Source organism: Scyliorhinus torazame, chromosome 10, assembly GCF_047496885.1.
Source record: "Scyliorhinus torazame isolate Kashiwa2021f chromosome 10, sScyTor2.1, whole genome shotgun sequence".
In the NCBI taxonomy this organism is placed as follows: Eukaryota; Metazoa; Chordata; class Chondrichthyes; order Carcharhiniformes; family Scyliorhinidae; genus Scyliorhinus; species Scyliorhinus torazame.
In genome coordinates, this window is record NC_092716.1 from 166,584,456 (window position 1) to 166,656,544 (window position 72,089).

The following is a 72,089-nucleotide window of genomic DNA, read 5'->3' on the forward strand; positions in this document are numbered from 1 at the left end:
GGTGATAATTTGTCAGTTTAACATTTTTTGGGTCCATAAATAATTTTGTTCTAAGTACCCAGAGACGCACTGTATATCCAACATCCAACACTTTGATACATGGTGAAACTTTTGGACAAGGAAGATATTCCAGTCACTTGGTGGGGGTGGTTGAATATTACTCAGCATGTGTCATCTTAATTTGATTCATTCTCCAACTGAACTTCTCAGCTAAAGAGAGAGCCGGTCAGTGAGTTCCCTGTGTCGTGTTCGGTGCTCCATTTGATTGCAACCCTTGCCTATGCTTTCCTGCACTGTAACTGGCTGCCAGAAGGCATGCAGAAATTATTTAGCTGTAAATGAGTTTTCTCTGTTTTCTCTCACAAGAAAATCTGGCACACACTGTACCTTACTGTTGTACCTCCCAACAGTGCTGTTGCAATTGGGAACTTGGCATGTTAGGAATTACAGGTGTGGCTGTAACTTCCAAAACTGCAGCATTGCAGCCACCTGCTTGGGAGCCCCTTTTAAAAATTATTTGGGGGTGTCTAATTTGCTGTGCATCTTTCAAAGTGTCAGCTATGTGTTGGATGATTGCCTGCACACAGCCATTTAACATTTTTAATGCATGAAAATGTTCTTTTGTGTTTCATTTAGGCCCAAGGTCAGACTTTCACATTTCCAGACATTTTTCCTCAAAAAGATCAAACTCCTGAACCAGGCTCTGTGGAAGAAATCCAAAATAAGTTTCTGGAAGATGAGAAGCAGAAGCAGAAAGCAGACCCGCGGCGAGGAGGCGTCACTGACTGGTTTGGACTCTAAGAGAAACAACTTTTGAAAAGTTGTATGTGCATTTAAAAAAAAAAGAAAATATTATTTTCTAGATAGCTTGCTGACCAAGCATGAACCAAGTACTTTGTTTTGAAGGAGTGTCAGCTCGGTAGGTTTCAAATGCTTCATATTATTCATTGTGAGGGGTATCTCCTGTGGACATTTGCTCATCTTGTGTTAACATTTGCTGAACAACAGCTGTTCTTTAACAAGGGATTCAAGTCGATTCTTGCAATCCATCATGCAGTGCTCTTTTGTAAAGGTGGGCTTGGGGAGCGAGCTTTGGCATCTGATCATTGGAAACCCGGCTTCCAGTAACTGGCGTAAACTGCTGGGCATTCTTCATCTGGACTTTGCGAAGAATCCTCTGAGAGCTGCGATTTTTATGAATGCATGTGTTAACACGTGATGGCACCCGACAGCTTAAATTAATTTGTTAAGAGGTTGGATTAAATGTTGGCAGAACAAAGTGAAGACATTCCGAGGCTAGATGTCATATGAAAAGATCACACCTTCCAAGGAATTTATTGGGTTACTCCATACACTACTTTTGACAAAGAATCCGATTTTGTATCTGTTCATTCTTGTTCAAGCAACAGTCTAATATATTATGTGATAATGTTTGAATAAAAAATGGAAAGAATTATTGCATTAGCAGGTTTGTATCACATCCAGGAATCATGAAATATTTCTTGACTTCCCAGCACAGGTTATGAGAATAGACAACTTTGATATGTTTCAATCCCTCAGCGTTGTGTTTTTAGACTTGTCCATTACCTAAGGTGGAGAAGAAACTAAGTGTGCAGGTTACCCAAAATCATAGTGTGACATTCGTACCAATTAACCAAGCGTGGCTCTGGGAGGAGAAAAATCAAATAAATTAGCACGTAAATATTGCTATTTAAGAACAATCTGCTGTGCTGAGACTATGTTCTGATATTTTCAGTGTGTGCATGAATTTATGGGTGAATATTGCAAAGCATTCCACTTGTTTGTTAAATTCACAAGTAAGTGAACAGTTATAGAAACATAACTCACCAGTTCCTTGAAGGAGAGGCGTTGGTGAGTAGAAAGCTAGCATGAACAGTACTTGTCACCTGTTCAGTCATTGGAGAGGCTATTAATGAGCTTCATTGGAATAAAATTGGTCTAAGCTTGTAATCAAGGTGTGTGACAGGCAGTAACAGTTGGGGAGTGGATGGGTGGCGGGGAAGTGCAGCACATTGTAAACTGAGAATTTAATGCATCACTTTTACAAACTTGTAATTTAAATTTCCATCAGAACTTTGGGTGCTGTTACTTTCCTGTCCTCTAATGTAGTTGCGTTTATTTATGATGGCTTCATTATTTTCATATGCAGTCTTTTACAAACATTAAGATAAATTTGCAGCACTTTTCTTGCTAGCTGCAATAAGCAGTTATCTACAGGTAGCATTTTCTTTTTGATCACAGCATTTTTCTTTTTGATCACAGCATTTTTCTTTGTGGAAACTCTTTGATGTTATTATCAATGAGATCAAAACTGTGCAGTAATTTGTATCAGTGATGGGGTCAGAACTTGTGGGTTGGGTAGATATCAAAATTCATTATGGGTCTAGTTAGTTTCTGTAGGTATGTATGAATGGGTAGCACGGTAGCACAGTAGTTAGCACTGTTGTTTCACAGCGCCAGGGTCCCAGGTTCGATTTCCGGCTTGGGTCACTATCTGTGCAGAGTCTGCACGTTCTCCCTATGTCTGCGTGGGTTTTCTCCGGGTGCTACGGATTCTCCCCACACGTCCTGGAAGACGTGCTGTTGGGTAATTTCGGACATTCTGAATTATCCCTCTGTGTACCCGAACCGGTGCCGGGATGTGGCAACTAGAGGCTTTTCACAGTAACTTCATTGTAATGTAAGCCTACTTGTGACAATAAAGATTATTATTATGTTGATGGGCAATTCTTCCATGTCTGGGTGCTTGGTTGTGAGCGACTGGCTACTCTAATGTAGGGAAGACTGCTGTCCTGTTTATATAATGCAGTAAAATGGCAAGAGACAATATTGGATCTAGGCTGTAAGTCTGTTGTGCCAGTCACAAGCTAGGATGGTTTAAGAGACTTTAAACAAATTCCAGGCAAGATTACAGTTTTGACATGACTTTGTTCTAGAGAACAGGACTTAATCACACTTTCACTTACAATGGTCGTTTCTCAGGAAATACTTTCGCCTGTAGATGCTTAGGACCTCAGTCAGTGAAAGGCAGGCTCAATAGGCTAAATTTGTGGGGCACGACCAAAGATGGGAATGAAGGCAGGAAGCACTGGTGCCAGGCAGCATGCTGATTTTAAGATGTTGATCCTGCTGCCAACAATAATCAGCAATGCAGGGAGATGTGCTGTCTTTCATTTGTGGAACAAAAAGGTGTGTATTTACTAAGTGCCTTTCCTGACCTCAAGCTTTTTACAGCTAATGCAGCACTTTCGAAGTGTAGCCCTTGTGATAGTGTAAGAAATGTGGCAGCCAAATTGAGCACAGCTAGCTCCCACAAGTGGCAATGGGATAATGATTAGACATTCTGTTTCGTAGTGATGATGGTTGAGGGATAAGTATTGACCTGAACTTTGGCAGAACTCCCCTAGCCGGCTTCAAAGTAGTGTCATAGGATTTTTAATGTCATAGGATGGTGAGAGTGCTACCATCTACCTCTCCAAGTGAAAGATCCCACAATACCATTTTCAAGATGTGGAGATGCCAGCGTTGGACTGGGGTGGGCACAGTAAGAAGTCTTCCAACACCAGGTTAAAGTCCAACAGGTTTGTTTCGAATCACTAGCTTTCGGAGCACAGCTCCTTCCTCAGGTGAATTCACCTGAGCTTCCCGAGGAAGGAGTAGTGCTCCGAAAGCTAGTGATTCAAAACAAACCTGATGGACTTTAACCTGATGTTGTAAGACTTGTGACCATTTTCAAGGACAGCTGGGAGGTTTTCCCAGTGCTCTGGCCATATAGTCATCAATAAAACAGATTATTTGGTCATCACAGTATCACAGAATTATTATGGCACAAAAGGAGGCTATTTAGCCCATGTCTGCACCAGCCTTCCAAAAGAGCAACATGACTTTGTGCTATTTCGCTGCCTTTTCCCCATACTCCTGCACATTGTTTACATTCAAGTGACCACCTTATGCCCTCTTGAATGTGTCGATTGAACCTGCCTCCACCATACTTCCAGACAGTGCATTCCAGACCTGAACTACTTGTGGGAAAAAGTTTTTTTCTCACATCACATTTGCTGCTTTTGTTAATCACTTTACAAGTCATAATTGCATTGCTGGTTCTGGGAGTTTTCTGAGATTGCCTGCTGCATTTCCTGCATCACAATAGTGCCTACACTTCAAAAGTACTTCATGGGTTCAAAGTACTTAATGGGTTCAAAGTACTCAGTGACTTCTTGAGGTAGTCAGAAGCCCTAGATAAATGCAAGTTCTTTCCCATGGCTTGTTTGTTGCTTGGAGTTCTGCTCACTGCCTACTTGTGAAGTGAAATCTCTGGTTAGAAAAGTGGTGACAAGATGGCTGGCTCTTTCCTATCAATGAAAATTTAAAGGTGTTATGTTATGTAATTTGGAATAACACAAGCTGCCACTTGATGCAGACTTTGAAGTGAGTTCAATGTGTTTTATTGAACTATTAGCACAGTTCTCAATGAGTTCGACTCTGCTAATCTAAATGTAGTAACTCAGTCTAACTGAACAAGCCTTGCTCTAAGCCACGTGCTGGGGTGTGATGCTGAGGATACACCCTGTCTCACTCTGTAGATGTTGGTCTGTGGAAAGTGGCGGGGTGTGAGTGCCTCATCCCTTTTATAGTGAGATACCACCCCTGAATGTCCTGACTGCACATTGGTCGTGTCCTATTCTATGTGTTCATTAGCTGCATATTTGCATATCATGACAAAAGGTAGTCCAGCATTTAAAAAAACTATTTTGTAATTATTCTGCAGCTGATGCTAAGGGCATGCCATACTCCATTAAATTGAGTTTTCAAAGTTCTAGACGATGTCTTGCAATCATCGCACAACTGCAGCTCTGCCTCAGCTGCTACCATGCCTTTCCCGCCTCTAGTTCGGACTGTTTCTGCACCTCTGGCCCATGTTATACTCTCCTTAAACTTGAGTCCATCCAAAACCTTGCCCATGTTTCAATGCCGTATCAAGTCCTGTCCATTACCTTTGGTCTCATTGCCGTGCCTTGGCTCTCGGTTAAGCAGTGCCTCAAATTAAAAATTCTTATTCTGGATTTCAAATCCCTCCTGGTGCTATATCAGTACAAGTTGTTATATTGTTAACGATGCAGCACAACTACTTGTCTATCCAAGTCCTGTGAAAATTACTATTAAATCATGGCAGCACTTTAGTCTGTGCAATTAGATTTACCCAAGATCACATTGCGAGAGTTTTTACAGTAAAGGTTAGTTTTCTGTGCCATGTTCAACTGACTTTGGAAAGTACACTTTTTTATGACATGCAAAGATTGAATAATTTGAAAAGAGTTTAAACATGACATTCAATAACCAGTCTCATAAACTCTATTTGTTTTAGAAAAATAAATATTTTGACTCCGTAGTGCTCTGAATATAGTTAATGACTCATGCAATCTTCCAATGGCTTATCAAAGATTCCAAAATGTTTTTTACATGGTTGACATGATTGCTGGCTGCATCATCCATGGCTGTTAGAATTCCCATACGCCCATAATTAGGGATGAAAGACTAAGGAGTAATTGTGAAGTGATTGATATGGTGCGTTGCCATGGGAATACACAAACACAAACTCGAATAGATCATGGTGACCATCTTCTATCATTACAAAGGATTCCCTCTTATCAGTCCTCAGTGTTCCGACCACCACAGCAGCTACCAAAGTGGACCATATGGATTATGTTATAGGGCTGAGCGGTCTGGGGATTTTGACGTGCAGTCTGACACCAGACAGTCTCAGATGATAACCCCCAGAGCTTTGGGAACAGCTTGACTTTACAAGTAATGATCACAGAACCTGGCAATGTGCTTGTGATCACTGTGGAAAGCAAATTGACTAATGATCTGTAAATGATGTCATTAGATAATTAAATGAATGCTGGCTTTTTTTTTTGATTGGCTAACAAAGTCACAGTCATAACTGTTTAACAAAGTGAAACTTGACATCAGGGAAATTATTCCTTTTTGTGCAGTTCTCTGCTGCAGTTTGTTGCAAAACTGCCGTTTGAGGTGAAAGGTCTATTTCTCATCTGTGGGTGTCCATATCGCACACCATTCCAGACAGATTGAGGGGTTCCTCTATCTAAACTGCTCCCGATCAACGGGCCTTGAGGTTGGCTTTGTATGTATTCCTGATGATTCACAACCCCCTCACAGTTCCCCTCTCCATTGAGGAGTCACGTGGTGCCAGTTTGCTCAGCTTGAAAAGTGCAAGCGTGTTATAGCTGGCCTATCCATTTAAAGCTCAAATATATATATTTAAAGTAAATAAAAGTTTATTGTTGCTGAGGTTTGAGTGGAAAATTCTATGGATTGTAATTCTCTTGATAGTTTGGGCTGCAGCTGAGAAGGACAGTAAGTACTGTATCATAATAAAGTGTAATTAATGCCTGCTCATGCTGGTGTCATGCTCCAGGTGTGTCAGGATCCATTGTTTTATAGCAACAGGACCTGTGCCATGGCAATGCACATTGCATTGGTGCACTGATTTATTGTATGTCAGTCTTTTTTATTCGTTTAAAAAAAAATTTAGAGTTCTTTTTTTTCCCAATTAAGGGGCAATTTAGCTTGGCCAAATCACCTACCCTGCACATCTTTTTGGGTTGTGGGGGTGAGACCCACACAGACACTGGGAGAATGTGTAAACTCCACACGGACAATGACCCAGGGCCGGGATTGAACCTAGGTCCTCAGTGCCGTGAGGCACCAGTGCCAACCACTGTGCCACCATGCTGCCCGTCCTTTTTTAAATTCGTGTTCTGGGATATTTATCCAATGATTGGGGAGCAAATTTCAAAATGCTGATTTTTTTTTTTTCCTCAAAGAAATTGCAAATGAGCGGCAATGATTATTACATGTACTTGATTCTTTTTTAGTCTTAACCTTTTTAAGGGCATGTTTCACAATGAGATGTTCGGCAAGGTAGGTGGGTTGCGTTTAACTCTAGGTGAAAGGGGGAACTTTTGATTTGGTAAAATTGAGGTGGGAGTGCTAGATACAGTACTATTGCAGTGGGAGGCCAGAGGCTTTGATCATGGGGTGCGGTTCCTGAACTTTGGAGACACTCTTGAGTAGAAGGATCCTGTGTCCTGAACTGGCACAGTTACACTAGAGCCTGGTTTTGATAGAACTAGGATAAAGATCTTGAAGTTTGGCAAGGTTTTGGATAGGGTGACCTTTGGGAATTAGTAAGGCTGTAGGGGGGAAAGAAACCTTCAGTTTAACGGCTACCTCTCCTCCTTTAAGGTGCTCTTTAAAACCTAACTCTTTGACAAAACGTTTGGTCGTCTGGTCTGGGCAAGGGATAACCTTTGTATTTGGGACCCTTTGTACCAATATGGGAAGACGAACCAAATGAATACATAACGACGAAACAAACTTGCATTTATTATCTCTCAAAAAAACATGGCATTGCTGCAATGAAAACCACCTCAATTAATATTTGAACCAAAATACATGTAATTTCTGACTGACTTTATCAACAATACAAAAAGACGAGCCATCTGGAATCCTGACATGCATCTGGACTCCTATTTCACCCAGTTGAAAACCATATTCTGGATTAGCAACAGGTTTATGTTTAAGTGCATTCTGAACATTCACCGTGATACTGAAAACACAAAGCAAGTGAAAAATACTTAAAAGCCTATGACTGTGTGTTAGGAGGAAAGGATCTGATCAAAGGCCAGCAGCGCAGGTTCAATTCCCGGTCCAGCTGAGAATTCTGAATTCTCCCTCTTGTGTACCCAAACAGGCGCCGGAATGTGGTGACTAGGGGCTTTTCACAGTAACTTCATTGCAGTGTTAATGTAAGCCTACTTGTGACACTGAAGGTTATTTATATTTTTATGGGGGACCAGGAAAGACTATCTTGTAAATCCAAAAATGGGGGTGGGGTCAGCAAGAACAGCTCGAGTCAGTAGGGGGAGCCATTTGGCAACAAGAAATTTAATAAGCCTGAGGCAGGTGCCACTGAGGATAGATGTCATCATGAAAGACAGGCTTGACTTGAAATTAATTTGCTACTGAGAGGAAGTATACGTTCAAATGTGTGCACGACAATAGATTAACTGAAATGATTCCGTGAAATTGTGTTGTGATATTTACCAAAACAATCTGCTTGAAACCATTGCTTAACAGCATTCTGCCCCCCCCCCATTTCATCAATTAGGCAATCTTTATATAATTCATATCATGGACTATGGACCGACTTGTGAGCTCGATTAGACAACTCATTCATCCCTCAGAGCTTGTATTTTGACATCAGTTGGATTATTTTCCATGCTCCACTCTTATTTATTTTACTGCTAAACATAACTAGCAACTATTGGGACAGAGACTGCAGCCAGCTGTAAGCTTGAATGGGCATCTGTCAAGGGCTACCATAGACTCATTACTAGACTAGGTTTGTATTCCCTTGAGTATATTAGACTAAAGCGTGATCCAATTGAAGTGTTTTAGATGATTAAAGTTGATAACAATTTCTCTTGTCGGTGACTCCAAGCAAGAAGACATGCTCTTCAAATTAGAGCTGGACTGTTCAGGGGTGATGTCAGGGTACATTTACACAAAGGCGAGTAGAAACATGGAACTCTCTCCCGAAAAGAGTTACTGAGGAAAGTTCAGTTGACCATTTCAAAGCAGGGATTTATAGATTTCTGTAAAGCAGGGATTTTAAATTTTCCTATTAAGCAAGGGTATTAAGGGTTTGGGACCCAAACTAGATGGATGAAGTTGAGATAAAAATCACCTGTGATCTGATTGAATGACCAAACAGTCTCGAAGGACTGAATAGCCTTCTGCGTATGTATTATAAATTATATACATTTACATGCATTTTTTTCCCCTGTCACATCCAATTTTGAAATTGATGACTGCATCAGCTGCTAATATTTTTTAATAATCTTTACTCTCACAAGTAGGTTTACATTAACACTGCAATGAAGTTACTGTGAAAATCCCCTAGTCGCCACACTCCGGCACCTGTTCGGGTACACTGAGGGAGAATTCAGAATGTCCAATTCACCTAACAAGCACGTCTTTTGGGATTTGTGGGAGGAAACTGGAGCACCCGGAGGAAACTCACGCAGACACAGGGAGAACGTGCACACTCCGCACAAACAGTGACCCAAGCCAGGAATTGAACGTGGGACCCTGGCACTGTGAAGCAACAGTGTTAACCACAGTGCTACCGTGCCGCCCCCCACCCCCCCATAGATGATATTGATGGAGAATTTCTCTGATCGTCACGGACGAAGGCACTGCCTATCAAAATGCAGAGCCATGCATACCTGAATAGTACCAGGTTCAATTTTCTGTCTCTGATTGTATTTGTAACACTCTATTTTCAGCTGGTATAACACACGATAGCTATAACATTCATTAATGGCAACTGCTGTCCAGCCATTAGTCAAGTTTTCTGCCATCTATTTGAATTCTGCCCAGTATCCATGATATAAACAAAAAGTATGCTCACAATCTGCTGGTGTGATATTAGGCATTGGGCAGACTACGTTCTCAAACACGTTAGAGTTATTATATTAGAGTTCCTGACCTGGAGGCCCCTTCCAACCTGCCCAAGCAGAAAAATAATGCATAAAGCTTCTCTTGGTTAATCTTGTACTTTCATTTGTAGAGCTTGTCTGTTGTTGTTTGGGTTTATCTCTGGGAACGCAAGTTAAACACTGTCATCCAGATGCCATTCACTGACCTGATGTTCTTTTCCACAAATAGGTCAGGGAGGACTGAATTTTGAAGGGGAAGCAGGCATCAATAACTTCGAACATATTCGTTAATTTATTTTGCTCATGGGATGTGGGCACCACTGGCCAGGCAATTCGAGATGGATACTGTCCATCCCTAATTGCCCTTGAGACGGTGATGATGAGTTGCCTTCTTGTTCCGCTCCAGTCCTACAGGGAGGGAGTTCCAGGATTTTGACCCAGCGACAGTGACTGAATGGTTATATATTTCCATGTCAGGATGGTGTGTGACTTGGAGGGGAACTTCCAGGTGGTGGTGTTCACCGTATCTGCTGCCCTTGTCCTTCTAGATGTTAGAGGTTGTGGTACTGCTGAAGAAGCCTTGTTGAGTTAATGAGTGCATCTTGTAGTTGGTACACTACTGCCACTGTGCGTCGGTGGTGGACGGAATGAATATTTGTGGATGGGGTACCAATCAAGTGGGCTGCTTTGGCCTGGATGATGTTGATGCACTCATCACACTGCTGACGTATGCTTTGTAGATGTTGGACAGGCTTTGTGGTTAGAGGTGATGAGTTACTTCCTGCAGGATTCCTAGCCTCTGAGCCGCTCTTGTAGCCACAGTATTAAAATGGCTAGTCCAGTTCAGCCTCTGGTCAATTGGAACCTCCAGGATGTTGAGAGTGGGGGATTCAGTGATGGTAATGACGTTGAAAGCCAAGGGGAGATGGTTAGATTCTCTCTTATTGGATGTGGTCAATGCCTGGCACTTGTGTGGCATGAATGTTACTTGCCACTTGTCAGCCCTTGCCTGGATATTGTCCAGATCTTGCTGCATTTGTACATGGACTGCTTCAATTGAATTGCTGATTGGAACCCCACCCACAAATGTTCACTCCCTCCACGACCGATGCATAGTGGCAGCAGAGTGTGCCAACTACAGGTAGCACTCAGGAACTCACCAAGGCTCCTTCGGCAGCACCTTCCAAACACATGACCTCGACCACCTGGAAGGACAAGGGCAGGAGCTACACGCAAACACCACCATCCGCAAGTTCCCCTCCAAGTCACACACCATCTTGACTTGGAAATATATTGCTGTTCATTCACTGAAAATTGTGCAATCATTAGCAAACATCCCCACTTATTTTTTTAAATAAATTTAGTGTACCCAATTCATTTTTTCCAATTAAGGTCAATTTAGCGTGGCCAATCCACCTAGCCTGCACATCTTTGGGTTGTGGGAGCAAAACCCACACAAACACGGGGAGAATGTGCAAACTCCACATGGACAGTGACCCAGAGCCGGGATCGAACCTGGGACCTCGGCGCCGTGAGACTACAGGGCTAACCCACTGTGCCACCAGGCTTCCCAAAACATCCCCACTTCTGACCTTATGATGGAAGGAAGGTCATTGATGAAGTAGCTGAAGATGGTCAGGCCTAGGACACTACCCTGATGGACTTCTGCAGTGATGTCCTGGGACCAAGATGTTTGACCTCCAACAACCACTTTGTATTAGACATGACTCCAACCAGTGGAGAGTTCCCCCCCCGATTCGCATTGACTCCCGCTTTGGTTGGGCTCCTTAATGCCACACTTGGTCAAAAGTCTTGATGCCGTGGTCAGTCACACCTCACCTCTGGAGTTTGGCTCTTTTGTCCATATTTGAACCAAAGCTGTGATGAGATCAGGAGCCGAGTGGCTCTGGCAGAAACCAAATGTGGCGCCAGTGAGCAGGGTATTGCGAAGTAAGTGCCGTTTGAGAGCACTGTTGGTGATCACTTAATCATTTTTTTGATGATTGAGGGTGGCGGACGAGGCAGTAATTGGCAAGGTTGGATTTGTCCTGCTTTTTGTGGACAGGACATAATTGTACAATTTTGTGCATTGCATTGCCAGGTAAATGCCAGTGTTGTAACTGTACTGATACAGCTTGGCTAGGTGTGTGGCTAGTTCTGGAGGACACATCTTCAGTATTGTTGCTGTAATGTTGTCAGGGCCCATAACTTGCCGTATCCAGTGCCTTCAGACATTTTTTGATATCCAGTAGAATGAATCGAGTTGGCGGAACACTGGTATCTGTGAACATGGGGAGCTTCAGAGGGGGTCAAAATCGAATGTTGCAAATGCTTCAGCCTTATCTTTTGCACTAATGTGCTGGGCTCCCACATCATTGAGATGGGGATATTTGTGGAGCCTCCAACTCTAGTGAGTTGTTTAATTCTCCGCCAGCATTCATGGCTGGATATAGCAGGACTGCAGAGCTTAGTCTGATTTGTTGGTTGTGGAATTGCTTTGCTCGGTCTATCACTTGCTGTTTGGCATGCAAGTGGTCTTGTGTTGTAGCTTCAGCAGGTTAACACCTCATTTTCAGTATGCCTGGTATTGCACCTGGCATGTGGTCCTGCACTCTTCATTGAACTAGCGTTGATCCCCTGGCTTGGTGGTAATGGTAGAGTGGGGGATATTATGGGCCATGAGGTTAATAATAATCTTTATAATAATCTTTATTATTTGAAAAAGATATATTTTTATTAGGATATTTGCAATTTTTATAATAATAATAACAGCGACATAAACATGGCACAATAAACATTTCCACTCCCATCACACTCTTCACATCCCCCAAGAATAAAACAACAGCCTGCCCCCCCCCCCCCCCCTCCCCCCGCCCCCCTCCCTCCCATTGGAATTCTGCTTCTGCTGACATTTTAAGTCGACGAGCGGCTATCACCTCTGGGTGAACCCTAGCATTGAACCTCTTCAGGCGAACTTTATTTTCTCGAGACTGAGAAACCCAGCCATGTCACTAACCCAGGTCTCTACACTTGAGGGCTTCGAGTCCCTCCACATTAATAAGATTTGTCTCTGGGCTACCAGGGAGGCAAAGGCCAGGACGTCGGCCTCTTTCACCCCCTGAACCCCCGGCACTTCTGACACTCCAAAGATCGCTACCTCTGGACTCGGCACCACCCGTGTTTTGAGTACCGTGGACATCACCTTAGCGAAACCCTGCCAAAACTCTCTAAGCTCTGGGCATGCCCAAAACATGTGGACATGGTTTGCTGGACTTCCCGCGCACCTCGCACACCTGTCCTCTACCCCAAGAAACTTGCTCATCCAGGCCACCGTCATGTGTGCCTGGTGGACTACCTTGAATTGTATCAGGCTAAGCCTGACACATGATGAGGATGTGTTAACCCTACTTAAATCATCCGCCCACAGACCCACTTCTATCTCTCCCCCCAGCTCGTCCTCCCACTTGCCCTCCCTTTAACTCCTCCACCGAAGTTTCCTCCGATTCCATAAGTTCTCGGTAGATGTCTGATACCTTCCCCTCTCCCACCCAGGTACTGGAGATTACTCTGTCCTGTATCCCCCGTGGCGGCAGCAGCAGAAAGGCTGGAACCTGCTTTCTCAGGAAGTCGCGCACCTACAAATACCTAAACCCATTCCCTGCTGGCAATTCAAATTTATCCTCCAAGGCTTTCAAGCTGGGGAAGCTCCTGCCTATAAATAGATCCCCCATCCTTCTAATTCCTGCCCTTTGCCATCTCCGGAACCCACCATCTAACCTACCCGGTACAAACCGATGGTTATTATAAATCGGGGTCCAAACCGATGCTCCCTCCACTCTCTCATATCTCCTCCACTGCCCCCAGATTCTCAGAGCCGCCACCACCACTGGACTTGTGGAGTATCGGGCCGGCGAGAACGGAAGAGGTGCCGATATCAGTGCTCCCAAACTTGTGTCTTTATATGACGCCGCCTCCATTTGCTCCCACGCCGACCCCTCCCCCACTACCCACTTTCTAATCATGGCTATATTTGCCACCCAGTAGTAATTACAAAAGTTCGGCAGCGCCAACCCACCCTCCCCCCCCCGACTGCACTCCAGCAACACTTTTTTCACTCGCGGGGTTTTACCCGCCCACACACAGCCCAAAATAACCTTATTCACTCGTTTAAAAAGGGCCCTCAGGATGAAGATGGGGAGGCACCGAAAGACAAACAGAAATCTGGGGAGGACCATTATTTTCACGGTCAGTACCCTTCCCGCCAGTGATAGCGGGAGCATGTCCCATCTCTTAAAGTCGTCTTTCATTTGTTCTACAAGCCGGGATAGGTTTAACTTGTGCTGTGCCTCCCATTCCCGGGCCACCTGGATTCCCAAATACCGGAAGGTCCTTCCCACCATTCTAAACGGCAGCTCTCCCAGTCTCTTCGCCTGCCCTCTTGCCTGGATCACGAACATCTCACTTTTCCTTATGTTCAATTTATCCCCCGAAAAATTACCAAGTTCCCCTAAGATCCGCATAACTTCCCCCACCACCTTCAATGGATCTGAGATATACAAGAACAGGACATCTGCTAAAGCGAAACCCGGTGCTTCACCCCCCCCCCCCCCCCAAAACCCCGAACCAGCCCTTTCCAGTGCCTAGAGGCTCTTAATGCCATGGCCAGTGGCTCTATGGCCAGAGCAAACAGTAGCGTGGAGAGGGGACACCCTTGCCTCGTCCCTCGGTGCAGTTTAAAATAACCCGACCTCAACCGGTTCGTACGCACACTCGCTACTGGTGCCTGATAGAGCAATTGCACCCAGTCAATGAAGCCCTCACCAAACCCAAACCTTCCCAGCACCTCCCACAGGTAATTCCACTCCACCCGACCAAAAGCCTTCTATTCCATTGTGGCCACCACCTCCATCTCCCCTCTTTCTGAGGGCATCATAATAACATTTAGGAGCCTTTGAACATTGGCCGTGAGTTGCCTGCCCTTTACAAATCCCGTCTGGTCTTCCCCTATCACCCCCGGGACACAATCCTCTATCCTTGTGGCCAATATCTTAGCCAGCAGCTTGATGTCCACATTCAGTAGAGAAATTGGCCTGTATGACCCGCATTGCTCCGGATCCTTCTCCCATTTCAGGATGAATGAAATTGTGGCCTGCGACATTATTGGGGGGAGGACTCCCTTCTCTCTTGCTTCATTACCTGCCCTCACCAGCAGTGGGCTCAATATCTCTGAAAACTTATTCGAAAATTCCACCGGGTAGCCGTCCGGCCCCGGGCCTTGCCAGATTGCATGCCCTCCAGCCCCTCCATTATTTCTTCAATATCAATTGGGGCTGTCAGCCCTTCCACCAGATCCTCATCCACTCTCAGGAACCTCAACTGACCCAAGAACTGCCTCATCCCCTCCACCCCAGCCGGGGGTTCCGACTCGTATAATTTACTGTAAAAGTCCTTAAAACACCTCATTCACCCCCCCCCCCCGGGTCCAGCACTATGATCCCACCTCTACTCTCCCTATCTCCCTGGCCACCTCCCTTTTTCTGAGCTGGTGCGCTAACGTTCTGCATGCCTTTTCCCCATACTTATAGATCGCCCCCTTGCCTTCCTCAGCTGCTCCACTGCTTTCCCTGTAGTCAACAGCCCAAAATCCACCTGTAACCTCCGCCGCTCCTTCAGTAACCCCGTGTCCGGGGCTTCCGAGTATCTCCTGTCCACCTCGAGTATCTCCTGTCCACCTCGAGTATCTCCCCAACTAGCCTATCCCTCTTAGCTCGTTCCACCTTTTCTCTGTGGGCCCGTATCAAGATTAATTCCCCTCTGACCACTGCCTTCAAAGCTTCCCAGACCGTTGCTGCAGAGACCTCCCCGTATCATTTATTTCCAGGTAGTTCTGGATGGACTTGTTCTCCTGCCCACAGATCGCTTTGTCCGCTAACCACCCCACATCCAGTCTCCACAGCAGACGTTGTCCTCTCTCCAAACTAACCCGTAGATCCACCCAATGTGGGGCATGATCCGATACTGCGATTGCCGAGTACTCCGTATCCGCCACCCCCGGCAGTAGAGCCCTGCTCAGAACAAAAAAGTCGGTGCGAGAGTATACCTTGTGGACATGTGAGAAAAAGAAAACTTCTTCACTCTTGGCCATCCAAACCTCCATGGGTCTACTCCCTCCATCTGTTCCAGAAATCCCTTCAATTCCATTGCCACGGCTAGCAGCCTCCCTGTCCTGGATTTTGACCGGTCCAATTCTGGATCAATGACTGTGTTAAAATCTCCCCCCATGATCAGGTTATGTGACTCTGCGTCTGGGATCTTACCTAACATCCACCTCATAAATTCCACATCGGCCCAGTTCGGAGCATATACGTACACCAGTACCACCCGCACCCTCTCCAGCTTCCCACTCACCTGCCCCCTGTGTCTGACATGATTCTCCCTGCCTCAAATGCCATCTGTTTATTAATCAGAATCGCTACCCCCCTACTCTTTGAGTCCAGCCCTGAGTGGAATACTTGGCCAACCCACCCCTTCCTCAATCTAGTCTGGTCTGTAACCTTTAGGTGTGTCTCTTGTAACATTGCCACGTCCGCTTTCAGCCCCCTCAGATACGCGAACACGTGAGCCCTCTTGACCGGCCCATACAGCCCTCTAACGTTCCATGTAATCAGCCTGGTTGGGGGACTCTGCCCACTCCTCCCCTGCCGATTAGCCATCAGCCTTTTTAGGCCAGCCTCCAGCTCGCGTCCCCGGCCTCCTCGAGCTCGCCCTCGGGCATCCGCCGTCCTCGACCTCCCATTTGTCCCCTCGTAACAGTTCCTCCCCTGTCAGCAATGCAGCTCCCCCCTCCCCACTCCCTCCCCCCTGGTAACAGCACCAGAAACCCAACCCCCCATATCAAGCTCAAGCTCATCACCTGCTCGCCCCCCCCACTGTGCTTCCGTGAGTCAGCTGACCTGATATCTCCTGTCCATGGCACCAAACTGACTGTCTCCCCATTGTTCTCCTCTCCCGCTTCGCTGCAGACCATCCTTGGCCAGCTCGGCAGTACAGGTGTTACCAAGCCACTCTTGGTGATGGACATTGAAGTCCTCCACCTGGAGTACTTTCTGCACCCTTATCACCCTCAATGCTTCCTCCAAATGGTGTTCATCATGGAGAAGCTAATTCATCAGTTGAAGGGTCCACGGGTTGTGGGGTAACATGGAAATCAGCAGGAGGTTTCCGTGCCCATAAGACTTCATGGCCTGATGTATCAGATTCAAATTTGGTCATATAAAATCTGCATAAGCCTTCCTATAAAGATTGATGAGGAGGTTTCTGAGTAAGGGAGGAGGGGGGGGGGGCGATGGATGATGCTTGTAGGCAAGTTTATTAGCTTTGCCTAAATAAATTTGAAATGGTGATAATGTCCCTTCTAAGTACTTATGAAAGATGAGTTTTTATTTAATATTATGCGCAACACCCAGGGGTTGAGACTGGAGGCCATTTTGTGGCAACGAAACAATTTGGCAAAACCTAATTAAGACTGAGTTCTGATTTAGTCAAAAAAAGCATTAATTACCAGTGATTTTATGAATACTAATATTGGTTGGAAGTTTGTTTCTAGTGTTTGTCTGTTTTCAGGACTTTTACTCAACCTCTGCCTCTCTCGAAATCAAAAGGTGCTTTACAACTGATGGGAGTAGCTGCATTATTAGCAGGCAATGGATCAGTGTGACACCCACTCATGGGACCATTTTTTAATTACGATAATGTTTTGGAACCAGCTATAAGAAGACCAGACACCACTGAGGCCCAAAAGAGTACAGCAGCACATGAAACCAACCATACAACAACTCCACGCGCTATAAACCCTGCACCACAGGATTTGTTAAACATATGTATCTTTCAGACAGTGCATTCTTTGATTTTTTTTTTTGTGCGTGTGTGTTCCTAGCTGAGCTACGCAGCTCTGAAGATAGTTGGCTTCACCTGCTGTGAGATTCTTCAGACATCTTGGCAATCTCGTGAAAGTCTGTAATTTATTTTCCTTGTTCACATCAGAGGTAGAAAGATCTGTACTGAAGCAATATATCTAAGCAACACCAATGACAGCCTGCATCTATATGGCAGCGAAAGTAGGGGAATGTCCCAAGGTACTTCTTGGGAGCTTAACCCGGCCAAAAATTACACTTAAGCAACAGAAAAAGATACAAAAGCTTGGTCAAAGAGGTGGATTTAAAGGAGGATTTTAAAGGAGTGAAGAGAGGTTTGGGGAGGAAATTCAAGGGTTTAGGGCCCTTGTTTAAGTGGCCAGAGAATGAGGTACAGTGTTCTTGGGAGGATTCTATGGCTAGAGGGAGTTACAGGGAGAGATAGAAGACGACTATGAACCTGAAGATGTGAATTTAAATGTTGAGATGTTAATGATCAGTGTTTGGTGAGCAGGGTTTGGCATTAAGCTACAGGATACAGAGCATTTAACAAGCTCAGTTTTATGGAGGGTGGGGGTTGGGAGGCTGGCCAACAGAGCCTTACAATAGTTGAGTTTGGGGTCATAAAATCTGAGAGTTACAGCAGCAGATAGACTGAGGGAGGGATGGAAACAGTGGCATGTTATACAGGTGGAGCGTAGGTTGTATTTGTTGATGAAAAGTGATGGGGTCGGAGCTCAGTTTGGGATCAAATGGAACGCAGTGCAGTTCAACCTGAGGGCGCTTGGGATTCGGATAGAATTGAAGCCTCGGGTATGGAGCTTGTTGAGGGGGAGGAACTGAAAACAATGACTTTGGCCTTTTCACTGTTTATTGGAAGAAAATATGGTTCATCAAGTGTGGATGTTGGACAAGTAGTTTTAACATCGCTGAGACAATGATCTTCATGTCCATTGCTAATATGAAATGTATTAGTTATGGTTGGAATTTCATCATCACTGGTACTTCTGGAGGTGTCTCAGTGGAACTTGTGAACAGAAAAGGATGGAAAGCAAAGCATTGTGCATTTCATATGGAAGGCTTAAGAAATGCAGTACTCTTTTTTTCATTAAAAATTTTTTTTTAGTGTATCCAATTATTTTATTTTTTTCAATTAAGGGGCAATTTAGAGTGGCCAATCCACAAACACTGCACATCTTTTGTGTTGTGGGGGTGAAACCCACGCAAACACGGGGAGAATGTGCAAACTTCACACGGACAGTGACCCAGAGCCGGGATCGAACCTGAGACCTCGGCGCCGTGAGGCAACAGGGCTAACCCACTGCGCCACCGTGCTGCCCTAGAAACACAGTACTCGTGAGTGTTAGTCACACGAGCCGTATGTCCGCAGGAATCGAAAAAGACTATACAATTCAAATGAAAGGTGCTCTGCCGTAAAGGTAGTTTTTCAACAGAAATAGCTCTGTGGTAAACGAAAGAACTTGCACCTTTATTTCACCATTCATATCCTTAAGATGTCTCAAAACACTTAATTGTCAATGAATCACTTCTGATTTGTGCACTTGTTTAAGTAGGCAAATGTGCAGCTGATTTGTGCACAACAAGGAGCCACAAATCGCAATAAGATAAATGTTTGGCTGTGCTGGCGTTTAATGAGGGCTAGATTTTGATTAGAGATTTTCCCAACTCATCTTCGAGCAGTGCTATGGGATGCATTCCATTTCCCTGAATAGGTGGACATGGTTACCGTTTAATGCTCCATTCGATTGACAGTGCTCATCTAATGAGGCTTCTGGGCTTAAAATTGCTGGAAGTATCATTGCTATTATTTATGGTCTTTATTGATTGCAGTATTTTTAACTTGGTGAAATAAAATCCTCAATTTATTTTGATGGGGAGATTTAGAAAAACTGAATTTATATCCTCTGTTCCCTTCGTCCTATTGCTCCATGTCACACACTCATTGGTAAGAGTGTGAGTAGGTGAACCTCTCCCAGATTTATACTGGCGCTCCTTTGAAAGCAGCTGCTGGGAAGAATACAAAAGAAGCCTGTAGTGTCACCGCCTTTGATCCCCCCACCCCTTGCTTTCTATGGGTAAGCAGTTGGCCTCTGCTCAGCTCATGGTGTAGTCTCTTGAGAGCAGGGACTTCAGTGTGGGCGGGGTGAAGGGTGTGATTTGTGGAACAGCACATCACTACTGCCACATGCTGCCCTGCCTTTTGAATCATTTATAAAAAGATACCATGATAGTCAAACCACCATGATCAGTTTATTCTTTAAGATCAAATTTATTGCTAATAAAACATACTGGCCAAGTGTTTCCACTTTGCTTACAATGAGCAATCTGGGCATAAATTACTCTTGTTTCAAAAAGTATTTTATTTTTTCTCAAGTTTCTACTTGGCATGCTACTGACATGAAATGTTCCATGAACCAGCGCAATAGGACAGCATTTTAGGATGCAATATTTTTCAAAGTACATTTTTCTGTAAGAGGTATTCCATGAGATATTATGTGTTATATTTAAATATAATAAATAGTGATTAGCGGAGTTTATTCACACAACTGAAAGTGGGTTTATCATTGTGTGAAAATAATAAGCATTTTTAATCTGAGAGTTGACCAACAATCTTCATAAGGCGCATGGGTCTGCAGTTGTGCAATAGGCAAAAATTTACCACACAGGGAACAAGCAGACCATGGATGAGAAATGGTCCCTTTAAAATGTACATGTGTGGGGCAGCATGGCAACCTTAAAGGGACTGCAGTTCGTCAAGCCAATCTTGAACAGCGAAGGGAAATTAGAGCGAACATTGCCCATCACCTGTGAGTAATTTGATTCTAAATAACAGAGCATTACTTTAAAAAAGCTACACAGAACCATTTGCTCGTGACATTAGTTTCAGCAGTCAGTTACTCAAATTTCAAAAAAATTAAAAGCTTTCAAAACATGCTGTCATGCCCAGTAAAGGCATAAAAATATTACAAATTTTAAAGCTGTGAACATGAACACAAGAGTTATGAAAATGGCTGACAACACATCATGCGACATTGGCAATACCGTCCAGATAAGACCTGAAACTCAAGCAAATACCTCATTAAAATATGAATACTTGTGAAACTCACAAATCCTTCCGTTAAGAATGAACTGTAACAAACAGGGCTGAGTTTCAACATCTCTATTGTACATATCAATGGGTGTTAAACAAATATGAAATTAGTTTCATTGGTCTTTCATTGTATTGTGATAGTCCATCGTATCAAAACACACAGTGTGAAAGACTGTAACCCACTATTTTATTTGGGAAAAGTCTTTGGGCACATGGTTAAGGCCGCCATGTTTGTATCTGCTTTTAAAAGTTACAGCAGAAGCTGTTTCGATCAGAAAACCACCTTAAATACCATCTGAAAAACCATCTAATCAACTGTGCAGCCAAGGTAAAAGAACTATACCTTGAAAGTGGGAGAAGCATTCTTCCCCCAACCTGTTCCAACTTCAAGTTCATCTGAAAGCCAACCTCCTGATAATTCAACTGCAAAAAACATCACAGCTTGCTGAGAACCTTCTGCTTTTACCAGACTTCAATTCTAGCTATAGCTTTAATTTAGGTAAACTGCAGGCCAGTTAAGAGAGATCTAAATCATTACAACTTGTAATTGTTTTTTTTCCTCCTCATCTATATCATCTTTGTGTGTGTGATAGTATGTGAGATGTTGCATTAAAATGTGATAATGAGTTTTTTTTGAATTCACAAAGGCTTGCTGCTGAAAATTATTTAAATTAAGACAATCTCCCTGAGGGTAAGAGCACACACACACACTGACCTCACACATAAACAATTGTTTACCACAGACAATACGAAATAGGTAACCGTTCTCTGTGAGAATGGTAATTTTTGTCCTTGCTCCAGGAAAACACTAACCTCTTCAAGGGCATAGCCAGAATTGTGGGAAATTCTGGGTTTCTAGTATCATAAAAATTAATTTGAGATGAATATGATTAATCCTTGATATTCCTACATTTTTGTTTGACTGATTTTGGGCAATTGTACTGGTGCAAACCAATAGAAACCTCTGGTCCTCCCTAAATTCATTTGGGCAATACTGCTTCTTGTGGCACCATGCAGTTTAACCCTGTGTGTTCCTGACCATGTGGAAACAGTGCTACCTTGCTGTCTCCTAGCCCAATCAGCTGATGTATCACCAGGATACCAAAACTGAACAACATGGGTAGTGACAACACCTGCGCTGTCCATTCAGAAAAAAAGAATGACACAGAAGGTGAGCCCTTCAGCAGTATTATTTAAAGGGGAATGCTCTTTACAGGTAAGTAACATTTTTGGAACATTTTACATTGGAAAATCTCTGAAATAGCTCGAGAGTTTTTGGCGCTGTTGTGCTGCACTTGTCGGAGGGTTGCCACATCCTATTAGGAAGTGCAGAGGAGTAAGCTGTCTGCGCAAAGTCTGCAGCTGGTATGGGGTTGCAATATCAGCACCTCTGGGACTACAGCATGATAGAGAGTTGGAGCAAATGCTGAGAAAAGGACAATCTCTACATGATACCTTCTGCCAATTTGGAGCTGCTTCCTCCATGCCCTTTTACAGTGATAGTGCAAGCCATCCTTTGGGCATAACCTCTTTTGCATCCTGTATGCCACCCCATCAAGGTCCTCATCTGAGTCCCCTTATAATGGCACTTGTCTGAGACCTCACCCCTCTGCTAAGATGGCACATGAACCATCCTTTATGCCTGGCTTGCTTGTTGCCTACTTGTGCTGATCCCAACTCGATGCCAATCTCCAAGGTAAGTGCATGGACACTTGAAGGAAATAAACCTGCAGGGCTACAGGGTTCAGGCTGCGGAGTGGAACTGACTGGATTGCTCCACGGAGTACTGGCATGGACTCAATGGGAAGAATGGCCTTGTTCTGTGCTGTAAAGGACTGTGTGTGGGTGGAAACTTGTGTGTGTCTGAAAGCAGAATATCAGAACGAGAAAGGTTGGGACATGAGAAGGTGGATGGGATGGAAAGCAAGAGGTCCATGGTTGCACCATTGGCAACTTGTTCATCATGCTAAGTAGCAGGATGTGGGTGAGCTGGTGGTTTAGAAGAGGGGTATAGCAGGAACATATCATCCTCAATGTTCTCAGCACCACAGAGTTCTATTGCAGCCGGCCCCATGACGCAGGTACCCATCTCCATATGGCTCCAGAGATACAGGTGCTCCTTTCCCTTAGCATTCTGTCCACTGTTTTCTGTTCATCTGCAAGAGAGAAGCTGGAATGTCGGTAGTTGTATAGCATTATATCTGGTGAGGAGGATAGTGTGGTACATTGAACAGTGTTAGAAGTTGGTGTTGTGGTGGATAAGAGATTCATGGGCAGGTGCAGTCACTGAATCTAACCATCTGCTTGAGGTTGTACAATCTCTTATGGCACTGCTGCCAGGTCCTCTTGTCCCAGACTCAAGGGTTGACCTTACTGGCCACCTGCTCCCATCCAGCTCAGGAGATCCTTGAGAGCCTCTCCCCATCAGACACCCCCACCCCGTGGAAACCCAGAGATCAGGGTGAATAAATTTCACGCTCCTGTTCTCCAATACAGACTGTATGGACTGAATTTAATGACCACAGTGGGACTCTAGCAGCCGTGAAATTAAGTCTTGAAGTGGCCATTAATTGTCTACTTCAGGGCCTCAATTAACCCCAAGGCAGGAAGGCTGGTCTTGATATTGCCCACCTCGGACTTAATTGGGCAGAGTTGGGAAGGTGAGGGGATCTCTGGGATTTCCACCATACTCTTCCCATCCAACTGAATGGCTCCACCCCACCTCCCAAGCCTCACCCACGGAGCATTAAATGCCACCCTACAATTCAAATTTAGCTCTGAATCGATGAAATTCATACCAGATAGAAACACTAAGAGGTGAAATGTTTGACTCTTGCTGGAACGCAATGTTGGCAGTGCAGGCTGGGCCGCACAATAGGAATGATCTGATTTTCCTTTGAATTGATTTGAAATCGGGTGGTTTCTATAATGGGTTCTCAACCGATGGCACCAGTTTTACATCCCAGCGCTAAGTCGGAAATTACTCCTGGGCAGATCCAAATTATTTTTCAGCATTTGAAAGAGAGAATGGGTTAACATGTTAGGTGAGCACTGTCATCAATGCCCTGATATATTAACCTGTTTTCCCCTTTCATCCGTTGACGAACTTGCAGTGCAGTTCCAGTATTTTCTGTGTTTACTTTAGATTTTCAGTGTTTGCTGAGTTTTCTTTTCAACCCTACAGGAGGCAACCTTTCACCAGTTTTGGAAGACAAGGTGGCTTTATCCTTTGCCAGGAAAGTAATGTAAAGAAGGAACAGAAAGTGATGGCAAATTGCTCCAACCAGAGAGCCTGTGAGATATTCCTCAGGAGACACATCAAGACGGATTGAGCAAGGTTGAACCATCCTGTGTTTAAAATGTCCAGTGGGATTTTGGAGTGTGCCTTTACCAAGATTCCAGAGGGGCTGAATCACCTTAAATCTCAAGCCTTGTGCTTTATGGCTTCAGAGTAAGCATGAACTGTTAACTCTCCCATGAGTAAATTCTACCTCATGAACAGTGCACTCTGATGAGATATAACAAAAATAACCCGGGTGTGCACGAGTCACTGGACAAATAACACTCAATAACTTTGTGGTTGGCATGTCTCAGTCAGTCCATTTGTGTAAATATGGTATCACCCATTGGTAAAGCCACGATGTAGCCTTAATTAATCATATTTCTACAGTTCTTCCCCCACTCCCATTCAGAAGTAATCAGCTACGCAAACGACCTCTTACAACAACATCTCGTTTTTTTTACAGGCTGGGAAATGAAGCCAGGAGTCTTTCGAGCTGTTTCTGCCTCTCACTGGACACTCGTCCGAGCCAGTGCACCCTGTGCTGAGAAATAATGGTTAACATCCTATCCATATTTTCGATATGCTGATGTGATAATATTTAAGACTGTTTCTAGACTGCAACATAAACATGTCTCATAAACTTGACCCAACTGATTACAGCAGATGAGACTAACGTCCTCAAATGACTCGACTGGAGTTTTTTCAGTCATTGATTTTCAAATGTGGAGAACAATGTGATGCTTTCATAGTGATTGTATCTTGCTCAGCTTGTGATACAGCGCTGAAGTGCTGTGTAAGGGTTGTGTAATCAGTGCACAAAAACGCTGAATCACACCCCATTAATATTCCTTCCAGTTTTTGTTTGTGGGAAGGGAAAATTTAAATCCTGCCGCAGTTTGCATTTGCTCTGATTCTTTTAAAATCAAGTAAAAGGGACAGAAAGGGACATTAATTACCACAAATTAAATGATATCAGTTGGAAAGAACCTGTCCCTCTCCAGATCAACATTTAATCCTTTGTGTGCTCTCTGCGTCTCTCTTTCTTTAAATGTATTTTATTCCAAACTTATATAAATGGTTATGAAACATATACAATCTGGGGATCAAACTCTCCAATACATAATTGTTCAGCTTGTACAAATTTTTTCCCTTTTTTTCATCCCCCTCCTTCTCCTCCCCAGCAATGAACAACTCCTCAAACACGGGCATGAACATCCCCTTCCTCGCCTCGAAGCCCTCCGCTGAATCCTCGATTTGTATTTGATCTTTTCCAGCTGAAGAAAGTCATGTAAGTCACTCAGCCAGACCGCCACCCCCGGCGACGTTGCAAACAGCCATTCCAATAGAATTCTTTGCCGGCGAATCAAAGAGGCGAAGGCCACAACATCTGCCTTCGTCCCCTCCATCAGCTACAGATTCTCCGATATCCCAAATATCACCACCAAAGGGTCCGGCCCATCCTCCTCCCCCACTATCCTCGTTAGTGCCGCTAACACTCCCGCCCAGAATCTCTCCAACGTCTTGCAACCACAGAACATATGTGCATAGTTCGCTGGCCCCCGGCCACACTTTTTGTACTGGTCTACCACTCCCTAGAAGAACCCACTCATTCTTGCCCGAGTCATATGCACCCTATGTACCACCTTGCACTGTATCAGGCTCAACTTTGCGCAGGAGGAAATTGTGTTTAATCTTCGTAGCGCCTTGCTCCACACACCGCAGTTTATCTCCCCTCCCAGCTCCCCCCTCCCACTTCTCCTTAATATTCACCACCTCCCTGCTCTCCCAGCCACCTGTATATGTCTCCGATCCTGCCCTCCACTTCCACGTCTGGAACCAGCAATCGCTCCAACAGGGCATACCTCTGTAACCTGGGGAACCCTTTCCAAACCTTCCGTGCGAAGTCCCTTACCGGCAGGTACCTAAACTCACTTCTTCTCGGGTGCTCTACCCTCTCCTTCAGTTCCTCTATACTGGCAAACCGTTCTTCCAGGTACAGATCCCTCACCTTAACCAGCCACACTGTTCTTCACTTCCTATACAGACCACCTGTCCCCCTGGCTCGAATCCGTGGTTTCCGCACAGCATCAACACCGACATCCCGACGTGACGAGGTGAGGTTGGAGAAAAAACATGGTCGGGGCGAAGAAAGGGGGTCATCTTGGATGGGCCAGGTCCTGGGCGAGATTAACGGGGGTAGAGCCAAAGGGGAGGATGGCGGATGGTAGAGGGGAATGGGGGCTTGAAAGTTGAGGTGGTCCTTCTGCCGGAGACGCACCACAGCGTGAAGGACCAGTTTAGACTAAGGAAGGGGTGGGTGGGTCAAGTTTTCCACTCTGGGTTTGATTCAAAGTGGCAGGGAGTGCCAATTTTAATGAGTAAGAAAACTGGGTTTGTGAGCACGAAGGAAGTGAGGGACCCGGGTGGGAGATATGTGTTGTGAGTGGGATATTAGAAGGGATGGCGGTGGTGTTGGTGAATGTGTATGATCCGAATTGGGATGATGTAGATTTTCTGAGGGGGTTCCTGGCAGCGATCTCAGACTTGGCCATGCACCAGTTGATTATGGGAGTCAATTTTAATTGTGTCCTAGAGCCGAGGGTGGCTAGATCGAGCCCTAGTTCAAAGGGTAGGATATGAATGGTAAAGGAGCTGGATAGGTTTATTGAGAAGATGGCTGTGGTGGACCAGTGGCGCTTCAAGAACCCAGGGGGAAGGGAGTATTCCTTTTTTTCGCGCGGATAGGAAAAGGAGGGAGGAATATGAATGGCTAATAAACGAGATAGTGGAGGTAGATGAGGAGTACTCGAGAGTGCCCACCACGGAGGGATTGACGAGGAGGAAACAATTACAGGGGCACTTTGATAGGCTGCCAACGGCGAGGGTGGTAAGACAGCTGCGTAGGGCAAGGGGGTGCAGTATGAATACAGGGAGAAGGCGAGTCGGGTGTTAGCGCATCAGCTGTGGAGGCAGGTCGCATCCAGGGAAATATTGAAGATATGGACGGGGGCAGGGGATGTGGTGTCGGAGCCAGGGGAAGATAAACAAGGCGTTTAGGGATTATTATAGAGCTGTGAGGGGGTGGGGGGGGGGGGGGGTGGGGGTGGAGGCTGAAGAGGGGGACATGGGATGGTTCTTAGATAAACTGGAATTGCCACAGCTGGAGGAAGAGGCAGGTGCTAGAAGAGCCCCTGAGGCTGAGGGAGGTATTGAACAGTATAAGGAGTATGAAGTCGGGGAAGGCCCCGGGGCCCAATGGCTACCTGGTGGAATTTTACAAAGAGTTTGCGACGGACCTGGCACCACATCCCTTGGGGGCGTTTAATGAGGCGTGGGAGAAGGGGGAGCTGCCGGAGACGATGACGCAGGCAACGAGCACATTGATACCAAAAAAGTGGAAGGATCCATTGGAACGTGGGTCGTATAGGCTCATATCGCTGTTAAATACAGACGTAAAAGTGCTGGCTAAGTTGGTGGTGGGAAGGATGCAAGGTTATGTCCAGGGGGTGGTTGCAGATCACCAAACAGGCTTCATGAATGGCAGGCAGCTTTCTAGTGATATAAGGAGACTGTTAAATGTGACTATGACCCGTAGGGAGCTCAAGTACGGAGGTGGTCATGTCCATGGAAGTGGAGAAGGCATTCAACCCAATGGAGTGGTGTTACCTGTTTGAGGTCCTGGGAAGGTTTGGGCCGATGTTTGTGGCACCGAGGGTGTGTGTGGGGACCAATGACATTGGTTCACAGAACTTTGAACTACACAGGGGAATAAGACAGAGATGTCTGCTGTCGCCGCTTCTGTTTGCGTTGGCTATAGAGCCTCTAGCAATGGCTCTTAGGGGGTTGGCAGAGTGGCAAGGAATTACGAGGGAACAAAGGGAGCATCGGCTGTCGCTCTATGCCGACGACCTACTATTGTGTTTCGGACACGCTAGAGAGCATGGAGAGGATCATGGGCCTGTTGGGGATGTTTGGAGTGTTCTCGGGATATAAGTTTTTTTAGAAATGTTTTTTATTGGTTTTTTGTCTCGGGATATAAGTTAAATGTAGGGAAATGCGAAGTGTCCCCAGTGAATGAGTTGGGATGGCGAGCCATTTTAGGGGGTATGCCATTTAAGGTGATTAGAGACAGGTTCAGATACCTGGGGATTCAGATAGCGAGGGAATGGGCGATGCTTCACAAATGGAATTTTTAAAAACTGGTGGAGGAGGCCAGGGAGGATCTCAATTGACTTTGAGGGGAGGGTCCAAGTGGTGAAGTTGAACATTCTGCCGAGGTTCCTTTTCATATTCCAGACACTTCTGATCTTTATACTGAAGGCCTTCTTTCGCAAACTGGACACAATTATTTTGGACTTTGTATGGGTAGGGAAGGTGCCAATGGTTAAGACAACCCTGTTCAGGGGCAGAGACAGCAGTGAGGATTGGCGTTGCCAAACCTCCTTCATTACTATTGGGCGGCGAACGTGGAGAAGGTGAGGCGATGGTGCGAAGGAGAGGGGATAGAATGGGTTAGGATGGAGGAGAAACCCTCTAAGGGGACCAGCTTAAGGGCTATGGTGATGGCAGCGTTGCCATTGGCACCAAACAGATACTCAGGGAGCCCGGTGGTGCAGTCCACGGTGAAGATCTGGAACCAGCTCAGGAAGCACTTTAGGATGGAGTGGATGTCAGTGTTAATGTCATTGTGTGAAAACCACGGTTTTGGGCTGGGGCTGGCGGGGGCGATAGATGGCGCATATAACACCCCAAAGACCACCACAGACAGGCACGTCTCCATCTCGACACCCACCACCTTGGACAGAGCCTTGAAGAAGGGTGCCCTGAATTCCCTGAGTCTGGGCCAGGACCAGAGCATGTGCCTGTGGTTGGTTGGACCCTCCCTACACCACTCGCACCTGTCCTCCCCTCCAGGAAGAACCCGCTCAAAGGTGTCTTGGTAAGGTGTGCTCTGTGCACTAACCTGAGCTGCATCAGGCTTAGCCTGGCGCAGGAGGAGGTGGAGTTTACTGCGCCTCGATCCAGAATCCTCCCCCATCTCCATGCCCAGTTCATAGAATATCATAGAATATCATAGAATTTACAGTGCAGAAGGAGGCCATTCGGCCCATCGAGTCTGCACCGGCTCTTGGAAAGAGCACCCTACCCAAAGTCAACACCTCCACCCTATCCCCATAACCCTGTAACCCCACCCAACACTTTGGGCAATTTTGGACACTAAGGGCAATTTATCATGGCCAATCCACCTAACCTGCACATCTTTGGACTGTGGGGGGAAACCGGAGCACCCGGAGGAAACCCACGCACACACGGGGAGGACGTGCAGACTCCGCACAGACAGTGACCCAAGCCGGAATCGAACCTGGGACCCTGGAGCTGTGAAGCAATTGTGCTATCCACAAGGCTACCGTGCTGCCCAAGGGCTCCCTACCCATACAAAGTTCCTCCCCCCACTTCCACTGGTCTCATCCAGTGGAGTCCTGACCTTTTCTATAAGTTGTCTATATATGTTGCCGCATTTGTCATCTCCTAACCAGTCTGGTCCTATCATCGTGTCCAGGAATGTGTGCGCGGGTCTCTAGGGGAACATTTTTGTCTCCTTGCAGAGAATGTTATGCAGCTGAGATATCTAAGCTCGTTCCCTTTCTGGAGTTAGAGTTGCTCTGCAAGGTCCCCAAGGGTCGCCAGTTTATCGTCCATGTACTGTCCTCTGCTGTCAATGTCCCTCTGTCCTCTGCTGTCAATGTCCCTCTGTCCTCTCCCACGTCCCAAATGTGGCACCTATCCTCACCTGTGTGAACCTGTGGTTGTAACATCTCGCTCATTTCGAAATGGCGCCTAAACTGGTTCCACGTCCTCAGAGTGAATACTACCACAGGGCCCATGAAGTGTGTGTGGGGTGGGGCGGGAGTGGCGCTGTGGCCAGCACTTGGAGAGATGTCACCATGCAGGAGGACTACTCCATTAGGACCCAGTCCGCCACCGGCTCGCTTAGCCATCGTCTCACCCTCTCTGCGTTGGCTGGCCAGTGGTAGAACAGAATATTTGGTAGGGCCAGGCCTCCCAAGTGCCACCCTCGTTGTAAAACGGACTTATGTATCGTATAATCTCACCCCCCCCCCCCCCTCACCCCCCCATCCCCCACTTCCAGGCAAAGGCCATGATTAACTTGTCGAATTACGAAGAGGAAGCTAGACAGCACGTTAATTTTGACCGTCTGTACCCTTCCGGCTGGGAGTGCGTCCCATCTTTACAGGTCCCTCTTCACCTTCTCCACCAGGCTGGAGAGGTTCCATTTGTGGAGCTTCATTCAGGCCTGGGCTACTTGGATCACCAGGTACCTGAAATTGATTTGGGTTACTTTGAACGGCAGGTCTTCCAGCTCCGCTCCTCCCTCTCGGGTGTTTACCGGGAAGATTTCGCTTTTCCCCAGGATGATGTTCATAGAATCATAGAATTTACAGTGCAGAAGGAGGCCATTCAGCACCTCGAGTCTACACCGGCCCTTGGAAAGAGCACCCTACCTAAGCCCACGGCTCCATCCTATCCCCACACCTTCACCCTATCCTCGCAACCCCACCTAATCTTTTCTTTTTTATACTAAGGGCAATTTATCATGGCCAATCCACCTAACCTGCACATCTTTGGACTGTGGGAGGAAACCGGAGCACCTGGAGGAAACCCACGCAGACACAAGGAGAATGTGCAGACTTGCACAGACAGTGACCCAAGTCGGGAATTGAACCTGGGATCCTGGAGCTGTGAAGCAACTTTGTTAACCACTGTGTTACCGTGCTGCTCGTTTGTAACTTGAGAAGGAGCCAAACCCCCAAAAGAATCCAGTTATGTGCCCCATACTGGCCAGGGGGTTCGACACTTAGAGCAGCAGGTCATCAGCATAGAATGGGACTCCCTGCTCTCTGCCCCCTCTCCGAATGCCCATCCACCAATCTGCAGAGCTAAGGACATTAGCCAACGGCTCAATTGCCAGCGCAAACAGGAGTGGGAATAGCGAGCACTCCCGCTTTGTTCCCCTGTGCAGCCGGTAGTACTCAGAGTTGATTGTATTTGTTTGTACGCTCGCCATAGGAATGCTGCACAGGAGCTTCACTCACGCGGTGAACCCAGCTCCAAACCCAAACACCTCCATAAGATACCTCTATTCTGCTCAATCAAAGGCTTTCTCAGCGTTTAGGGAGATGATCACCTCTGGTGTCCTTTGCCTGGATGGGGTCATTATTACATTCAGCAGGCGTCTGATATTTGCTGTTAGTTGTCTGCCCGTAACAAACCCAGTTTGATTTTCTGCCATCTCTTCTGGCAGGCAACTCTCCAGTCATCTCACGAGTGCTTTTGCTAAGATTTTTGCATCAATATTTAAAAGAGAGCGATGTGTCTGTATGGTCCACACTCTGTTGGGTCTTTGTCCTTCTTGGGGATCAAAGAGATCGAGGCCTTGGCCCCCTTCGACAGTGAGTCGTTGAACATCTCCCACATGTGTGGGCCAGTGCTATTGAACATTTTTTGTACAGGTCTACTGGGAATCCGTCCAGTCCCGGTGCCTTTCCTGATTGCATGGAATTGATGCACTCAACAATTTCACCCGGCCCTAGTGGAGCCAGCGCCTGTTTCCTGTCCTCCCCACCACTGATATGTCCAGTCTGTCGATGAACTGTTCCATCCCCAAGACTCCCTTTGGGGGCTAGGAGTGTATAGCTCTCGGTAAAAGAACAAAGAGCAAAGAAAAGTACAGCACAGGAGCAGGCCCTTCGGCCTTCCAAGCCTGTGCTGATCATGATGCCCTAACTAAAAAAAAAACTTTTGTCCTTTCTCGGTCCGTATCCCTCTATTTCCTCACTATTCATGAATCCATCCAGATGCCTCTTAAATGTTGCTAATGTGCCTGCTTCCACCACATCCTCTGGCAGCGTGTTCCAGGCACCCAGCATGCTCTGCATGAAAAATCTACCCTACCCATCTTCCTTAAACATTCCCCCTCTCACCTTGAACCTGTGCCCTCTTGTAATTGACGCTTCCACCCATGGAAAACGCCTCTGACTGTCCACCCTGTCTATGCCTCTCATTATTTTGTAGACCCCACTCAGCCTCCTTCTTTCCAGTGAAAACAATCCTAGTTTACTCTAGGTTCGATTCCAGCTTGGGTCACTGTTTGTGCGGAGTCTGCACATTCTCCCCGTGTCTGCGTGGGTTTCCTCCGGGTGCTCCGGTTTCCTCCCACAGTCTAAAGACGTGCAGGTTAGGTGGATTGGCCATGATAAATTGCCCTTAGTGTCCAAAAAGGTCAGCTGGGGTTACTGGATTATGGGGATAGGGTGGAGGTGTGGGCTTAAGTAGGGCAAGAGTCAGTGCAGACTCGATGGGCTGAATGGCCTCCTTCTGCACTGTAAATTCTATGATTCAACCTCTCCTCATAGCCAACATTTTTGAGACCAGGCAACATCCTGGTGAACCTCCTTTGCACTCTCTCCAAAGCTTTCACGTCCTTCTGATAATGTGGTGACCAGAACTGCATGCAATACTCCAAATACGGCCTAACCAGCTTTTATATAGTCGTAACATGATTTCCCAACTCTTGGACTCATTGCCCCGGTAGATGAATGCAAGCATGCCAAATGCCTTCTTAATCATCTTGGCTACCTGTGGTGCCACCTTTAGGGAACTGTGGACCTGCACACCCAGATCCCTCTGTATGTTCATGTTCCTCCGGGTTCTGCCATTTACAATATAATTCATACCTAGATATGATCCTCCAAAATGCATCACCTCGCATTCGTCTAGATTAAACTCCGTCTGCCATTTCTGTCCCCAAGTCTTCAATCTATCTATATATCCTGTTGTATCCTCTGACGATCCACGGTACTATCAGCAACTCCGCCAATCTTTGTGTCATCCGTAAAATTACTAATCAGACCACCCACATTTTCCTCCAGATCATTTATATATACTACAACCAACAGAGGTCCCAGCACTGATCCCTGTGGAACACCACTAGCTACAGATCTCCAGTCTGAAAAACACCCTTCCACTGCTACTCTCTTTCTTCTGTAATCAAACCAGTCCTCTATACATCTAGTCAGCCCACCCCAAATCCCATGTGATTTTAGTTTTTGTACCAGTCTGCCATGTGGGACCTTGTCAAACATCTTACTAAAGCCCACATAAACTACATCCACAGCCCTTCCACCATCAATTTTCTTTGTCACCTCTTCAGAAACTCAATCAAGTTGGTGAGACATGACCTCCCCATACAAAACCATGCTGCCTGTCACTAACTAGTCCATTTTTCTCCAAATGTGAACATACCCTGTCCCTCAGTATCTTTTCCAAACGTTTTCTCACCACTGATGTCAGGCTCACCAGCCTATAATTTGTTGGATCATCCCTGCTTCCTTTCTTAAACAAGGGAAAAGTTCTTAAAGGCCTTATTGATCTCATTTGGGCCCGCTACCATCCCGCTGTTGTTGTGCCTATCTTGAACTATCTCTTTTGTGGCCGCTTCTTTCTTAACTGGTTTTAAGCATGCGGCTGGCCTTGTGTCCATGTCTCTAAAAGGTGCCCTGTACCTGGCTGAGCTGGTGGACTGCCTTCCGAGTGGAGAATATGTCAAACACTATCTGCAACTTTTTCCTTTCCACCAGCAGTTCTACAGTTGGGGCCACGAAGTACTGCCCATCCACTTCCAGTATGGAGCCGATAAGCCGCTGCATGGCTTCTCTTTTCTTCCTGTGCCTAAAGGCCCTATAAGCGATAATTTCCGCCCTGATCATCACCTTCAGTGAGACCTCCCCATTCTGGTTGCAGGATATATAATCGTTGATGGCTTGACCTACTATGGTACTGAATTCCTTATCAACAAGGAGAGCTGCGTCCAGCCTCCTTGGGGGTGTTGAGCTCGTCCCTTCTAAAACCACACATCAATGTAGCGCAGCATGTGGTCAGAGATTACCATCATGGAGTATTCCGCCATTGTTCCTCCTGGAAGCACCCTCTTCCCTACCACAAAAATGTCTATCAGTTAGTTGGCCTTATGCACGTGGGAGAAGAAGGAGAATTCTTTTTCTCTCGGATTGTGGAACCTCCACTGCCCTATCCACCATTTGCCCCATAAAGGCGTTCAATTCTCGTGCCTTGCCTGACACATTACCTATCCTGGGGTCTGTCCAATGTCGGGTCCTGTACATAGTTAAAGCCCCATGATTAGTCTGTGGGTGTCCACGTCCGGGATTTCGACCATTGTTTTCTTTTCTTAAAATATTTTAATTAAAGTTTGCATTTTTACACTGTTCTCCCACCGGATGGGGTCGGTATCATATTCAGCAGCCGCCTGATGTTCGCAGTTAGCTGTCTACCCTTAACAAAGCCTGTCTGGTCCTCTGTGACCATCCCTGGTATGCAGTCCTCCAGTCTCTTGGCCAGGACTTTTGCCAATATTTTCACGTCCACGTTGAGCAGCGAAATGGGTCTGTAAGATCCGCATTCCATTGTGTCTTCGTCTTTTTTGGGTATCAGCGATATGGTGGCCTGTGTTAGCATCGGAGGCAGGGTGCTCCTCACTAGCGAGTCTGCGAACATCTCCCGTATGTGCGGGGCGAGAGCCGGCGGAATATTCTTGTAGAAGTCCGCCAGGAACCCATCAGATCCCGAAGACTTCCCCGCCTGCACGGGGTTGATGCTTTCCATGACCTCTCCCAGTTCTATTGCTGCTTACAGCTCCCCCGTCTACCATCGAGGAACTGCTTCATCCCCGCATCCCTGTCGGGGGTCTCGGAGGTGTACAGCCCTCGGTAGAAGGCCTCAAACACTTTGTTGACCTCTAATTTCTCCCCTAATCAGTGTCTTCAGGACGTGGAAGGTGAGACTTCCCCATAATGGTTATTAGTAATGTACTCGCCTATGGCCTGTGATGTTTTCCGGCAGAAGACCTTATTGGCCAAGAGGGTCGTGTCAAACCTCCATGTGGGGCATTGGGTATGGCCTGTCTCCAACCTCATATCCATGTAATGTGGAACGTGGTCGGAAATTACGATCGCGGAGTATTCCGCTCTATTTCTGGAAGCACCGATTTCCCCCACGACAAAGAAGTTGATGCAGCTGTAGACCTTGTGTACTGGTGAAAAGAATGAGAATTCCTTCTCTCCTGGATCCACTGCCCCATCTGCTCCATAAACGTTCCCCTTTCCCTAGCCATGCTTGTTGTTTTCACCGTTCTGGGGTTTGGTCTGTTTGTCAGTGAGTCCTGTGCACAGTTAAATCCTCCCCCCCCCATAATCAGTCGGTGTGTATCTTTGTCGGGATTTCCGCCATGGTCTTTTTACAAACTCTGTGTCGTCCCAGTTGGGAGCATACACGTTCACCAGGACTACCCGTGCCCCGCCGAGGACACCGCTGACTGTGACGTACCATCCCCCTTGGTCCATATCTGTCCTCGTCGCATTGAACACTGTCCTCTTGCTAATCAGTATGGCTACCCCCCTAGTCCTTGTCCCGTAGCTGGAATGGTAGGTCTGTCTCACAAAGTCCTTCCTTACCCGCAGTCACTCCTCCCTCAGGTGCGTCTCTTGGAGGAAGACTATGTCGGCTTTCATACTTTTCAGGTGGGCAAAGACTCTGGATCTTTTCACTGGGCTGTTCAGTCCCCTGACATTCCGATGCACTATCAATTACTACAAGACGAGAGTGGAGAATAATCAAGGCTTTATTAAGCAGAGATGTGTGGCCTCCTGCAGCTGCTACCAGAATGGGAGCATCTCCGGTGTGCACACACATTTATACACCGCCTAATGGGCGGAGCCAGAAGGCAGGGATTTACTCCCGTACCTCTAGTACAGGAGCCTTACTGTACTACATCGAATATACAGTTATTACAGCTAACATACAGTTAGTGGTGTCTACCACATACACCCCCTGTTAAAAAGAGTCCAGCGGGGGTGGTGGAAAAATTTACAGTTCAGGCAAAATTTACAGTTCAGGCAAAATCTACAGGTTCAGTCGGTCGGGTGTCTTGATCCTCCGCTGTGATCGCCTCGGTCCCGGTGGTGATGCGGGTGCCGACTTGGTCGCCTGTGACTCCGGGAGCGTGTTGTCCTCGTCTTCATCCCCGAGTGGAACCAGTGGGAGGACGGATTGTCCTGGGCGGGGGCTGTGGTGAGGTGTGCTGGGGGAAGGGTGAGTGGCGCCGGGGCGATCGGAGCGGGGGGTGTTGTGTGGTGGGCCGTGGGTGGGGATCCAACTGGTTCCAGGTCCCGGAAGGAGACTGTGTCCTGGCGCCCGTCGGGGTGCGCCACGTAGGTGTACTGCGGGTGCTCGTGCAGTAGTTGTACTCTTTCGACCAACGGGTCCGCCTTGTGGGTCCGCACGTGTTTGCGGAGGAGGACAGGTCCAGGAGCTGCCAGCCATGTTGGGAGCGAAACCCCAGAGGTAGACTTCCTGGGGAAGGCAAGGAGATGTTCATGGGGGGGTTTCGTTAGTTGCAGTGCAGAGGAGCGATCGGATGGAGTGAAGTGCGTCGGCGAGGACCACCTGCCAGCGGGAGACCGGGAGATTTTTAGACCATAGGGCCAGCAGGACGGCCTTCCAGACCATCCCATTCTCCGTCTCCACAAGCCCGTTTCCCCAGGGGTTGTAGCTGGTCGTCCTGCTCGAGGCAATGCCCTTGCTGAGCAGGAACTGATGCAGCTCATCGCTCATAGAGGATCCCCGGTCGCTGTGGACGTAAGCGGGGAAACCGAACAGTGTAAATATGCTGTGGAGGGCTTTAATGACTGTGGCAGAAGTTATAGCGGGGCATGGGATGGCGAAGGGAAATCGGACGTACTCATTGACCACGTTCAGGAAGTACGTGTTGCGGTCGGTGGAGGGGAGGGGCCCTTGCTGAGGCGCTCAAAGGGGCGGGAGGCCTTCACCAGGTGCGTTCGGTCTGGCTGGTAGAAGTGCGGTTTGCACTCCGGCAGACCTGGCAGTCTCTGGTGATAGCCCTGACCTCCGCAATGGAGTAGGGCAGGTTGCGGGCCTTTTTGAAGTGAAAGAACCGGGTGACAGAGACTATCATGTAGGGCCCGGAGTCGGTCCACTTGTGCGCTGGCACATGTACCTTGGGATAGGGCATTGGGAGGCTCGTTCAGCTTCCCGGGGCGATACAAAATCTCGTAATTGTAGGTGGAGAGCTCAATCCTCCACCTTAAGATTTTATCATTTTTGATCTTGCCCCGCTGTGTATTACTGAACATGAAGGCAACTGATCGTTGGTCAGTGAGGAGAGTGAATCTCCTGCCAGCCAGGTAATGCCTCCAATGCCGCACAGCTTCCACGATGGCTTGGGCCTCCTTTTCGACAGAGGGGTGCCAAATTTCGGAGGCATGGAGGGTACGGGAAAAGAATGCCATGGGCCTGCCTGCCTGGTTGAGGCTGGCGGCCAGAGCGACGTCCGATGCATCGCTCTCGACCTGAAAAGGGAGGGACTCATCGACCGCGTGCATCATGGCCTTGGCGATGTCTGCCTTGATGCGGTTGAGGGCCTAGTGAGCCTCAGCCGTCAGTGGGAAAACTGTGGAGTGAATGAGTGGGCAGGCCTTGTCCGTATAGTTAGGGACCCACTGGGCATAATAGGAGAAAAACCCCAGGCATCGTTTCAGGGCCTTGGGGCAGCGCGGGAGGGGGAGTTCCATGAGGGGGGCATGCGGTCGGGGCCGGGCTCTAGAACTCCATTTTCCACAACATAGCCAAGGATGGCTAAGCGGTTGGTGCGGAACACGCACTTCTCCTTATTGTACGTGAGATTAAGGAGTTTGGCGGTGTGGAGAAATTTGAGAATGTTAGCGTCGTGGTCCTGCTGATTGTGGCCGCAGATGGTGATGTTATCTAGGTACGGGAAGGTGGCCCGCAGTCCGTACCGGTCAACCATTTGGTCCATCTCACATTGGAAGACCGAGACCCCGTTAGTGACGCCGAAGGGAACCCTAAGGAAATGATAGAGGCGGCCATCTGCTTCGAACGCAGTGTATTGGCGGTCCGCCTTGCGGATGGGGAACTGGTGGTAGGCAGATTTCAGATCCACTGCAGAAAAGACCCGGTACTGTGCAATCTGATTGACCATATCAGATATGTGTGGGAGAGGGTACGCGTCGAGCTGCGTGTACCGGTTGATGGTCTGACTGTAGTCAATGACCATCCTGTGTTTCTGCCCAGTCTTTACCACTGCCACTTGGGCTCTCCGGGGACTGTTGCTGGCTCAATGATGCCTCCCCGCAGCAGACGCTGGACCTCCGACCTGATGAAGGTCCTGTCCTGGGCACTGTACCGTCTGCTCCTGGTGGCGCTGGGTTTGCAATCCGGGGTGAGGTTTGCAAACAAGGAAGGTGGATCGACCTTAAGGGGCGTGAGGCCGCATACGGTAAGGGGTGGTACGGGTCCGCCGAATTTTACAGTTAAGATTTGGAGATTGCATTAGAAATCCAGACCGAGTAACAGGGCAGCGCAGAGGTTGGGGAGGACGTAGAGTCGGAAGTTGCTGAACTCTACGTCCTGGATGGTGAGGGTCGCGATGCAGTACCACCGGATTTCCCCTAGGTTGCCGTGCGGTCAGGGGCATACGACTGTACGTTACAGGAGGCTACAGTTAGCGAATTTGCGAGCTGCCTGGTTGCCACAAGATCAAGCGTACCCCCTTCCAATTGGCGCTGGCGGATGTACGCCGACCCCATGCCCGTAACAAAAGCGTCTCTGATTAAAAGTTCTGTATGCTCGACTGCCAAAACTGCCTGGCAGTCACAGTTCCTCGCCAGGATGTGCAGGGCATGCCAGAAATCACCGGGGAGTTGCTGTCTCGTGGACAGGAGGTGCCTGGCGTCGAGTTTGTTAACCGGCCGAACATAATGTCCTTTCAGGAGCTCCATTGCTTCAGTGTAAGTGGGCGCATCCCGGATAAGGGGAAAAATATCAGAGCTCACCCGTGAATAAAGGATCTGGAGCTTCTGTGCGTCCGAGGGTTGTTCAGTCGATGATCGGAGGTAGCTTTTGAAGCAGGCTAGCCAGTGGTCGAAGGCCGACGTGGCATTGGCTGCTTGAGGGTGCAGCTGTAGGCAATCAGGCTTGATACGAAGTTCCATCGCTGTAAAATCTCGGCTTAATAAATTGATGAACTATCAATTACTACAAGTCGAGAGTAGAGAATAATCGAGGCTTTATTAAGCAGAGATGTGTGGCCTCCTGCAGCTGCTACCAGAATGGGAGCAGCTCTGATGTGCACACACATTTATACACCGCCTACTGGGCGGAGCCAGCAGGCAGGGATTTACCCCCGTACCTCTAGTCCAGGAGCTTTACCGTACTACATCTAATATAGAGTTACTACATCTAATATACAGGTAGTGGTGACTACCACATATTCCAGGTGATAATCCTGGTGGGGGGTTTCTGCTCCCCGCTCCTGCGGGATCAACAATAATTGACGTGGAGCCCTGTACTCCAGGGTCTCCCTTTGTTAAGGGGCCCATCCAAAATGGCCGCAGTCACCATTCTCACCATGAGGCCGGGTCCCTGTGCTCCGGGGTTACCTTTTATCCAGAAACCACCTAAATGGCTACCAACTGTGTGTACGCCATGTGGATGAGTTCCTGCACTTTGATGTTTCCCTTTGTTTATGGACCCTCCTATGTGGCTATTTATGGTGCCATTTTGTTCCAACATCTTTAACCTGACCTGCTGAAGCCTATCCAGAGCCCTTCCCTTCCTAATCATTAAGTCCCCCCTGGGGTCCTTATTCCCCCCTCTATCCCCCTTTCTCTCCTCCACCGCACCCCTTGTGCTCCCCCTTCCTATTTGCCCCCCTATCTTCCCCCCTGACGTACCCTCAATAATGATGCTTAGAGATTAAACTGTAAAGAAGGCTTTATTAGACTAATAACTATACTACAGCTAGAGACGAGAGCTGACTGTTACACAGCCCATGAGGCAGGCCTTTATGTATGGCTCCCAGATGGGCGGAGCCAGAGGCGGAGTCCCCAGGGTTCCAAGCCCGGTCTTAAAGGGGACATCACCTTACATGATGATAAGGCAGTAACCGTTCATCACATTCACCCCCTGTTTAAAAGGAATCCGGTGGGGGTGAAGTGCCATCATAGGTCCATCCGTCTCGGCGTCCGGATCGTCCTCCTCGATCTCCTCAGTTCGGGCGGTGGTGCGGCGGGCACGGACGTCCCGGTTGAGGGCACATCCGGGAGCACAGCGGTCGGAGCTTCGGTCCGGGTCGGGGCAGAGGAACTAGGCAGGGCCGGGGGTAGCGGAGTCGGCGCCGGCGGGGTGTGTAAAGTGGGGGCCAAGGGGGGGGGGGGCGCACGGTAGGAGCTCACCAATGGGTGGTAGGGCCGGAAGGAGGTGTGTTGTAGGGGGCGACGGGTCCTGCAGGGGCGCGGCGCGAGAAGGAGCGTCTGTGGTGGAGGATCCAGCGGGTGCCAGATCCCGGAGGGAAACCGTATCTTGCCTGCCATCGGAGTACTCCACGTAGGCGTAACTGGGGTTGGCGTGGAGCAGTCGGACATTTTCAACTAGGGGGTCCGTTTTATGGCTCCTCGCGTGCAGGTCCCGGAGCCATCAGCCAAGGTGGAAGCGAGACCCTGGAGGTAGACTTCCTGGGGAAGAGAAACAATCGGTTGTGAGGGGTCTCATTCGTGGCTGTGCAGAGGAGTGACCTAATGGAGTGTAGGGCATCAGGTAGGACCTCCTGCCAGCGGGTAGTTGGGAGACTTCTCGACCGCAGGGCCAGAAGGACAGCCTTCCACACGGTCGCGTTCTCCCTCTCCACCTGCCCGTTTCCCCGTTGGTTATAACTGGTTGTTCTGCTCGAGGCGATGCCTTTGCTGAGCAGATACTGACGCAGTTCATCGCTCATGAACGATGTACCCCGGTCGCTGTGGATATAAGCAGGGAAACCGAACAGGGTGAAGATGCTGTGCAGTGCCTTAATCACCGTGGCTGAGGTCATGTCGGTGCAGGGAATGGCGAATGGGAAACGGGAGAACTCATCGATCACGGTGAGGAAATAGGCATAACGGTTGGTGGATGGGAGGGGCCCCTTGAAGTCCACGCTCAGTTGCTCAAAGGGGCCCGAGGCCTTCACGAGCCGAACCTTGTCTGGCCGATAGAAGTGCGGTTTGCACTCCGCACAGACTTGGCAGGTCCTGACCATGGCCTTGACCTCCTAGTAAGGTAGGTTGCGGGACTTGATGAAATGGACGAGCCGGGTAACCCCCGGGTGGGAGAGGTCATTGTGGATGGCTTGCAGGCGGTCCTCCTGCGCGTTGGCGCATGTGCCGCGGGACAGGGCATCTGGGGGCTCGTTGAGCTCCCCTGGGCGATACTTGATATCGTACGAGTAGGTGGAGAGTTCGATCCTCCACCTCAAAATTTTATTGTTTTTTTATTTTGCCCCGTTGCGTGTTATCGAACATATAGGCGACCGACCGTTGGTCGGTGACGAGGGTAAACCTCCTACCGGCGAGGTAGTGTCTCCAGCACCGCACAGCCTCCACAATGACTTGTGCCTCCTTTTCGACTGCAGAGTGTCGAACCTCGGAGGCGGTGAGGGTTCGGGAGAAGAACGCTACTGGTCTGCCTCCTTCATTGAGGGTAGCAGCCAGGGCGATGTCTGATGCATCGCTCTCTACCTGGAAAGGGATGGTTTCCTCCACCGTGTGCATGGCGGCCTTGATGATGTCAGCCTTGATGCGGTTGAAGGCCAATTGAGCCTCAGCCGAGAGGGGAAAAGTGGTGGTCTTTCGGAGTGGGCGGGCTTTGTCCGCATACTTGGGGACACCCTGGGCGTAATAGGAGAAAAGCCCCAAGCACCGTTTGAGGGCATTGAGGCTGCGGGGGAGAGGGAGTTCCTTAAGGGGGCGCATGCGGTCGGGGTCGGGACCTAGGACCCCGTCTTCTACGACATAGCCGAGGATGGCCAGCCGGGTGGTGTGGAAAACGCATTTGCCCTCGTTATAGGTCAGGTTAAGGGCTCGGGAGGAACTTTTTGAGGTTAACGTCATGGTCCTGCTGATCATGGCCACAGATGGTGACATTGTCCAAGTACGGGTATGTAGCCCGCAAACCGTACTGGTCCACCATTTGGTCCATCGCCCTTTGAAAGACGGAGACCCCATTTGTGACACCAAAGGGGACCCTGAGGAAGCGGAAGAGCCGGCCGGCTGCTTCGAAGGCAGTATAGGGGGCGGTCTTTTGGTCGGATGGGGAGCTGGTGGTAGGCAGATTTGAGGTCAACCGTGGAAAAGACTCGGTATTGGGCGATCCGATTTACCATTTCCGTGGTGCGAGGAAGGGGGTACGCATCAAGCTGCGTGAATCGGTTTATGGTCTGGCCATAATCCACGACCATCCGTTTCTTCTCCCCGGACCGGACTACCACCACTTGCGCTCTCCAAGGGCTGTTGCTAGCCTCGATGACCCCCTCGCCCAGTAAACGCTGGACCTCTGACTTGATAAAAGCCACATCTTGGGCACTGTAGCGCCGGCTCCTGGTGGCGACGGGCTTACAGTCAGGAGTGAGGTTAGCGAATAGCGAGGGGGGGTGCGACTTTCAGTGTCGCAAGGCAGCACACCGTGAGGGGGGGCAAGGGTCCGCCGAACTTCAGTGTCAGGCTTCGGCGGCTGCACTGGAAATCCAGTCCGAGCAGCAGGGGGGCACAGAGGTGAGGGAGGATATAAAATTTGAAACGGGTGTATTTGGCACCCTGGATCGAGAGATCCGCAATACAGTACCCCGTGATTTGTACTGAGTGGGACCCAGATGCGAGGGCTATGGTTTGGGATGCGGGATGGGTGCGTAGGGAGCAGCGCCTTACCGTTTCAGGGTGGATAAAGCTCGCCGTGCTACCGGAGTCGAAGAGGCATGCAGTGTCGTGCCCGTTGACCTGGACCTGCATCATGGAGTTCTGCAGGTGTTTTGGCCGAGTTTGATCGAGGGTGATCGCACCCAGTCGCAGGTAGTCGGAGTCGTCAGCCGAGTCGGATTCGTAAAATGGCCGCTGCCGTCGGTCGCACGTGTCGGGTCGAGAAGATGGCCGCCGACCAGATGGCCGCTCCCATGATTCGCACGAGGCTGATGACGCGTCAGAAGAGGGCGTGTCGGGTCGGTGCGCAGCAGCATTGCGAGGCCTGCGGGCCTGAGAGCCTGATTTTCGGGCCGGCTGTTCTTTGTTTTTCTGGACCCTGGGTCTGGCCAGGTAGACCCTCGCAAAGTGCCCTTTCTTCCCGCAGTCGCTGCAGATCGCGGAGCGGGCTGGGCAGCGTGGGCGTGGGTGCTGGCCCTGCCCGCAGAAGTAGCATGGTGTGCCCCCATGGTGAGCGGGTCGCCGCGTGGCGCAGGCCTGTAATACGGTTGAGTCTGAGGAAGTCCGGGGGGGGCTGGCAGAGTCCGCGGGTTACGTACCCAAGTTATGTCGGGCCACCTCCAGCGAGGAGGCGAGCGTTAGCGTCTCCTGGAGGTCTTTTGCCCCGTTTTCGAGCAGTCGCTGCCGGACGTAGGTCGAGCGGATTCCGGACACGAAAGCAACTCTGATATGCAGGTTCATATGGACTTCCCCTGTCACACCCTGATGGTCCCTGGCAAGCGTGGTGAGTTTTTCAACAAACTCGTCGAGCGATTCCCCCGAGCGCTGCCGGCAGGTAGAGAGCAGATGCCGGGCGTGCACCTCATTGACGGGTTTGACAAACCGCTTGCGGAGCAACTCAATCGCTTCCTCATAAGTCGTCGCCTTTTCGAGCGTGGCGGAGATTCTGTGACTCACCCGGACGTGGAGTAGACGCAGCTTGCGTGGCCCTAGGATGGGAGTCTCTGCGGAGTCCAGGTAGGCCTCGAAGCACCGCAGCCAGTATTTAAAAATTTCCTTTGCCTCCGGCGTTCGTGCTTCCAGATTGAGCTTCTCTGGTTTTAGGCCTGCGTCCATCCTGAATCTAGTTTAGTCTAATAAATTGAGGTACCCTCAATAATGATGCTTAGAGATTAAACTGTAAAGAAGGCTTTATTAGACTAATAACTATACTACAGCTAGAGACGAGAGCTGACTGTTACACAGATCATGAGGCAGGCCTTTATGTATGGCTCCCAGATGGGCGGAGCCAGAGGCGGAGTCCCCAGGGTTCCAAGCCCGGTCTTAAAGGGGACATCACCTTACATGATGATAAGGCAGTAACCGTCCATCACACCCCCATTCCTGTTTATCCCCCTCTACCAGGTGCCCTCTCCTCGCTGGGAAATGCGCCCCAGGCTCCCTCTCTCTCTTGCTTTCTAGCGCTAGCTTTCGCTGCTAGTGTGGTCGCCCGCCCCTCCCGGGGTTGCTTTGACCCCCTCCTATGCCTGATCCATTGCTGCCCTCTCTGTCTCCTTCTCATCCTCTCCTGCCAGTACTCCTGCTGGTAGCGAGGCAGTTCTGTCCCACGTAAAAATTGTCCATGTCCATCACTTTTTAAATATAATCTTTATTATTGTCATGAGTAGGCTTACATTAACACTGCAATGAAGTTACTGTGAAAATCCCCCAGTCACCACACTTTGGCACCTGTTCGGGTGCACTGAGGGAGAATTCAGAATGTCCAAATCACCTAACAAGCATGTCTTTCGGGACTTGTGGGAGGAAACCGGAGCGCCTGGAGAAACCCACACAGATACGGGGAGAACGTGCAGACTCTGCACAGACAGTGACCCAAGCTGGGAATCGAACCTGGGACCCTGGCGCTGTGAAGCAACAGTGCTAACCACTGTGATACTGTGCCGCTCTGCATCTCCATGCGTCTTCCTCAGCGATGCTTTATTTGCCTTTTGTCCAGGCTGTTCACATGCACAAACCTACCGCCTCTGCCAGGGTGGTGAAATAATGTTCTTTATTCTGGAATGTCACCCAGAGCCTGGCTGGGAATTGATGCACGATCAATTGCACAAAGACTAAAGTTGGGTACAACTGTGACTTTATTACAGTCAGATGCGTGGCCTCCAGCTGCAGCTGGTGAAATGGCAGGGCACTGGAGGTCATGCATATTTATACAGTTCTCCGTGGGTGGAGCCAGCTGGCAGGAGCTACCGGTGATCCTATAGTGCCGGTCCTACCTTACATCTCCTATTACAGTGGTTCACCACAGAAATAACGTCCCGGATTTTACACTGTACTTGTACAGGGCCGGCTTTGCGTGGTTGAACTCGGCCCTGAGCTTTGCCAGGTCCAATGTCCTGATACACCCTTATTCTGTGTCCTTTCCAACTGCTCGCTTTGATCTGCCGAGCCCACCGCAGGATCCTCTTCCCGATGCTGGTACCTGTGCAGCTTGGCGATTATCGCCCTTGGACTTTGGTTGGCGTGACCTGTGTGCCTGTCGATCTCCGGGGTTTGGGGAAGCTGTCCTTTCCAACCAAGCTGCCCAGCATCTGTGCCACATACTCAGTTGAGTCTCTGCCCTCGATCCCCTCTGGCAGGTCCACCATTTGTATATTCTGTCACCTGGACCGGTTCTCTTGGTCCTCAACCTTCCCCTTCAGGCTCCCTTGGGTCACCACCAACCTTTTTATCTCTGCCTCCAGGGTGATGATCCAGTCGCTCTGGTCAGCTGATGCCTTTTCGAGCTCTTGGATCATTCTTCCCTGTGCCTCCAGCTTCTTTCCCAACCTGTCGAGTGCCGTCTGCATGGCGGCCAGCACCTCCGCCACCCTGACCCCACCTGGATCTCTGTCTTGATCTCATCCTTCATCGCGGTCAGCTCCTTAGATAGGAACGTCTTCCAACCCTCTTCATGGTGAGGGGGGACTGAGCCCAGGGGTGGTCAGGGACCCCTCGCCTCGTGGGTCCGTCTATTCGCTGCTCTTGCCCTTTTTCTGGCTTCCCTGCGGACTATCGAGCTACTGCTTCCTGGCACACTTCTCTTCTTCCATGTCTTTGTAGCTGAGGAGACTAATGAGTCCAAATTTTCAGGCTAAATTTGGCTAAAAGTGTCTATTTTTCTGCCTTTTGGAGGAGACCCTCTGATGTATAACCACATCACCAGAGGTTTTCTCGACAAACTCTGTGTCGACCCACTTCGGGGCGCATATATTTCCCCAAAATACCGGGGCTCCTTCCAGGGTCCCGCTGACCATTATGGTCCGCTCCCCTGCGTCCGTCACTGTGCTCGGCACTGTAAATGAGACTGTCCTGTTAAATTAATGTTGCCACCGCCCTTGACCTAGTGTCAAAAGATGAGTGGAATATTTGTCCAACCCAGCCTTTCCTTACCTGCAGTCAGTCCCTCTCTCTCAGGTGTGTCTCCTTAAGAAGGCTACGTTAATCAGTAAGAATAAAAAACAACACCTCCCCCACAATAGTCCTCTATACCAGGGCCCTGCAAGGCTGCGTACTTAGCCCCCTACTATACTCCCTGTATACATACGACTGCGTGATAAAATTTGATTCCAACTCCATCCACAACTTTGCTGACGATACGACCATAGTGGGCCAGATGTCGAATAACGACGAGTCAGAATCCAGGAGGGAGATAGAGAACCTAGTGGAGTGGTGCAGCGACAGCAATCTATCCCTCAATACCAGCAAAACTAAAGAGCTGGTCATTGACTTCAGGAAGCAAAGTACTGTACACACCCCTGTCAGCATCAACAGGGCTGAGGTGGAGATGGTTGACAGCTTCAGATTCCAAAAATCTGTCCTGGTCCACCCACGTCGACGCAACCACCAAGAAAGCACAACAGTGCCTAAACTTCCTCAGGAAACTAAGGAAACTCGGCAATAAACAAAATCCAAATCCTCCCTCAGACTATTGAGATGGGCAAGGACTCTTCACCGGCCCATTGAGGTCCCTCACGTTCCATGTAAGTATTCGGATCCCCCCTGGGGTTAACCATACTCGCTTTGTGGGCCTGGCCTTGTCCGATTGGGCCTGCCCTCGCTCTCAGGCCATTAAAAATGGCCGCCAACTGCTTCCTTTTTTCGCCATCTCCAGGTGTTGTCTGTTGCAACCACTGCTCTGCCCTGCACTCCTCACCTCTGTTTCTTCCCCTGTCTCCTCTTACCCTTGGGCCTCCTCCTCCCAGTCACCCCCTATACCCCCATCCTGCCGGCTTCAGCTCCCCCTCTGCAACTGGGTGGCAGGGACCAGCTGGGCCGATGGGCCTGTTTCCATGCTGTAAACATCTAAGACTCTATGACTCCATTAACACCACAAACAAATGATTATTTGGTCATTATATTATTCCTACACCGTATTACAGGACCAACTGTGCTTCAAAAGTACTTCATTGGCTGTGAATTGTTTTGGGATGTCCTGAGGTCACACGAGGCACAAACGCAAATTGTTTCTTTTTTAATTGCTGTTTGCGAGCAGTATGAAAGAAAAATGTGGAAGTTTCTGTGCTGAAGAGCTCATTGTGCTTTCACAAAGGAGATAGGAATGATTCAGACACACTTGGTCTCGAGTTATCTTAACTGCATGGCTTCCTGCTGCTGCTTAATACTTAGCCAGCCTGATCTGCTGTCTGATGGAAAAGAGGAGAGGAAGTGATTCAGAACACCGCTGGGACCGTAATCAAACCTGAAAATGCTCAGCGGGTCAGGCAGCATCTGTTCAGCGAGGAAGAAAGTTAACTTTCCAGGCCGATGACCTTTGTCCCAGAGCTGCCAGAACTGTTCCTGTCACTGGTGGGAAAGCTTCTAAACAGCACAAACTGTGAGAACAGCCCTTCTGTTTGTGCCTATTCAAACAAATTGGTAAACACGGGATTAGTCGCATGCCGCAGAAGCCTAATGCACTTAAAGATCCATGTAACCTTATTTTGTGTTAATCCTTCCTGAGTATAGAATTTCATGTTGTGGGTTCTGGGTAAATTTTTATTTTCTTTGCTGTTACTTTCCAGCTGAACACATCGTCTGTTTTAAAAAAAATTAAGTATTTATATGGTCAGAAGACCTTAGTAAAGTGGTTAATTTAAAATTATGGATAATGACCACCGGAATACCTTGTTTTAAATATTAAAAATCACTGCTTAAGAGCGAAACTGCTCATTGAAGCAGCTTTTGCCAATTAAGTACATGTAATATCAAGAGATGCATTCCCAACCCAAGATTTTCGGCCTCAGTACAGGGGCATCGACAAAAATAGACAAAGCACACAATACTTAATTCATAAAATCATTTAACAATGAGAGGGGAAGGAGTTACTGGGAGACCCAAAACAGATGCCGGAATTCTTCCATCTGGGAACCAGGTCCCATGACAGGAGCTGGATCATGGAGTGTTTCCCATTGTGGAGACTGGTGGAAAAACACACCAAATCTTCTGGGCCCAACCTCAATAATTCTGCATCTGGGGGATGTGAGGTGTATTCTGCGGTGGGACAGGCCTGATGGCGTGTACTCTGTCATCCTACCCGGGAACCATATTGAAAAGGCACCCAACATCACTGACCCACTATTGAAGAAAGAAGGTGGACCTCCTGAGAAAGAAGATGGATCTCCAGGTACATTCTGAGGCTGGAAGATGGACCCCCTCCAGGACATTGAATCTGCAAGATGCGCCTGTAGTTGTTTCCCCAACCACTGCTATGGTGTTCTGGGGTCCAGGGGTGAAGATGGCCTCCATCCCGAACTCCGGAGGCAGCCCCAAGCATTGTTCAGGTGAGTTCCAACATCTGCACACAATGTTGTTCCACGGGGAAGGGGGCTTTCCCGTGTACATCGGGGGAGGGTGGATTCCCTGTGTCCATGGGGGTGGGATGGTTCTCCTTATGTGTGTGTGTATGGGGAGAGTTCTTTGTTTATTATCAGAAATCAGGCACACTTTTTGCCCCGGGTTTCCCCGTGTTGCCGGCCTTTTCCGGCCCTGTCAGTGTGACGGCGTGGGCCACGCTCCATTTCCTGCTGCACAATGTGGCAAGAAAAGCTGGCTGTTCAGCCAGCATGCTGCACACCGGTTCTCTTGCCTCAGCCAGCACGCTGTGCAGCAAGCGGAAAATTCTACCCTATATGTTAATGTGGGACTTCTTAAAGCTCCAGTCTCTGCCTTTTGAGGAACCAAAGTCTTCAGAAAATACAGTGAGAGTTTAAGTAAAGCTTTTCATGCCTACAGAGAATCCATTGGTATCAAGAATTACTTCAATCTTCTCTTCTGAATGCAATATGGTCAAATGCTTTAGAGTAGAAGGACACTAAACTGATCTGCTAATTTAACAACTGACCATAACAAACCATCCCAGTGCCCAATCAGGTCAGTTTCAAGCAAATGGTTCCCCCCCTTCCCCACCAACCAAATGTTTAATGTATAAATGGACCAGGAATTAATAATAATCTTTATTGTCACAACTAGGCTTACATTAACACTGCTACGTAGTTACCGTGAAAAGCCCCTAATCTCCACACTCCGCTCCTGTTCGGGTACACAGAGGGAGAATTCAGAATGTCAAAATGACCTAACAGCACAACTTTCGGGACTTGTGGGTGGAAACTGCAGCACCCGGAGGAAACCCACGCAGACACGGGGAGAAGGTGCAGACTCCACACAGACAGTGACCCAAGCCGGGAATTAAACCTGGGACCCTGGCGCTGTGAAGCAACAGTGCTAACCACTGTGCTACTGTGGTATAGTGGTCGTGAGCTAGGCAGTATCAAGAAAGGCCCCATTTAAAACCCAGCTTTGTGCTGAAAATAGCTGACCTTAATTGGTTGGTTGTGGGAACATAATGGTTGATCTCTGAGTCTCTGGGTTAAGGACAAAGATAAAAGACACAGGGGTACCACTTGTATTTGTGTCAGAACCTGCACCTCTGCAACCAATGCTTAAGGAGCGAATTGACCTAAAAGATTCCATGGTACTGGCTGGGATTTTCCAGTCCGGCGTGGTGATGGAGGCGGCTCACCATTGGCCCCCGGCAGAATCTTTCAGACCTGCTGAAGCCAATGGCCGTTTGCTGTCTGCGCTGCTGGAGAACCAGCCATGGAGGGTGTAGCACCATCGATCACACACGAGGCGAGACGTAAAGAACTTCAATCAAGGCTTTATTGAGCAGACTTGTTCAGACTCGTTCCCCAGCAGCTCAGTCACAGAATGCAGCTGCGGGGAGTAAAACGGGTTCTTATACCCCGCCTATCTGGGTGGAGCCCAGTAGGCGGCAGATCCAATCGGGACCCAGCATCTGTCCTCCAATAGCTCCTTGGCATTCATGGTGTACCGTATTACCCCTAATACATACCACCACATTCTCCCCTTGTTAAAAAGAACCCGGCGGGGTGGTGGGTGGTATGGTGGTAGGGGTTTACAGGGTCGGTGCCTTAACCATTGAACTATATACAATCATGCCGCTTTTACTGGGCCACTGAATTATTCACATTTTACCCGATTAGCAGCGTTAACTATTTACAACAATGCCGCTTTACTGGGCCACAGAATTATATACATCTTAAGTCGATTCGATGAGTCGAGATGGTGCTCTGGTCGCCCTTTCCGATCGTCTCAGCCCGGGTGGTGGTGGTGGTGCTGGCTCGGGTCCGGTCGACTCTGGGAGCATCGCGCTGTCCCCTTACTCCTGGACGGGCCTGGGAGGAGAACCGATCCCCCTGGGAAGGGGGTGGCTGTGGGGTGCACCGGCGGGAGTGAGGGGGAGGTGATTGGTGTTGGGGGTGTGTGGGAAACTCCGACGGGCGCCAGGTCCCGCAGAGAGACCGTGTCCTGTTGGCCGTCTGGGTACACCACTTAGGCGTACTGCGGGTTTGCGTGGAGTAGATGTACCTTCTCCACCACTGGGTCTGATGTGTGCGCCCGCACATGTTTCCGGAGCAGAATGGGACCCGGGGCTGCCAGCCAGATCGGAAGTGACGTTCCAGAAGCGGACCTCCTAGGGAAGACAAGGAGGTGCTCGTGCGGCGTTTGGTTCGTGGTGGTGCACAGCAGGGACCGGATAAAATGAAAGGCATCCGGGAGTACTTCGTGCCAACGGGAAGTTGGGAGACTCCTAGACCGTAGGGCCAGTAGGACGGCCTTCCAGACCGTTCCCCCGAGGGTTGTAGCTGGTCGTCCTGCTCGAGGCTATGCCCTTACTGAGCAGGAATTGACGCAGCTCATCACTCATGAAGGAGGACTCCCTATCACTATGGATGTAGGCGGGGAAACCGAACAGTGTAAAGATGGTGCATAGGGCTTTAATGACCGTGGCCGCGGTCATGTCGGGGCAGGGGATGGCGAAGGGGAAACGGGAGTATTCGTCAACGCGTGAAGAAAGTACGTGTTGCGATCGGTGGAGGGGAGGGGGCCTTTGAAGTCCAAACTGAGGCGTTCAAAGGGACGGGAAGCCTTTATCAGGTGCGCTCTATCTGGCCTGAAAAAATGCGGTTTGCATTCTGCGCAGATTTGGCAGTTCCTGGTGACTGTACGGACCTCCTCGACGGAGTACGGGAGGTTGCGGGCCTTTATGAAGTGGTAGAAACGAAGTGACCCCCGGGTGGCAGAGGTCCTCGTGGAGGGCTTGGAGACGGTCCACTTGTGCGTTGGCACAAGTGCCGCGAGATAGGGCATCGGACAGCTTGTTCAGCTTTCCGGGACGATACAAGATCTCATAATTGAAGGTGGAGAGTTCGATCTTCCACCGCAGGATCTTGTCGTTTTTTATCTTGCCCCGCTGTGCATTATCGAACATGAAGGCTACCGACCGTTGGTCAGTGAGGAGAGTGAATCTCCTACCGGCCAGGTAATGCCTCCAATGTCGCACAGCTTCCACTATGGCTTGGGCCTCCTTTTCTACTGAGGAGTGGCGAATTTCTGAAGCGTGGAGGGTCCGGGAGAAAAAAGCCACGGGTCTGCCCGCTTGGTTGAGCATGGCCGCCAGAGCTACGTCGGACGTGTCGCTCTCGACTTGGAAGGGGAGGGACTCATCGATGGCGCGCATCGTGGCCTTTGCGATATCCGCTTTGATGCGGCTGAAGGCCTGGCGGGCCTCTATCAACAGGGGAAAAGTAGTGGACTGGATTAGTGGGCGGGCCTTGTCTGCGTATTGAGGAACCCACTGGGCGTAATAAGAAAAGAAGCCCAGGCAGCGTTTCAGGGCTTTGGCACAGTGGGGGAGAGGGATCTCCATGAGGGGGCGCATGCGTTCGGGGTCGGGGCCTATCACTCCATTACGCACTACGTGGCCAGGGATGGCTAGACGGTCGGTGCTAAACACGCATTTTTCCTCGTTGTAGGTGAGGTTGAGGGTGTTAGCGGTCTGGAGGAATTTGCGGAGGTTGGCGTCGTGGTCCTGCTGGTTGTGGCCGCAGATGGTGACGTTGTCGAGGTACGGGAACATGGCCCGTAAATTGTGCTGGTCGACCATTCGGTCCATCTCCCGTTGGAAGACCGAGACTCCGTTCGTGACGTCGAATGGAACCCTTAAGAAGTGGTATAGCCGCTGGTCTGCTTCGAAGGCAGTGTACTTGCGGTCACCGGGGCGAATGGGGAGCTGGTGGTAGGCGGACTTAAGGTCCATGGTGAAGGAGACCTTGTACTGTGCAATCCGATTGACCATGTCGGATATGCGGGGAAGAGGGTTCGCGTCTAGCTGCGTGTACCTGTTGATGGTCTGACTGTAGTCTACGACCATCCTTTGCTTCACCCCTGTCTTCGCTACTACCACCTGGGCTCTCCAGGGACTATTGCTGGCCTGGATTATGCCTTCCTTCAGCAGCCGCTGGACTTCGGACCTGATAAACGTCCGGTCCTGGGCGCTGGACCCTCTGCTCCTAGTGGCGACGGGTTTGCAATCCGGGGTGAGGTTCGCAAACAAGGAGGGCGGTTCGACCTTGAGTGTCGCGAGGCCGCAGATAGTCAGTGGGGGTAGAGGGCCGCCAAATTTGAATGTTAAGCTCTGGAGGTTGCATTGGAAGCCCAACCCCAGGAGGGTGGGAGCGCAGAGGTGGGGAAGGACATACAGCCAGTAACTTTTGAACTCTCTCCCCTGCACCGTTAGGTTTGCGATGCAGAACCCTTTGATTGCAACGGAGTGGGACCCCGACGCCAGGAAAATTTTTTGGGTGCTTGGCCGAATTACAAGGGATCAGCGTCTTACCGTATCCGGGAGAATAAAACTCTCCGTGCTCCCTGAGTCGATCAAACACGGCGTCTCATGCCCGTTCACCAGCACCTTTGTCGTTGTCGTCTGGAGAGTCCGGGGCCGCGACTGGTCGAGGGTCACCGATGCCAAACGTGGTTGGTGCATCAGATCGTTGTCTTCAGGCAGTGTGGAGCCGTCCACGCTGGGGTCCTTGCCTGTCAGCCAAGATGGCGGCGTCCATGGATCACACGCGGTCGGGGGTGGACAAAATGGCCGCTCCCATGGGTCGCACGTGGCCGGGGGTGGACAAAATGGCCGCTCCCATGGATCGCACGCGGCCCGTGGGCAGTAAGATGGCGACGCCCGTCCCCCCCTCGTGGTGTCCGGGGCCCAAAATGGCGGCGCCCGTTGGCCGCCCGTGTGTCGCTGGGGGGGTTGAGTCCGTGGTCCCGTTTGTTCCCCGGAGATAACGGTGACCCCACGGGACTGGCACACCGCTGCGTAGTGCCCCTTTTTACCGCAGCTTTTGCAGGTGGCCGAGCGGGCCGGGCAGCGCTGGCGGGGGTGTTTTGGCTGCCCGCAGAAATAGCAGCGGGGCCCCCCCCGGGTGGTCTGGGATTCTGGCTGCGCACGCTTGCGGAGGGGTGGGGGGTGCCGGGTGGTCGGTCGCGGCGGGGGTCCACGGAGCGGTCGGGGGCATAGGCGCGGGCGTTTTGGGATGCCACGTCGAGGGAGGCTGCAAGGGCCCGTACCTCTGTAAGTCCGAGAGAGTCTTTCTCTAAAAGTCTCTGGCGAATTTGCGACGTAAGCGTCTCTGATCAGGAGGTCCGTATGTTCATTTGCCGTAACCGCTGGGCAGTTGCAGTTTGGTCCCAGGATCGTTAAAGCATTGAAGAATTTGTCTAGCGATTCCCCGGGAATTTGTCGTCTCGTCGCGAGCTGGTAGCGTGCGTAGACCTGGTTGACGGGCCTAATGTAGATCTCCTTCAGCAAGTTGATCGCCGCTGGGAATTCTTCCGCGCCCTCAATGAGTGAGTAGATTTCGGGACTCACCCTGGAATGCAGGACCTGCATCTTCTGGTCTTCTGTTGGTCTGCCGGGGGCCGTTCGGAGGTATCCCTCAAAGCACGCCAGCCAGTGCTTAAACACCGATGTTGTGTTAGCTGCTTGGGGGCCGATTCGCAGGCACTCCGGGGCGATCCGGAGCTCCATATTTGTAGCACCATCGATCACACACGAGGCGAGACGTAAAGAACTTCAATCGAGGCTTTATTGAGCAGACTTGTTCAGACTTGTTCCCCAGCAGCTCAGTCACAGAATGCAGCTGCGGGGAGTAAAACGGGTTCTTATACCCCGCCTATCTGGGTGGAGCCCAGTAGGCAGCAGATCCAATCGGTACCCAGCATCTGTCCTCCAATAGCTCCTCGGCATTCATGGTGTACCGTATTACCCCTAATACATACCACCACAGAGGGGTTTCTCCTTTGGGGGACTGGAAATTCCTGCCAACAGGAAGGGCTGGAAAATCCCGGCCACTATTTTGAAGAAGTGTTGGGGAGTTCTTCTAGGCATTCCAGAGAATATTTATCCCTGCACCAATGTCGAGACTATCTAGTCTTTATCCCATAGCTATTGGTGTGACCTTGCTGTGCACAAATTGACTGCTGTGCATTATTCTTTGCATTAGAACAATGTCTAGACTTCAAAAGCACTTCATTGACTAAAATGCTCTTTGGTCTGTTCAGAGGTTCGGAAAGGCAGGTTTTTTGTTTAGTTAAGTTGTGTGGGAGTTGGATTTCCTCGAGAATCACATACTGTAAACCAAGATATTGATTCAGCTGGAGTTTTGAGTCAAATTCCCAAACTTGAGGGGTAAGGAACAATAAGAGACACTGATAACCAAAAACAGTGCAAGTAACTGAAATAAGAGGGAATTGCTTTGCCATTATCCAGGACTTTATAAAATGAATATTTCCCAGGCAATGTTGTTTACCAAGGTAATTTAATTACTACAGACTTTCCTTACCATATTTATGTTTATGTTAATTCTCATTTGCTAAATTCTTTATTTCTTTATTCATTATTGAATATGAAAATACGAGCTATTATAATTTATGTTTAGTTTGTGCCAATTTGAAGGATTATGAGGGCAACTAACACCTAACCTTTTTTTTATTCGTTCATAGGACATGGGCATCACAGGCCGTGCCAGCATTTAGAGCCCATCCCTAATTGCCCTTGAGTGGCAGTTAAGAGTCAACCACATTGCTGTATGTGTGGAATCACATGTAGGCCAGACCACGTAAGGATGGCAGATTTCCTTCCCGAACGGTCATTTGTGAACCAGATGGGGTTTTCTGACAATCGACAATGGTTTCATGGTCATCATTTGACTTTTTTATTGAATTCAAATTTATAGAACATAGAACATTACAGCGCAGTACAGGCCCTTCGGCCCTCGATGTTGTGCCGACCTGTGAAACCACTCTAAAGCCCATCTACACTATTCCCTTATCGTCCATATGTCTATCCAATGACCATTTGAATGCCCTTAGTGTTGGCGAGTCCACTACTGTTGCAGGCAGGGCATTCCACACCCATAAAGAACCTACCTCTGACATCTGTCCTATATCTATCTCCCCTCAATTTAAAGCTCTGTCCCCTCGTGCTAGACATCACCATCCGAGGAAAAAGACTCTCACTGTCCACCCCATCAAATCCTCTGATTATCTTGTCTGCCTCAATTAAGTCACCTCTTAACCTTCTTCTCTCTAACGAAAACAGCCTCAAGTCCCTCAGCCTTCCCTCATAAGATCTTCCCTCCATACCAGGCAACATTCTGGTAAATCTCCTCTGCACCCTTTCCGATGCTTCCACATCCTTCCTGTAATGCGGCGACCAGAATTGCACGCAATATTCCAAATGCGGTCGCACCAGAGTTTTGTACAGCTGCAACATGACCTCATGGCTCCGAAACTCAATCCCTCTACCAATAAAAGCTAACACACCACACGCCTTCTTAACAACCCTCTCACCCTGTGTGGCAACTTTCAGGGATCTATGTACATGGACACTGAGATCTCTCTGCTCATCCACACTACCAAGAATCTTACCATTAGCCCAATACTCTCTCTTCCTGTTATTCCTTCCAAAATGAATCACCTCACATTTTTCTGCTTTAAATTCCATTTGCCACCTCTCAGCCCAGCACTGCAGCTTATCTATGTCTCTTTGTAACTTGTAACATCCTTCCGCACTGTCCACAACGCCACCGACTTTAGTGTCATCTGCAGATTTACTCACCCATCCTTCTACGCCCTCCTCCAGGTCATTTATAAAAATGACAAACAGCAGTGGCCCCAAAACAGATCCTTGTGGTACACCACTAGTAACTGGACTCCAGTCTGAACATTTCCCATCAACCACCACCCTTTGTCTTCTTCCAGCTAGCCAATTTCTGATCCAAACTGCTAAATCACCCTGAATCCCATGTCTCCGTATTTTCTGCAGTAGCCTACCGTCGGGAACCTTATCCAATGCTTTACTGAAATCCATATACACCACATCAACTGCTTTACCCTCATCCACCTGTTTGGTCACCTTCTCAAAGAACTCAATAAGGTTTGTGAGGCACGACCTACCCTTCACAAAACCGTGTTGACTATCTCTAATCAAATTATTCTTTTCCAGATGATTATACATCCTATCTCTTATAACCCTTTCCAAGACTTTGCCCACAACAGAAGTAAGGCTCACTGGTCTATAGTTACCGGGGTTGTCTCTACTCCCCTTCTTGAACAAGGGGACAACATTTGCTATCCTCCAGTCTTCTGGCACTATTCCTGTAGACAAAGATGACTTAAAGATCAAAGCCAAAGGCTCAGCAATCTCCTCCCTAGCTTCCCAGAGAATCCTAGGATAAATTCCAACCGGCCCAGGGGACTTAACTATTTTCACACTTTCCAGAATTGCTAACACCTCCTCCTTATGAACCTCAAGCCCTTCTAGTCTAATAGCCTGAATCTCAGTATTCTCCTCAACAACATTGTCTTTTTCTTGTGTGAATAAAGATGAAAAATATTCATTTAGCACCTCTTCGATCTCCTCGGACTCCCCGCACAACTTCCCACTTCTGTCCTTGACTGGCCCTACTCTTACCCTAGTCATTCCTTTATTCCTGACATATCTATAGAAAGCTTTAGGGTTATCCTTGATCCTACCTGCCAAAGACTTCTCATGACCCCTCCTGGCTCTTCTTAGCTCTCTCTTTAGGTCCTTCCTAGCTAACTTGTAACTCTCGAGCGCCCTAACTGAACCTTCAGGTCTCATCTTTACATAAGCCTCCTTCTTCCTCTTGACAAGTGTTTCGACTGCTTTAGTAAACCACGGTTCCCTCGCTCGACCACTTCCTCCCTGCCTGACAGGTCCATACTTATCAAGGACACGCAGTAGCTGTTCCTTGAACAAGCTCCACATTTCTATTGTGCCCATCCCCTGTAGTTTTCCTCTCCATCCGATGCATCCTAAGTCTTGCCTCACCGCATCATAATTGCCTTTCCCGCAGATATAACTCTTGCCCTGCGGTATATACCTATCCCTTTCCATCACCAAAGTAAACGTAATTGAATTATGGTCACTATCACCAAAGTGCTCACCTACCTCCAAATCTAACACCTGTCCTGGTTCATTACCCAGTACCAAGTCCAATATGGCCTCGCCTCCCGTTGGCCTATCTACTATGTCAGGAAACCTTCCTGCACACATTGGACAAAAACGGACCCATCTAAAGTACTCGAACTATAGCGTTTCCAGTCAATATTTGGAAAGTTAAAGTCCCCCATAACAACTACTCTGTTGCTTTGCTCCTATCCAGAATCATCTTTGCAATCCTTTCCTCTACATCTCTGGAACTTTTCGGAGGCCTTTAGAAAACACCTAACAGGGTGACCTCTCCTTTCCTGTTTCTAACCTCAGCCCATACTACCTCAGTAGACGAGTCCTCATCAAACGTCCTTTCTGCCAACGTAATACTGTCCTTGGCTAACGATGCCACCCCTCCCTCTCTTTTACCACCTTCTCTGAGCTTACTGAAATATCTAAACTCCGGAATCTGCAACAACCATTCCTGTCCCTACTCTATCCATGTCTCCGAAATGGCCACAACATCGAAGTCCCAGGTACCAACCCATGCTGCAAGTTCACCCACCTTATTCCGGATGCTCCTGGCATTGAAGAAGACACACTTTAAACCACCTTCCTGCCGGTACACTCCTGCAACTTTGAAACCTTACTCATGACCTCACTACTTTCAACCTCCTGTACACTGGAGCTACAATTCCGGTTCACAAGCCCCTGCTGAACTAGTTTAAACCCTCCCGAAGAGCATTAGCAAATTTCCCCCCCAGGATATTGGTACCCCTCTGGTCCAGGTGTAGACCATCCGGTTTGTTTCACCATCTGCAGTGTGGGAATTGAACCTGGGTTCCCAGAGCACAACTCTAGGTCTCCGGTTTATTAGCCCAGTGACAATACCACTGCCCCACCGCCTCCCCTGCCTGTTGGGAAGCTGGGAGGATTGGATGCAACACTATCTTTTGTAATGTAATCTATTTTACTCTCCATTGAAATCACGAGAGTGCCATTGGGTATGTAGGTTTTATGGTGCAATGGTAGCGACTCTATTTCTGTGCTAGAAACTTTGTGTTTGAGTCCCACTCTGGGACTTGATGGCTATGGAAGGTGTGTTTATAATGTGGCAAAACAGATCGACCATTAACCTGAAAATCGTCCTCTATACCTATGGTAGGTAGTAAGAGCTGTAGAGTTTCCTGGTCAGTCAGAACCTACAGAAGGCGACACCAAACTATTGTAGTATCTTGCCAAGCAGAACCTGGACCAGCAAATGGAAGTCTATGGTCACCAGTACCTACTTCATAGAATTTACAGTGCAGTAGGAGGCCATCCGGCGCATCGAGTCTGCACCGGCTCCTGGAAAGAGCACCCTACCCAAGATCCACACCTCCACCCTATCCCCACAACCCAGCAACCCCACCCAACACTAAGGGCAATTTTGGACACTAAGAGCAATTTATCATGGCCAATCCACCTAACCTGCACATCTTTGGACTGTGGGAGGAAACTGGAGCACCCGGAGGAAACCCACGCACACACGGGGAGGACGTGCAGATTCCGCACAGACAGTGACCCAAGCCGGAATCGAACCTGGGACCCTGGAGCTGTGAAGCAACTGTGCTATCCACAATGCTACCGTGCAGCCCATATTCTTAACGTATGATACCCAAAGAGAGGCAGAAGAGATATTGGGACAGAGGGCAGGGTAAGCCCAGCATTCCACACTATCCATGGCTTTCTTGACTTACAAGCTAGTTAAAATCACCCCCTTTGTTTAATCCAGTAAGCAGCCCATGGCAGACCAAACTGTTAACCCTTGGATCATGGAACTTCACAAAGGATGGACAATTGCAACTTCTAGTATTTCAGTCCTTCATTGATCCTTTTCTGCTGTAGTACCTCGACTCTGTCTGAGGAGGTTTATTTTTTAGAAAACATTTTATTGAAGCATTTATAATTTTAATATTTAAACATTCTAAACAACAGAATGGTCCAACACACGCAACATCATCACAATAACATACCCAACCTCCCCCCCGCCATACCTCCTGACTGCCTGTACATTAGATTCCCTATCCTTATTCCACAATGCAATGCCTCCCTTTCTCCACACCCCCACACTCCGCACCCCCCTTCTGCTGACGGTCAGTTGTCCTTAAAGAAGTCGATGAACGGCTGCCACCTCTGAGCGAACCCCTGAATTGAACCTCTTAAGGCAAACTTAATCTTCTCCAGCCTGAGAAACCCTGCCATGTCGCTGACCCACACCCCTGATTTTGGAGGCTCCGAGTCCCTCCATCCCAGCAAAATCCGTCTCTGGGCCATCAGGGAGGCAAAGACCAAAACATCGGCCTCTCTCCCCTCCTGGGCCCACGGATCTTCCGACAGCCCAAATATTGCCATCTCTGGACTCGGAGTAACCCTCCCTTCCAAGACCTCTGATATGACGTCCGCAAATCCCTGCCAGAATCCCCTCAGCTTCAGACACCCCAAAACATGTGTACGTGATTCGCCGGACTTCCCCCACACCTCCCACATCTGTCCTCCACCTCCTCAAAAAACCCACTCATCCGGGCCACAGTCATATGAGCCCTATGGATCACCTTGAACTGGATCAGGCTAAACCTGGCACACCTGGCACACGACGAGGATGAATTGACTCTCCACAAGGCCTTTCCCATAGTCCGACTTCCAACTCCCCTCCCAACTCTTCCTCCCACTTCCTGTTCACCTCCACGATTGGGACCCCTTCCCACTCCATCAATTCCCTATATATTTCCGAGACCCTCCTCTCCCCAACCCCTGTTTTTGACATCACCATATCCTGCAGTCCCCTTAGAGGGAGGCGAGGGAAGCTCGGAACCTGCCTCCGGACAAAGTCCCGTATCTGTAGTTACTGAAATCTGTTCCCATCCGGTAACTCAAATTCCTCCTCTAATCTCTCCAGGCTCAGAAAACTCTCTTCAATGAAGAGATCACCAAATCTCTCAATCCCTGCCTGTTGCCACCCCCTAAAGTCCCCGTCCAGCCCTCCCGGAAAAAAACGGTGGTTATCACAGATCGGTGACCACACCGACGCCCCCTCCACTCTCATGTGCTGCCTCCATTGCCCACACACCCTCAGGGCTGCCACCGCCACTGGGCTTGTGGAGTACCGAGCCAGCGAGAATGGCAGACGTGCCGTTAACAAAGCCTCCAAACTCGTACCCTTACAGGACGGCGCCTGCACTCTCTCCCACACCGACCCCTCCCCCACTACCCACTTCCTAACCATCGATATATTCGCCGCCCAGTAATAATTAATCAAATTCAGAAGGGCCAAGACCCCCCGCCCCCCGCCCCCGTTCCAGAAGGACCTTCTTCACCCTAGGCACCTTACCAGCCCAAACAAAACCCAAGATCACCGCTTTCATCTTCCTGAAAAATACTTTAGGAATAAAAAGTGGAAGACATTGAAACACAAGTAACAATCGCGGGAGGACTGTCATCTTCACAGTCTGTACCGTCCCCGCCAATGACAGCGGGAGCAGGTCCCACCTGCAGATGTCCCCTTTCATTTGCTCAACTGCCCTGCCCAAATTTAACTTATGGAGCTGACTCCAGTCCCTTGACATCTGAATCCCCAGGTACCTAAAACACCTACCCACCACTTTAAACGGTAACTCTCTCAGTCTTCTCTCCTGTCCCCATGCCTGGATCGCGAACACCTCACTCTTACCCATGTTTAATTTGTAGCCCGAGAACCGACTAAATTCCTCCAATATCTCCATAATTCCAGCCATCCCCCCCAACAGGTCTGTTATGTAAAGGAGCAAGTCGGCCGCGTAGAGTGAAACCCTATGCTCCACCCCCCCCTCACTATGCCCCGCCAGATGTTCGATGACCTAAGCGCTATTGCCAAGGGCTCTATGGCCAGAGCAAACAGCAGTGGGGAGTGTGGACACCCCTGTCTCGTCCCCCTACACAAACTAAAATATTCTGACAGGTGCCTGATATAACGGCCGTACCCAGTCAACGAATCCCGACCCGAACCCAAACCTTCCCAGGATATCCCACAGGTACTTCCACTCTACCTGATCAAAGGACTTTTCTGCATCCATGGCTACCACCACGTCAATCTCGCACCCCTTCGCTGGCATCATTATCACATCTAAGAGCTGTCTAATATTGGACGTCAGATGACGTCTCTTCCCAAACCCCGCCTGGTCCTCCCCTATCACCTCCGGGACACAATCCTCTATGCGCGAGGCCAAGATCTTTGCTGACAATTTTGCATCCATATTTAAAAGTGAGGTCGGCCTATACAATCCACAGTTCTCTGGATTCTTATCCCGCTTCAGAATAAAGGAAATCGATGCCTGCGATAATGTTGGGGGGATCACTCCCAGCTCCTCGGACTCATTAAAAGCCTTTACCGGGAAGGGCCCCAACAACCCGGAAAACTTTTTGTAGAACTCGACCGTCAATCCATCACTTCCGGAGCCTTACCCGATTGCATCGCCCCCAATCCGTCTACAATCTCCCCAAGCCCGATTGGGCCTCCTAAGCCTTCCACCAACTCCTCATCTATCCTCGGGAACTCCAGCCCCCCCCAAAATCGCTTCATACCCTCCTCCCCGGCTGGGGTTCCGATTTGTATAATCTACTATAAAATTCCCGAAACACATCATTCACCCCCACTGGATCCACAACCACCTTTCTTCCCCTATATCCTTTACTTTCCCAATTTCTCTTGCTGTCTCCTGCTTCCTCAGCTGATGCGCCAACATCCTGCTGGCTTTTCCCCGTATTCGTACGCCACCCCCTTTACCCTCCTCAGCTGCCCCTTCGCCTTATCTGTGGACAGGAGCCCAACTTCCATTTGAGGTCTCTGCCGCTCCTTCAGAAGCCCCTCATCCGGAGACTCTGCATACCTCCTGTCCACCTGTAAAAGTTCGCCTAACAGTTTGCCCAACTCCGCCCGTTCAGCCTTCTCCTTATGGGCCCGAATCAAAATGAGTTCCCCCCGATAACCGCCTTCAGTGCCTCCCACACCACCCCTGCCAGATCGCACCCGTATCATTGATCCTTATGTATCCCCGAATGGCCTCCCTCACCCGCGCACACACCTCGTCCTCCGCTAGCAGCCCTACATCTAACCTCCATTGTGGGCACTGGGTCTATCCTTTGCTCACTTGCAGGTCTACCCAGTGTGGGGCCAACAATTGCTGAATATTCAGCATCCACCACCTCAGCCAGCAGCGTTTTGTCCAGCACAAAGAAATCTATCTGGGAGTGCACCTTATGCACATGGGAGTAGAATGAAAACTTCTTACACCTTGGCCTCCCAAATCTCCACGGGTCCGCCCCTCCCATGTGCTCCATAAACCCACAGCTGCTTTGCCATAGCTGACACCGTTCCGGAACTGGGACTCGACTGGTCCAGTCTCAGATCCAGGACCGTGTTAAAGTCTCCCCCCATAATCAATCGGTGTGAATCCAGGTTCGCGATCTTCCCCAGCACCCTCCTAACGAACTCGACATCAACCCAGTTTGGGGCACATACATTCACCAATACCACAGCCATTCCCTCCAGCTTCCCACTAACCATGATGAATCTACCCCCCCGGGTCCGCCTCTATCTTCCCCACCTCAAATGTCACACTTTTATTGACCAGGATTGCCACCCCCCCTCGTTTTAAAGTCCAATCCCGAATGGAAAACGTCCAGCCCATCCCTTCCTCAACCTAACCTGATCTTCCACCTTCAAGTGTGTCTCCTGCAACATGGCCACGTCCACCTTCAGTTGCCTCAAATGTGCAAACACACGGATCTTTTGACCGGCCCATTTAGCCCGCGAACGTTCCACGTGACCAGCCTCGTCGGGGGGCATCCACCCCCCTCTCCTGACGATCAGCCATAACCTCTCCTAGACCAGTCCTTGGCCCATGTCCCATACCTCACCTGGCCCGCCCCCAGGCAGCTACTGCCATCAACTCTCCTCCCCCACCAGCTTAAAAGTCCCCTCCCCGTCAGCAGTCTAACCCCCACCCCACCTAGCCCCCCTCCCCCTCCTACACCCCCTACATTGGTCTTCTGCTCACCCCCCACTTTGCTTCCGTGAACTAGCCCTCCCAGCTAGCCTGGCAGCACCCACCCCTGGTGCCTAGCATCTTACCACACACTGGTTCCCTTCTCCCCCCCCCGCTCTTAGTGCAAACAATCAAAACAATGGCAAGAAGGAAAAACAAACAAACAGTCCCTCCCAAGGTCCGAGCACAAAGGCCCACCCCTCCTCCCTTAACAAAGTACTATCTGTTAACCTAATCCCAAACAGGACTGAAAGAAAAACGGAAAAAATATATACGAATCTTCCAAAGACAGTCAGAACATCGCAAAGTTCAAAGGTTAAAAGTTTTACAAAACATGACTCAGATCCCCACAGTCAAGGTTCAAGGTTTTCCTTCTCTCATCAGTTTATTATCTTTCATAAAGTCCACCGCTTCCTCCGCCGAGCCAAAGAACAGATCCCGACCCTCATAGGTCACCCATAGGCGGGCCGGGTGCAGCAGTCCTCTTTGCGAGTTCTGTTCCCAGGTCTTGGTACACCCGGATCTCAGCATCCTCCCTTGTACATCGCCTCGTCTGCCTGGCTGTGGTGAATGTATTGTACCAATAATCCACCATTGTACCAGTACCATGCTTAGCCTTTGTATTTGCATCTATGCTATGCTGTTGCCCTTGTGGGCTCCACCTATGGGCCATTGTATGGCATCATTCATAGGGGAACATGTTGGGACACATATGGGCTCCGCCCATGGCTCCTCCCCTTGAGGAGGGGGTATAAAAAGCAGTCGGCCTGTAGGCGGCGCACAGTATTGTGTCAGTCGCAGGCAGGCACTGTTCTAAGTTGATTAAAGCCACGGTTTACTTTTACTCCTGTCTCGAGTGAATTGATGGTCGCATCAATTTAATCAACTTAAACGCAACTATGGAATCAGCCCTCAAACCTGACCGACTGGAACTCGATCCGCAGGCCGCGGAGGTGAAATAAATTTTTTCGCACTGGCTTCGATGCTTCAAGGCTTATCTCACAGCCGCCTCCACGCCTTCCGTCACTGACGAACAGAAGCTGAGCCTCCTCCACGCACGGGTGAGCCATCGAATCTCTGTTCAATTCGACAAGGCCTCCTCCTACGCAGATGCCCTCGCGATGCTCGAACGCCTCTATGTACGGCCAGTGAACGAGGTCTACGTGCGACACATCCTCACCACTCGCCGCCAGCGTCCCAGGGAGTCGCTAGATGACTACCTACGCGACCTCAAAGCCCTCGCACGCAACTGCAATTACCAAGCCGTTACGGCCACTCAGCATATGGAACTCGCCATCCGAGACATCTATGTGGCGGGAGTCCGGTCCAACTACGTGAGACAGCGCCTACTCGAAAAGGGGCCCCGGACCTGGATGAGACGGTAAAGTTAGCCTCCTCTCTGGAAGTAGCGTTCCAGAGCCTTACCGCGTTCCCGGCTGACCACGCGACCCCCTCGAGGACCCCCGACCACAGACTACCCCAGGCCTATGCCGCGCGGCTGCCCGCCCATCATGGGGGGCTACGCTGCTATTTCTGCGGCCAGTCCCAACAACCCCGGCAGCACTGCCCGGCTCACAACGCGAACTGCAGCAGCTGCGGGAGAAAAGGGCATTTCGCCAAAGTCTGCCTGGTCAGGTCTAAGAACTCTAACTCACAGGCCTGATCCTCAGACTCACAGGCCCGCAGACCCCGCAGGGTGGCAGTGTGTCTGCCGACTCCGCCCCCCTCATCAGCCTCATGCTATCAGTAGGCGCAGCCATCTTCCAGTCCTCATAGCACGTGCGACTCATGGGGGCCGCCATCTTGGCCATCCTCCCCCACGTGGCCGGCCATGTGCGATCCATGGGGGACGCCATCTTCCTCGCTGCCTGCCATGCTCGACCAACGGGAGCCGCCATCTTGGCCGCCATCTGCTACGCCGCTCGGCGCGTACGATCAACATGGGCAGCCTAGCCTCTTCGACTCCGGGAGCACAGAGAGCTTCAGTCACCCGGACATGGTAAGACGCTGCTCGCTCCCAATTTTCCCGGCACACCAAACCATCTCTGGGTCGCACTCGGTGCAAATCCAAGGGTGCACTACCGCAACCCGAGCAATACAGGGCGCCGAGTACACAAACTTTAAATTATATGTGCTCCCAGACCTCTGCGCTCCTCTCCTATTGGGACTCGATTTCCAATGCAACCTCGGGAGCCTAACCCTGAAGTTCGGGGGGCCCCTGCCCCCACTCACCATATGCAGCCTCGTGACCCTAAAAGTCGACCCTCCCTCACTTTTCGCAAACCTCACCGCCGACTGCAAACCAGTCGCCACCAGAAGCAGGTGGTATAGCATACAGGACAGGACTTTTATTAGGTCCGAAGTCCTGCGTCTTTGCAGGAGGGAGTCATCGAGGCCAGCAATAGCCCCTGGAGAGCTCAGGTTGTGGTCGTCAAGACCGGGGAAAAGTTCCGGATGGTTGTAGGTTACAGCCAAACCATAAATCGGTACACGCAACTCATTGTGTACCCCCTTCCCCGGATTGCAGACATGGTAAACCAGATCGCACACTACCGGGTGTTCTCCACGGTGGATCTGAAGTCTGCATACCACGAGCTCCCAATCCGCCCTGAGGACCGCCACTGCACGGCTTTTGAGGCAGACGGTTGCCTTTTCCACTTCCTCTGGGTCCCCTTTGGCGTCAAAAACAATGGACCAAATGGTGGACCAGTACGGGCTGCGGGCCACATTTCCGTACTTGGACAATGTCACCATCTGCGGCCATGATCAGCAGGACCACGACGCCAACCTCCACCGATTTCTCCAAACCGCCCAAACCCTCAATCTCACCTACAACAAGGAGAAATGCCTTTTCCGCACGACCAGACTAGCCATCCACGGCTACGTCATGGAGAACGGGGTCCGAGGGCCCGACCCTGACCGTTTGCGCCCCCTCCTGCAACTCCCCCTCCCCCACTGCCCCAAGGCCCTGAAGAGGTGCCTTGGGTTCTTTTATGCCCAGTGGGTCCCCAACTATGTGGACAAAGCCCACCCATTAATCAAGGCCACCATGTTTCCCCTGGCAACTGAGGCCCGCCGGGCCTTCAGCTGCATCAAGGCGGACATCACCAAAGCCGCGATGCGCGTGGTGGACGAGTCCGTCCCCTTCCAGGTGGAGAGCGACGCATCAGAGATCACTCTCGCCGCTACCCTCAATCAAGCAGGCAAACCGGTGACATTTTCTTCGCGCACCCTCACCACCTCTGAAATTCGACACTCCTCGGTCGAAAAAGAAGCCCAAGCCATCGTGGAAGCTGTACGGCACTGGAGGCACTACCTCGCTGGTAGGAGGTTTACCCTCGTCACCGACCAATGATTGGTAGCCTTCATGTTCGACAATATGCAGCGGGGCAAAATCAAGAACGATAAGATCTTGAGGTGGAGGATCGAACTCTCCATCTATAACTACGATATAGTATATCGTCCTGGGAAGCTCAACGAGCACCAGATGCCCTGTCCCACGGCACATGTGCCAGCGCGCAAGATGACCAACTATGGGCTATCCACGATGAGCTCTGCCACCCGGGGGTCACCCGGCTTAACCACTATATCAAGGTCCACAACCTGCCCTACTCCACCGAGGAGGTCAGAGCCATGACCAGGGACTGCCAAATCTGTGCGGAGTGTAAACCACACTTCTATCGACCGGATAAGGCCCACCTGGTAAAGGTATCCCGGCCCTTTGAGTGCCTCAGTATCAATTTCAAAGGGCCCCTCCCCTCCAATAATCGCAATACATATTTCCTCAATATTATTGATGTGTTCTCCCACTTCCACTTTGCAATTCCTTGCCCCAATTTGACCACGTCCACCGTCATTAAAGCACTACATAGTGTCTTCACCCTGTTTGGTTTCCCCAATTATGTCCACAGAACTGCGGCAGTACCTGCTCAGTAAGGGCATTGCCTCGAGCAGGACTACCAGTTATAACCCCAGGGGAAACGGGCAGGTAGAGAAGGAGGACGCGACGGTCTGGAAGACCGTCCTACTGACCCTGCATTCCAGGAATCTCCCATTTTCTCACTGGCAGGAGGTCCTCCCCGAGGCGCTCCACTCTATTAGGTCCCTACTTTGCATGGCGAGACCCCTCATGACCGCCTATTTATTTTCCCTAGGAGATCCACCTCAGGGGCCTCCCTTCCGTCCTGGCTGAAGGCACCGGGGCCAGTCCTACTCAGAAAACACGTCAGGAGCCATAAGGCCGATCTTCTGGTAGAGAGGGTCCAGCTCCTACACTCAAACCCCCAGTACGCTTATATCGAACACCCCGATGGCCGACAAGATATGGTCTCCCTCCGGGACCTGGCGCCTGCCGGTTCCACCACCACCACCACCACCACCACTACCACCACCACCGCCCCGCCACTATATCACGCCCAACCTACCATGATCAGCGCTCCCGCCCCTTTATGGCTCCCGCCCGCCATTCCCCCTTCACCGGTCCACAGGAATGAAGCTCCAGAAGAGACGCTCCCGGAGTCCACGTCTGTACCCGCACCGGCACCCTCACTACCGATGCCAGCACGGATGAGCTCAACACCCGGGCCAGCACCGACGCCTGAGCTTCGGCGATCACAGCGCACAATCCGTGCGCCGGACCGGCTGAGCATATGAACCCGTCACCCCCACCGGACTTCATTTTTTAACAAGGGGTGAATGTGGTGAATGTATTATATCAATAATCCCCCATTGTATCAGTACCATTCTTTGCCTTTGTATTTGCATTTACAAATGATGTTGCCCTTGTGGGCTCCATCTTTGTATGGCATCATCCATAGGGGAACATGTTGGGACGTGAATGGCCTCTGCCCATGGCTCCTCCCCTTGAGGGGGGGTTTAAAAAGCAGTCGACCGGTAGGCAGCACACAGTATTGTATCAGTCGCAAGCAGGCACTGTTCTAAGTTGATTAAAGCCACGGTCTACTTTTACTCTTGTCTCGAGGGAATTGATGGTCGCATCACTGGCCCACCTCATAATGCGCTCCTTGTCCAGGAACCGATGCAGTCGTACTACCATCGCCCTCGGAGGCTCACCCCCCTGTGGCCTACGCATAAGCGCCCTGTGCGCCCGGTCCACCTCCAGCGGCTTGTCAAAAGCACCTTGTCCCAGCAGCTGCTCCATCATCTTCCCCACATAAGCACCATCATCCGATCCTTCTTTTCCCTCCGGCAGACTAAAGATCCGAATGTTCTGCCTCCGAGAACAGTTCTCCGGGTCCTCCACTTTCTCCAGCAGTCGCTTCTGCTGGTCTTTCAGCATCCCTATCTCCGTTGTCATCGAGGTGGACTGCTCGTCATGCTCCCCCGCCTGCTCCTCCAAACTCTGTATCACCTGCCCATGGGTCGTCAGTCTCTCCTCCACGCAGTCAACCACCGCCTTGATCGAGTCCACCGCTCGGGCCAGGTCCTCCGCACGCTCCTTATGTTGTTGAGTGAACTTCTCATTTAGGAAGCTCACCAACTGGTCCATCGACCGCTGAGCTGGTGGGGCTGGACCCTGCCCATCCGCCAGTGCCACACTCGAAATCTGCTCCTCAATCGCCACCAACTTCTGATTCCTCCTTTTCCGATTTTTCCTGGGATGCAGCTCCATAAACTAGGGGTCCCCTCCTTCTGTTCCTGCTTCTACACCTTTACTTCACAAAATTCCTGCAACAATCCGGCGTAAAAGCCACAAAAAGACCACCTTGAGCGGGAGCTGCCAAATGTGCGACCTTTCACTCCATGGCCGCCACCGGAAGAGGTTCATTCTTTAGTACCAAACTGCATTTTTTTTCTTTAAGTTATTTCCCTCCTCTGGTTTGCTATATGAAAAGCTTTTGTCAGCGGTTCCGGGTGCGGCGATGACCAGCTGAGTCGCACGTTTCGGCAGCTCCCGGTGAAACGGACTTTTGGTCTCTTGATAGGAGCCCCAATGGCAATTTTGACGGCTAAAAACACTGTGCGGTAAACCAGAAGGGAATCCCCCCTGGATACGGATGAAAAAAGGAGGAGAAAGTGGCTGGATTGCAGTGGATCCTTTAGAACAGCGGCAAGGAAGGCAAGCAAAAACCAAGATGGCGTCGGAAGAGGGCAGTTTAATATGGGGCCCTGAACAACAAGAGTTCTTGAAATGCTGTGTGGAAGAGCTCAAAAAGGAAATGAAGAAAGAGCTGTTGGCCCCGATACTACAGGCGATCGAAGGGCTAAAGGAGGAACAAAAGACTCAGGAGCGGGAGCTTCGGGTCGTGAAGGCAAAGGCATCGAGAATGAGGACGACATACAGGGCCTGGTGGTGAAGACGGAGACGCATGAGGCACATCAGAAACGATGTGTGGAAAGGTTGGAGGCACTGGAGAACAACGCAAGGAGGAACAACCTGAGGATTCTTGGTCTTCCTGAAGGTGTGGAGGGAGCGGACGTCGGGGCATATGTGAGCACGATGCTGCACTCGTTAAAGGGAGTGGAGGCCCCGGCGGGTCCGTTGGAGGTGGAGGGAGCATACCGAGTGATGGCGCGAGGACCAAGAGCAGGAGAAATTCCCAGAGCCATAGTGGTGAGATTCCTCAGTTTTAAGGATAGGGAAATGGTCCTTAGATGGGCAAAGAAAACTCGGAGCAGTAAATGGGAGAACGCGGTGATCCGCGTTTATCAAGACTGGAGTGCGGAGGTGGCGAGAAGGAGGGCGAGCTTTAATCGGGCCAAGGCGGTGCTTCATAAAAAGAAGATAAAATTTGGAATGCTGCAACCGGCAAGACTGTGGGTCACATATCGAGGGAGGCACCACTACTTTGAGACGGCGGATGAAGCGTGGACTTTTATTGTGGAAGAAAAACTGAGCGGGTTATTAAAAAGAATGTTTGAACAAAGTGGTGGGGCGAATGTGGGGGGCGAAGAGGGGGGTTAAAAAGGGGGGAAAGAGGAGTTTTATGTACTAATCCTGCGATGTGGTAACTTTTCTCTCTTCCACAGGTGGTGATGGGAGGAGATGGGGAGGTGGAGGAAATGGGGCGTTGGCCATTGGGGGCGGGGCCAAGGGAGAAGCGCGGGCTTGGTTCCCGCGCTATGATAATCATGGCGGGAATAGAGAAGCAGGAAGGAGGGGGCGTCGCACGGTGCGAGCCGAGGTCACGGGGGGAAGCCGAGGTCGGCCAGAGTTTGCTGACTTCTGGGAGCAACATGGGGGGAGTAATTACGCTAGCGGGGGATCTAGGGGGGGGGTGGGAGGGGGGAATTACTGGGTTGCTGCTGCTGGGGAGAGGGGGGAGATGGTATGGGAGGGGATGGGCGGGGGGGGGGCACCGCCTGGGGGAGATACAGCTGCGTGGGAACCGGGTGAGGAGCTGGAAAAAGGGGATGGCTAATCGACAAGGGGGGGGGGTAGGAAGCCCCCCAACCCGGCTGATCACGTGGAACGAGAGAGGGCTGAACGGGCCGATAAAGAGGGCACGGGTACTCGCACACCTTAAGAAACTTAAGGCAGATGTGGTTATGTTACAGGAAACGCACCTGAAACTGATAGACCAGGTTAGGCTACGCAAAGGATGGGTGGGGCAGGTGTTCCATTCGGGGCTAGATGCAAAAAACAGGGGGGTGGCTATATTAGTGGGGAAGCGGGTAATGTTCGAGGCAAAGACTATAGTGGCGGATAACGGGGGCAGATACGTGATGGTGAGTGGCAAACTACAGGGGGAGACGGTGGTTTTGGTAAACGTATATGCCCCGAACTGGGATGATGCCAATTTTATGAGGCGGATGCTAGGACGCATTCCGGACCTAGAGATGGGAAAGCTGATAATGGGGGGAGATTTTAATACGGTGTTGGAACCAGGGCTGGATAGGTCGAAGTCCAGGACTGGAAGGAGGCCGGCAGCAGCCAAGGTACTTAAAGATTTTATGGAGCAGATGGGAGGTGTAGACCCGTGGAGATTTAGCAGACCTAGGAGTAAGGAGTTCTCGTTTTTCTCCTATGTCCATAAAGTCTACTCGCGAATCGACTTTTTTGTGCTGGGAAGGGCGTTGATCCCGAAGGTGAGGGGAACGGAGTATACGGCTATAGCCATTTCGGATCACGCTCCACGCTGGGTAGACTTAGAGATAGGGGAGGAAACAGGAGGGCGCCCACCCTGGAGAATGGACATGGGACTAATGGCAGATGAGGGGGTGTGTCTAAGGGTGAGGGGGTGCATTGAAAAGTACTTGGAACTCAATGATAATGGGGAGGTCCAGGTGGGAGTGGTCTGGGAGGCGTTGAAGGCGGTGGTTAGAGGGGAGCTGATATCAATAAGGGCACATAAAGGAAAGCAGGAGAGTAAGGAACGGGAGCGGTTGCTGCAAGAACTTTTGAGGGTGGACAGACAATATGCGGAAGCACCGGAGGAGGGACTGTACAGGGAAAGGCAAAGGCTACATGTAGAATTTAACTTGCTGACTACG

General features: G+C 49.7%; 1 protein-coding gene and 1 long non-coding RNA gene across 4 annotated transcripts in view; both read left to right on the forward strand.

Moving 5' to 3' along the window:
- mrpl23 (mitochondrial ribosomal protein L23) overlaps nt 1–1,453 on the forward strand; it is a 65,359-nt gene extending 63,906 nt beyond the window's left edge. For all 3 annotated transcript variants that reach the window (XM_072518921.1, XM_072518922.1, XM_072518923.1), the window contains one exon: nt 637–1,453. In XM_072518921.1, coding sequence (XP_072375022.1) covers nt 637–801 — 165 coding nt within the window. In that variant the 3' untranslated portion in view covers nt 802–1,453. The remainder of the gene's footprint in view (nt 1–636) is intronic.
- A 22,309-nt stretch (nt 1,454–23,762) lies between these two features.
- Nucleotides 23,763–55,227, forward strand: LOC140384891 (uncharacterized). Its single transcript, XR_011933200.1, has 4 exons — nt 23,763–24,024; nt 24,320–24,410; nt 25,038–25,144; nt 55,119–55,227. It is a non-coding gene; the product is annotated as an uncharacterized lncRNA (long non-coding RNA).
- The last annotated feature ends 16,862 nt before the right edge of the window (nt 55,228–72,089 follow it).